This window comes from Cryptomeria japonica, chromosome 1 (genome assembly GCF_030272615.1).
Source record: "Cryptomeria japonica chromosome 1, Sugi_1.0, whole genome shotgun sequence".
Lineage (NCBI taxonomy): Eukaryota > Viridiplantae > Streptophyta > Pinopsida > Cupressales > Cupressaceae > Cryptomeria > Cryptomeria japonica.
In genome coordinates, this window is record NC_081405.1 from 707,031,414 (window position 1) to 707,103,502 (window position 72,089).

At 36.3% G+C, this 72,089-nt stretch overlaps 1 pseudogene; it reads right to left on the reverse strand.

Moving 5' to 3' along the window:
* Positions 1–25,579: 25,579 nt before the first annotated feature.
* LOC131046090 (respiratory burst oxidase homolog protein F-like) lies at positions 25,580–32,891 on the reverse strand (annotated as a pseudogene).
* Positions 32,892–72,089: the final 39,198 nt, after the last annotated feature.

Consider the following 72,089-nt stretch of genomic DNA (forward strand, 5'->3'; position numbering starts at 1 on the left):
TGGCATTCCTATGGCTATGGAGAAGTGTTGAGAGGTGAAATGTATGATAGACCAATGATAGAGGCTGAAAAAGGTAACAATAATTAAATGAACCCAAGAACAGTGGTTCATAAATGAAGAAGCTAAGCTTCACAAATAGTAACTATTTTGAGAGAATGTATGATTATGTTGAATTAAAGATTGAGCTTTGATAACATGTTGCAGTTTCAAATTCTTGATACCATGTTGAATTTTTCAACACAAGCTTGCACGATCAAATGGAAAACAAAAAAACTTTCCACAAATTAGAGCTACACAAATGAATGTTATATTACTCAAAAGCAAAGAATACAAGATGAGTTACAATTAGACAATGAGGTGCTTCTAAAGAAATCACAAACATCAATTTAGGAGAACTAAAGTGCAAGAATTAGGAGCTAAATGTTGTTATATGGAGCCTAATCATAATTAGAGGTTAAATTTTCCCCCCTTCTATCGGTGCAGTTTCCCCCCATATTTTTTACGGGGGTTTGGGGTTGAGGGGCAGCGCCCTGCAAGGCCAAAAAGGCTTTTATTATTTAATAAAGGTGTCAAGTGTTATTTTTCTATTGGCTGACATGTTGTAACCCTAATTTTGTAATCCATATAAGTCTTGATAAAAAAAGCCAAGGGTTAGGGTTTTCTCTAGAGAATTTAGTAGCATTTTTGTAGCAGTATTGAGTTGCAAGGGATTGCTAGTTGTAATTTGTTTGATTTACTGGATAATAATATTGGACTCTTTGTTTGGTGGACATAGCCCAAGTTTGGGTGAACCACATTAAAAATTGTCTCCTCTTTGTTATTATTTATGTGTTTTTCATTCCTTTGTTTAGTCTTTATTTGCATATAATTGATTTTTTTTGCATGCAATTCCTAACGAGTGGTATTAGAGTTGGTTGTGTTCAACTATCGTCTGTAGGAAGATCTCACGGTTGAGTGGGAGTCTCATGGTTAAGTGGGAGAAATTGCGGGCAAGGGTAAATTGAAGGTAGAAAAATTCAATGGGAAGAACTATCAGTTATGGAAGATGCAGATGGAGGATTATCTCTATCAGAAGGATTTATGGAGGCTGTTGGAAGGAACACCCAAGAAAGGCACAATGAGTGATGAGGTCTTGGAATATTCTGGACAGAAAGGCATTGGGAACCATTCGACTGTGCTAGCACCATCTGTAGCATTCAATATAACAAAAGCAATAACGACTGCAAAACTGATGTCGACACTGGCTAAATTGTATGAAAAACCCTCAGCCTCAAATAAGGTATTTCTCATGAAGCGTCTATTTAATCTGAAAATGATTGAAGCTGAATCTGTGATAGACCATTTAAATGAGTTTAATACGATTACCAGTCAGTTGTCTTCTCTAAAGGTAAATTTTTATGAAGAAGTTAGGGCTCTCCTGATATTATCTTCTTTGCCTAAAGGCTGGAATGGTTTGGTAATGGCAGTTAGTAACTCTGTTTTTGGTTCAAATACTTTAAAACTTGATGATGTTGTTAGTGTTCTTGTGAGTGAGTAAATTCATAGGAAAAGCTCAAGTGGATCCACATCAGGTAGTGTTTTGAATGCAGAAAGTAGGGGTAGACCAAAGGAGAGAGGAAAAGGTTCTGGAGGTCATGGGAAGTCATGAGGAAAATCAAAGGACAAGAGATCCCAATCCAGAGGACCAAAATATTGCTGGCACTATGGGAAACTGGGTCATCTAAAGAATTATTGTTGGTCTCGGAAGAATAAAGAAGGAGAAAAGCAAGAGGGTAATAAGGAGGCAAATGTGGTAAGTAATAAATCTAAAGAAGATCCTTTGATTCTTTCCCTAGATAATGTTGATGATTCGTGGGTTTTAGATTCAGGGGCCTCATTTCATGCTATGCCCCATAGAAGTTATTTTCCTTATTATGTCCAAGGGGATTTTAGGTTGGTTTATTTGGGAGATAATGAACCCTGTCAGATTGTTGGAAAGAGAAGAATTAAGATTAAGTTGTAAACTGGGAATCATTGGCTACTACAAGAGGTAAGACACATTCCAAGGTTGAGTAGGAATTTAATTTCAGCGGGGTAGCTAGATGATGAAGGTTGCACAGTTACTTTTAATGATAAAAAATGGAAAGTTTCAAGAGGTGCCTTGATAGTAGAAAAAGGTGTGATAGTAGGCACCTTATATCTTTGTACAGGTCATACCATTCCTTCTAATTTATTTTTGTAGAGAAAACCCAAACAAATTAAAAAACAGTTGTTGTAGATTCGCAGGAAGAGACTAAAACAATTACTACAGGTTTTGAGAAAACATTGTGGCACAACAAACTAGGGAATATGAGTGAAAAAGGTATGAAGGTACTTCATTCTAAAAGGCTTTTATCATGTTTGAAATGCATTAATATGGATTTCTGTGAAATTTGTGTGTATGGTCAACATGTTGGATATTGTTGTTGCTAGGATATGTTGTTGTCATTGATGTCAACATATTCATGTGTTTTGGTGCTACATAGTGATGTTTGGTGTCCCTGTGATTGCATTGAGCTTATATGGGTGGTTTATCTATTTGGGATGCTGGAATATCTCATTCCTTATTGATTTCAGTGATCCACAAGTTTACTTGATTATATTATTTGATCCGGTTTGTAGTTTAGTCTTTTTGTTTTGTGGCTGGCAGAGTATGGTGTTTGATCCGGTGAGCTCTGATATGATCATATCTTTGGTTGCGGATTTGGGAGAATGTTTTGGATGTTCATGTGTATCTTTAGTTCATATGGTTCATTATTTGGTGCTCTGCAAGCTATCTTTCTAGTCCGAATTGATGTTGTTGAGTGTTCTTGTGAGTTAGTGAGTTGATCGATGAAGATTTGAATAAGTGGTGTTGGTGCAGCTATTATGGTTGGTTCTAATAATTTTGTTGGCATTTATTGATTATGTTCTACTTTTCCTGGTAGTCTGCATTAATATTTGTGCACATTCTTGGTGATCTTGCTAATCCAGTGATAATTCAGTATTCTTGGTGGTGTAGCGTGTTGCGATTGATCTTGGTGAGATTTTCGATGGTGATGCGTGTTTGCTGATTTGGTTTAGGTTCATGATATGTCAAGTATATTATTGTATTGGTTTGGTGGTTCATTTATGTATCATATGATGTAATTTTGTAATAAAGAGTTGTGGGTTTAGCCGACCTTGTAGTCAAGGTTGATGAATTTTATAAATGGGTGGTATAGTCATGTAATTTGGGTGTTGATGTGCTGTATGCATTATCAGAGAGTTGTGTAAGTGGTGCATAACATAATTTATCTTTTGGTGTGGTGTTTTGAGAAGATATTGTTGCAGGGCAGACAAATATGCTTAACCAAAACTATCATCAAGCATAAGGAGATGTTATATTTGTAGTTTATGTAATCCATATTGTAGTCTGAATCTTATTGTAAGGTAGTGAGCCTTCCCTAAGGGTTGGAGACTTTTGGGTCATCTTATTTTGAGCAGTGAGCTCTAGGAAATGTGCCTGAATGAATGTGCATTCCCCATTGTAATATTTACACATAGTACTGCAGAGTATCATCTTATTGTGGGTAGGTTCCCACCATGGTTTTTCCCTTAACCGGGTTTTCCACATCAAAATCTTAGTGTTATGTGTGTTGTTTCTATTGTGTTTATCTTTATTCTTGTTGCAGTTGATTCGATCTGAGATTTTTCTTAAATTGATTAATCTGGTGAAAATTGATTCACCCCCCCCCCCCCCTCTCAGTTTTCCTTCTTGGTTGTTGCTAACAATTGGTATCAGAGCTAGATCCTCCGGAAGAAGTTTGACCACTTGAGGATATCCAGGATGGAAACTTATGTGTTCAAGAAGGAGAGTCCTAGATTTGATGGAAGCAATTATACTATTTTGAAAGACCAAATGGAAGTTCACTTGAAATGTCTTGGAGATGAGTATTGGAAGATTACAAAGAATGTTTACAATGTTCTTCACAATGGACTAGTTACTTCTACTGAGATCAAGGATTTTGAACATAACATAACAGCTAAGGAATCATTCCTTAGTGCCTTGATTGATTCAAAGATGACTAATGTAATGGGTTTGCAGACCACACATGAGATCTGGAAGAAGCTAGAGACCTTGTATGAAGGCAATGCACAAGTTAAAGTTTCTAAGTTGCAGAGTTTGAAAGGGAAGTATAAAGCATTGAAGATGGGAGAATATGAAAATATATCAACCTTTATGGCTAAGGTGAATGATCTTTTCATAAACATCAGATGTGTCGGTGGAACCCTTGAACAAGATGAGATTGTTGCTAAGGTGTTGAGATCTTTGCCTCCTGCTTACAAACATAAGGTAGCTTCTATTGATGAGATCCGAAGTGTGACTACAGTGACTAGAGACATGTTGGTTGGAAAGCTTATTGCATTTGAATTGAGTGAATTTAGAGAATCACATGGGAAATATGAGACTACATTCAAAGCCTCTTTATCTAGGAAACAAAAGTATGATACGGGAGAAAGTTCATGTTGGGTATCCAGATTTGAAAGAGAAAAGAGAGATATGGAAGAGAAAGAAAGAGAATTAGAAGAGCTTGAAGCCCTTATTGCTCAGAGACTACCTAAACAAACTGGTAAGTATGATGGAAAGTTACCCTTGAAATGTTTCTCTTGTAATAAGATGGGAAATTTTGCTTCTAGGTGTCTTGAGAGAATGTCTAGATATGATAAGCATGAGATACATGATAGATCTAATAAGTATGATAGATATGAGAAGCATGATAAGAGTGATAAGCCCTATAAGCCCTACCAAAAGTACAAAAATTAGAAGAGATGCTACTATGTTGTTGATGAAGGTGTGACAGACGAGAAATCAGAGAATGGGAATTCAAAAGGCGAATTTTTGTTTATTGCTATCAAGGAAGATGATCTGGTATCAGTGAATCCTACAAGTTGCATTGTTGAAGAAAAAGATTTAGCTGCAAAGATTGAAGAGAAAGATGAATGGGTGATTAACAACAGTTGTTCACATCATATGATAGGTGATAAAGTAAATTTGTGAAAATGGAAAGGTATGATGGTGGAATAGTGAGATTTGGTGATGACAAAGCTTATGTGATTCGTGATAGAGGTTCTATATCTTTCAATGGTAACCATAATACTGATGATGTCTTGTATGTTGAAGGATTGAAGCATAATCTTTTGAGTGTTGGACAGATGGTTAACAAGGGATATGATTTGTAATTCAATAATGGTAAATGAAATATTTTAAATACCTCCGATATAGATATTGCATCAGGTACTAAGACTAAAGGTAATATCTTTCACCTGAATGCTGGTGAGAAAATTTGTTTGATTGCTCAGATTGATGAAAGTTGGCTATGGCATAGGAGAATGTGTCATGTTAATTTTGACTGCATGATAAGGATAAGTTCTACTCAAGCTATTAAAGATTTGCCTAAGATTGTGAAACCTGCTAATCCGATATGTAGGGAATGTCAGATGGGAAAGAAAACAAGAACTACATTTAAGAGTAAGATGTATTCATCTTATGGATTGCGAGATCTTGTTCATATTGACTTATGTGTTCCTACTAGAGTAAGAAGCATGCAGGGAGATATATATTTCATGTTGTTGATTGATGATTATTCAATGATCATGTGGGTTACCTTCTTAAGAGAGAAATAGGAAGCAATGGAGAAATTCAAGATATTCAAAGCTAGAGTAGAGACTGAGACTGGATTGAAGCTAACGTGCCAAAGATCAGACAAAGGAGGAGAATTTACATCAGGAGAGTTTGATATATTCTGTGAGAGGAATGGAATTAGAAGACAATTATCTTCTCCTAGAACTCCTCAGCAGAATGGAGTTGTTGAAAGGAAAAATAGAACTATCTTGGATTTTGTGAGGACTATGTTGATTGAAGGAAATGTTGCATAGACCTTTTGGAGAGAAGCTATTAGAACTATTGTTTACACATTCAACCAGGTGCATGTTAAAGGTGATTCCGGTAAGACTCCTTATGAGCTATGGTTTGGTCATGTTTCTACAATTAGATATTTCAGAGATTTTAGAAGTAAATGCTATATCAAGAGAGATGAGGATATAGCGAATTTTTATGCAAGATGTGATGAAGGAATCTTCTTGGGATATTCTACTAAGAGAAAGGCCTACCGGTGCTATAATAAGAGACTGAAGAAGATAGTTGAGATTGAAAATGTGAAGGTAGATGAATGTCTTGGAAAGCAGATCAAAGCATGCAGTTATGATTTTGATGATGAAGATATTCCTAAGCCTATGCAAACTGAGATTTTGAAGCAGAATGATCTAGTGGAGACAGTTAATCTAGCTATTGCTATTGCCAGTGAAGAAGTGTAAGAGCTAGAAAATCGGAATAATCAGAAGACTCTGAGGTATGTAAACTTGAATCATTCATAAAATCAGATTATTGGTGACAAAAATAAAGGTGTGATGACTAGGAGAATGATTTTTGCTGAAGAGATATGCTTAATTTCAAAGATTGAACCTAAGGATGTAGCAGAAGCATGTAAGGATGAAAATTGGATAAAGGCCATGGAAGAAGAGCTCAATCAGATTGAAAAGAATAACACTTGGGAGCTTATTTCGAGACCTAAAGACAAGAATGTGATGTACTAAATGGGTGTTCTGGAATAAATTGAATGAAGTTGGTGAAGTGGTCAAAAACAAAGCAAGATTGGTATGTAAAGGGTGTTCTCAGATGGAAGGTATTGACTATGAAGAAACTTTTGCTCCTGTAGCTAGAATTGAAGTTATTAGATTGTTGCTTGCATATGTTGCTTACAAGAACTTTAAGGTATATCAGATGGATGTCAAGTCAGCCTTTTTGAATGGTGATCTTGAGGAGGAAGTCTACATTGAGCAACCAAATGGATTTTCTTTATCAGATGAAGGAGATATATGGTATGAAAATTAAAGAAAGCTTTATATTGATTGAAGCAAGCCCCTAGAGCCTGGTATGCAAGATTGGATAAGTATTTGTTGAAGTTGGGATTCTGTAAAGGTGTTGCTGATAGTAATTGGTACTTCAAAGTTGAGAATGATAACATTTTGATTGTTGAAGTCTTTCTTCATGATATCATTTTTGGAGGAGAAGATGATTTGAGTATGAAGTTTGTTGATGATATGCAAAAGGAATTTGAGATGTCTATGATAGGTGAAATGAAATTCTTCTTAGGATTGTAGATTACTCAAATTGGTAAAGGTATTTTATTTCTCAATCAAAGTATGTGAAGGAATTGTTGAAAAAGTTTGGATTAGCTGATTCTAATCCTATTGGAATTCCTATGGTGACTAGATGCAAGTTGTCTAAGAATGATGAATCTCAGAAAGTTAATCAGACCTTGTATATATCTATGGTCGGTGGATTGTTGTACTTAACTCAAACTAGACCAGATATTATGCATGTTGTTTGTCTTTGTGCTAGATTTCAAGCGAATCATAAAGAGACTCATGTTACTGCTGTGAAAAGGATTTTAAGATATTTGAAGGGGATTGTTGACTATGGTTTGTGGTATCCAAAGAATGATGATTTCTTGCTATGTGCCTATACTGATGTTGATTGGGTTGGTGATGTTGATGACCGAAAAAGCACTACCGATGGAGAATTCTTTTTGGGAAAGAAGTTGATTTCATGGTCCAGTAAGAAACAAGATGGTGTATCTTTGTCTACTGTTGAAGCTGAATACATTGTTGTTGCTAGTAATTGTACTCAAATAGTTTGGATGAAGCAGATGTTGAAAGATATTAGAGTGATTTATGATGAGCCTACTATTATATATTGTGACAATTCGAGTGTTATCAATATTTCAAAGAATCTGGTTTTGCATTCTAAAAGCATGTGTCTATAAAGTATCATTTCTTGAGGGAGAAAGTCAGTGATGGGGAAGTTAGATTATAATATTTATATACAAAGGAACACATTGTAGATATTTTCATCGAGCCTTTGCCTGCAAATACATTTGTTTATTTAAGAGACAAGTTAGGGGTCTCTTCCCCTCCTGTTCAGAACTAGATGTATGGAGTTGCATCAATCCGGTGGATTTCAGAGCCTTATCTTTTTATCTGGGTTGATGAGTTGGTGTTGCTACTCAGTTGGAGTAGTCATTAGTTATGTTGATCGATGGATTGGTTTTATCCTAAGGGGTATATTGTCCTTCTTAGTAGGTTTTTTTGAGGGAGAGAGTATAATTTGGTATTTTGTCTTTGGCATTGTCGTCAAAGGGGGAGAGTCATGTGAAAAAATGCTTTATCTTTAGAGCCTTGTGTGCATGATCTTAGGGAGAGTTTGTTGGAGATTGTTGGTGTTGATCTATTTCCTTTGCATTGATTTTTTTCCACATTCATATGTTGCCATCAATGTCAAAGGGGGAGATTGTTGGATATTGTTGCTGCTAGGATATGTTGTTGTCATTAATGTCAACATATTCCTATGTTCTGTTATTGCAGAGTGTTGTTTGGTATCCCCGTGATTGCATTGAGCTAATATGGATGGTTTATCTATTTGGGATGCTAGAATACCTCATTAGTTAATGATTCCAGTGATCTAGAAGTTTACTTGATCATATTATTTGATCCGGTTTGTAGTTCAGTCTTTTTGTTCTATGGTTGGCAGAGTATGGTGTTTGATCTAGTGAGATTTGGTATGATTATATCTTTGGTTGTGGATTTGGGAGAATGTTTTGGATGTTCATGTGTATCTTCAGTTCAGATGGTTCATAATTTGGTGCTCCGCAAGCTATCTTTCTAGTCTGAATTGTATTTGTTGAGTGTTCATGTGAGTTAGCTAGTTGACCAATGAAGATTTGAATAAGTGGTGTTGGTGCAACTATTGTTGTTGGTTCTAATATTCTTGTTGGAATTTATTGATCGTGTTCTATTTTTATTGGTGGTCCACATTGATCTTTGTGCACATTCTTAGTGATCTTGTTGATCCGGTGATATTCTTCGTGTTATGCGGTATTCTTGGTGGTGTAGCGTGTTGCGGTTGATCTTGGCAAGATTTCCGGTTGTGATGTGTGTTTGGCGATTTGGTTTAGGTCCATGCTATGTCATGTATATCATTGTATTAGTCTGGTGGTTCATTCATGTATCATATGATGTAATTTTGTAATTGAGAGTTGAGGATTTGGTCGACCTTGTAGTCAAGGTTGATGAATTGTATAAATAGGCAGTATAGTCATGTAATTTGGGTGTCGATGTGGTGTTTTTATTATCAGAGAGCTATGTATGTGGTGCATAAGAGAATTTATCTTTCAGTGTGGTGTTTTGAGTAGAGATTGTTGCAGGGCAAATAAATGTGCTTAACCGAAACTATCATCAGGCATAAGGAGATGTTATATTTGCAGTTCATGTAATCCGGATTGTAGTCTGAATCTTATTGTAAGGTAGTGAGCCTTCCCTAAGGGTTGGAGCCTTTTGGGTCATCTTATTTTAATTAGTGAGCTTTAGGTAGTATGCTTGAATGCATGTACATTCCCATTATAATATTTACACATACTACTACAAAATATCATCTTACTGTGCGTAGGTTCCCACCGTGGTTTTTCCCTTAACCGAGTTTTCCACATCAAAATCTTGGTGTTATGTGTGTTGGTGCTATTGTTTTTATCTTTATTCTTTCTACAATTGATTAGATTTGAGATTGTGCTTAAATTGATTAATCCGGTGAAAATTGATTCACCCCCCCCCCCTCCCCCCCTCCCCTCTAAGTTTTCCTTCTTGGTTGTTGCTAACAAAACAAAAGAGAGTTAGTTTTTCTCAAGGATGGGAAGCAAAAGAAAGATGAAAAGTTGGAGCTTGTGTATACAAATGTATGGGGACTGACTTAGGTATCTTCTCTTGGTGTCTCTCGATAATATGTTACATTCATAGATGATGCAACTAGGAAGGTTTGGATATACTTCCTTAGGTAGAAATATGATGTATTTGTAACATTTAAGAAATGGAGAATCTTGGTTGAAAATGAGACAGGTAAAAGATTAAAATGTCTCAGATCTAATAACGGTGGTGAGTATTGTAGCAAAGAATTTGAGGATTATTGCTCCATTAATCGAATTCGTAGGCAGAAAATGGTTCCAAGAAGTCCACAAGAAAATGGAGTGGATGAGCGTGTGAATAGGACAATAATGGAACATGCAAGGAGCGTGAGATTTCATGTTGGACTTCCTTTAAACATATGGGCAAAGGTTGTCAATAGTGTTGTATATTTAATTAATAGAGGTCCTTCAGCTCCTTTGGGCTATGGCATTCAAGAGGAAGCATGGACAGGTAAGAAGGTGAGTTATTCTTTTCTAAAAGCCTTCAGATGTGAAGCATTTGCACATGTATATTCTGAAAATAGAACCAAGTTGGATGCAAAATCACAAAAATGTATTTTCATTGGATATGACATTGATGATTTTGGTTATAGGCTTTGGGATGTTGAAAATCTGAAAATTGTGAGAATCAGGGATGTTGTATTCAATGAGAAGGTGTTGTACAAAGATTAGTTGTAGTAGCATGAGAAGAAAGAAAAGGATTTTGTTGTGCTGGATGATATTATAGATAGTGATGTTCCAGTGGTTCCTCATGCTCTACAACAACAACCTAAAATACCAAAAACTCCAATGAATGTTAGATGGTCAACAAGGCTAAGTAGACCTCATGAAAGGTTCTCTCCCTCTTTGTATTCTATTTTGTTAATAGATGATGGTGAACCAGAAGGATATGATGAAGCTATGTAGGTGGATACAAAGGTTCAGTGGGAGCTTGTCATGAAAGACTTGGAAATTATGTAAGTTGCTTGCAGGTAAAAGGCTTTACAAAACAAATGGGTTTATAGGCTGAATGAGGAAGATGGAGGTAAGCACATATTTAAAGCCAGGCTAGTTGTTAAAAGATTTGCATAGAAAAAGGGCATTGATTTTGTTGATATTTTTTCTCCAATTGTTAAGTTGATTTCTATTCGTACTGTTTTAAGTATTGTGGTTGTTGAAGATTTACATTTGGAACAACTAGATGTGAAAAATGTGTTTCTCCATGGTGATTTCGAGGAAGAGATATATATCGAACAACCCCAAGGATTTGAGGTCAAAGGTAAGGAGAAATTGGTGTGCAGATTGCAGAAGAGTTTAAATGGCTTGAAACAAGCACCTCGGCAATGGTACTTGAAATTTGATATTTTTATGGCTTAGCAAGGCTACAAAAGGTGTAATTCTGACCATTGTGTTTATTTTAAGAGGTTGGATAATGACAACTACATTATTTTGTGTTTATATGTTGATGACATGCTTGTAGTGGGGTCTAACATGGATCACATTCAAGAGTTAAAACAACAATTAGCAAAATATTTTACTATGAAGGATTTGGGGATAGAAAAACAAATCCTTGGTATGAAAATTTGCAGAGATAGGAAGAAAAAACAATTGACTCTATCTCAAGCTAATTCTATCGAAAAAGTGTTGCAGAGAATCCATATGGAGAATGCAAAAGTTGTTAGCACACCTTTGCTTAGTCATTTGAAATTAACTAAGGCGATGTGTCCAAAGACACAAGAGGAGAAATACAAAATATCCAAGGTACCATATGCTTCAGCTATCGGAAGTTTAATGTATGCCATGGTATGCATGAGAATAGATATTGCACATGTTGTTGAAGTCGTAAGAAGGTATATAAGTAATCCTGGATTAGAGCATTGGACTGCAGTAAAATGGGTTCTTAGGTATTTGAGAGGTACAATGTTTTGGGGGCTCTAATACTGATTTAGCAGGTTATGTAGACTCAGATTTGGTAGGGGATATTGATACCAGACGAAGTACTATAGGTTATGTCTTTATTGTCGGTGGAATGGCGGTGAGTTGGCTCTCCAGGTTGCAAAAGGTGGTTGCTTTATTTACCACAAAGGCAAAGTATGTAGCTACAACAGAGGCAAACAAAGAGATGATATGGCTGCAATCTTTCATGGAAGAATTGGGAAAAATATAGCCTAATAGTTATTTGTTTATAGATAGCCATAGTGTCATCCATCTCGCAAAGAATTATGCCTTGCATTCAAAGAAAAAACACATACAGTTGAGGTATCACTTCATTCAGTCAGTGTTGGATGATGGACAATTAAGGTTGGAAAAGATACATACATATGAAAATCCAATGAATATGTTTACAAAGAAAGTGACAAGGGAGAAATCGAGCTCCTCTTCAGCTTTGATTGGTCTTCAAGACTGAAAACAACAAAACAAAATAGTAGAGTCTAGGGTGTTTCATTCTAGTGGGAGCTACAGGGTCAGCGGTGTTATGATCAGTCTCCAAGTGGGAGATGGTATGTTGTGGAGTTTGATAAGTCTCCAAGTGGGAGATTGTTGTTATATGGAGCCTAATCAGACTTAGAGGTTAATTTTTTCCTACTTCTATCGGCACAGTTTCCCCCCATATTTTTGATGGTGGTTTGGGGGCAACGCCCCCAAGATGGGACTGAGGGGCTGTGGCCTGTGAGACCAAAAAGACTTATAATTTTATAAAGGCGTCTGGTGTTATTTTTTTATTGGCTGACATGTTGTAACCCTAATTTTGTAACGCATATAAGTCTTGATAAAAAGGCTAAGGGTTAGGGTTTTCTATAGAGAATTTAGTAGCATTTTTGCAGCAGTATTGAGTTGCAAGGGATTGTTGGTTGTAATCGGTTCGATTTACTAGATAATAATATTGGACTCTTTGTTTGGTGGACGTAGCCCAAGTTTGGGTGAACCATGTTAAAAATTGTCTCCTCTTTGTTATTATTTATGTGTTGTTCATTCCTCTGTTTAATCTTTATTTGCATATAATTGATATTTTTTGCATGCAATTCCTAACACTAAGTAAAGCTCAACTCTATCTAAACTAGATGCATGAAAGATAAACTAGGTGCACAACTAAAATAAGCACTCCTAAGTGAACTTAAGCAAAAAAAATAACTAGTTGTAAAAAAGCAACTAATAGATAAATATGCTCTAACACCCTCCCTTAAGTGAAACTTAGAGTGAGTAGAAAAACTCTAAATGCACAAATGGGTCCCAACAACAAAAGGCCTGATTAGGTACCCATGTACAAACCAATGAAGTCTCTTTAAGCAGAGAAAAGGAGAAAAACCACGTGGAAAAAAACCCATCTCCAAAAGCAAGAGATGCAATGCACATGAAAAGAAATGTGAACTACTAAAAGGGAATAAAGGACTAGGAAGCCTCCAATAAAATGTTCTAAAAGAATAGGAACATGAAGAACATCCTTGATGCACAAAGAAGATACAAACAATTGTCGAATGGTAACTTCTATAATTTTGAATGAAGAACCTCCTCTGAACCAAAATGATGATCAAGATCAAGAAGAAAACAATCTGCATGAGTTCCCCCATTGACACTATTCAAACAATCAAATGAAAAATAAAGGCAAAAACATTTGTTAGTCAAAGATGCATATGGTACATGAATCTGCACAAGCAACCCCAACGACACAACTCAACCATGCAAGAGAAAACTGCTAGTTGAAAATACAGGTGCCAATAGTCTGAAAAACATCGATCAACAAAATATGGAAGATTGCCTCCACAAAATTGGAATGCAAGAGTGTCTAACTCTGAAGGAATACCAAGGAAGCATTAGCATCAACAATAGAAACACCCCCCCCGCCCACCATAATGCTAACAAGGGAGAGGCATGACAGGTCCAGTGAAACTGTGTCATCGTGAAGTGCATGAAGGAGAATTTGAATTTCCTCAAGAAAGCACCTGCAACTAAAAAAGGGCCCGCAACTAATGCACATGGGAGAAGAATCATTGGGATTCGAGGTGGTCTTGGAGGGACACTCACCAGACAAAAGTGTGATGGCAAAACAAAAGACACTACACAACCCCCCATGGCACTTTATAATATAGTACATGTACAAAATAAGGTACAACAAAATGTGCAAAATCCCCAAAAACCATATACAAGAGTGGCACTTTATCTTGGTGTGTCTACAAGCAAAGAAGTGCTTAAAAATGATGTTCAAGATGACCAAATAGGGAAAAGTCTTGCAAATACATGTAGAGCATCCCAAGAGAAGTCATCCATTGGTAATAGAAAGATTCCAGGAGCTAGAATGACCAAGTAATTAACCATGAAGTGAAAACACAAAAGATTGAATAAAAGTTATCTAGTACCAAATCTAGAAAAATTAACATCAAATCTAAATAGAGAACTCTAAGAGATTTCCAATGATGTGCGGAAGTTAAAAAATGGAGTATGTATGTGCAAGATATAGCCTCGAAAGTGCAAAAAACAAGTCTTGCCTCAAGGCTTGGTACAAAAAAATGGTGCATATCTGATCAAACCACTTGCAAAATTAGATGGCACCGAAACCAACTTTTGGATGATATCTCATTTGGCTGATTTTGACTCCGTATGAAAAAGTTATGGCCAAAAAATCAATTTCATATCAATTAAGGCTTGAAGGGTTCCCAAAAATAGAAAATTTTCAAAAACAAAATGTTTCCAAAAATCGATACTTTTTGAAAATGGAAACTTTCCAAAAACAAAAAAAAATCTAAATTTTTTCCTGTAAAGAATCCTTCAATCTTCAATTTTGACAAATTAATGATAGGTGATTTCTAGGTTCAAGGACCTCCTCAGTATGATGGTGACCTCTGTTTTTCTTCAAAGTGCCCATATTTTTTAGCTACCTCCAGAACTTGCCTAAAAAAATGTGCCCTCAACCAATTTGACCCCAAATTTTAACTGCTCGAATTTTGATGAAATGACAATCGATCTTAGGGTTTTTCAACACTGTAGACATAATGGTCAGCCTCGTTCTGCTCCAAAACCGATTAAAAAATTGCCATCCAAATCCACAAAAAAGAAAATCTAGGGTTGCGCAACACTTATGAGTAAAGAAATCCATCAAAGCTTGAGAAGGGGCTTGCCAAATTTTTTCTTTGATACCATGTTGAATTAATTATTGAAATCTAATACCATGTTGAAGTTTCAAAGCTTTGATACCATGTTGAATTTTGCAACACAAGCCTCCAAGATCAAATGACAAACAAAAACAACTTCCAAAAACAAGAGCTACACAAATGAATGCTATATTACTCAAAAGAAAATAATACAAAATGAGTTACAATAGTACAATGAGGTTCTTATAAAGAACGCACATAAAATAATACAAAATGAGTTACAATTGTACAATGAGGATCTTATAAAGAACGGACATAGATAAATTTAGGAGAACTAAAGTGCAAGCATGAGGAGCTAAATAAATCTCAACTCTAGCTAAACTAGGTGCACGACTAAAATAAGCACTCCTAAGTGAACCTAAGCAAGAAAGCATAACTAGTTGTAAAAAAGAAACTAATAGTTAAATATGCTCTAACAGATTAGTCTATTGTGAAGTTGAAATGCTAGATGTCAACAAGAGGTCTACTGGCAAGAAGATTATATGACAATATGAAAAGGGCTTTCAATGAAAAAGCCAAGTGGAAAAAATAATCTTTAATGAATTTATATGCCTCCATAAGGCCTCTAATCACTCTCAAGGAATTTTTCACATGCCCTACTATCTTGCAAATGAAATTTATGGTAGTTGAAGAGATGGAATGGTCAAGAAATCATTTAGAGAGGAGTGGGTTCTAGCATTTTAAGAGGATATAATGATAGTTATGGACAGATGGAGAATTTTTAAGGCAATAGTTGGAGTGACTAGGTCAATAGATGAGAGAATTGAAGCAAGTGGAGAGTATATATAGGAGTTATCAGGGTAGATTCAAAGGGAGAAAATTTCAATATTTATCAACTTCAATGCCACTTAAGAGTCCCAAAATTCAAGAAAATCAAAAGAACTTTTTAGTGCCAAAGTTAATTTCACCAGGGTAATGATAACACGATACTTGTACTTTCATCTTTGTTCCAAGTTGCAAGGTTTTATGAGTCAATTTTAGGCTAGAAATCAACACCTAGCTGTAGGAAAAGGCAGTTCTTTTAAATTATTTGCTCACTTCTTAACTAAAAAGTTTCTCCCAACAAGAGAGATTTCTTTGTAGCTCAAAAATTTAGTCTTAGAGGCTGAAGAATATGTATTTTTCATGTTTTTTATAAACAAGTCAGTTATTTTTAAGATTTGTACTACTATATAAGGCACCTTTCAGTAATAAAAAATAGTATTTGTCCTTCTACATGACTCTTACTTTGTGTGCAATTGATGATTGATGTTTAATTTTGTGATTTTATCAAATCCCTAATTGAATCTCATTTCTAGCACCTTGAAATAAAAAATGCATATCTCATATAGGTTGTAGTTTGTGTTGCAATAACTTATAGTCACTAGTTGTGAGAACATTTGTTTTTTCTCTTTCTAATATTGTTAAAAACTCAAACCTTTCTACAAAACATTGCATTTATGAGCATGCAAGAAAATTGAAGTTGTGCATTAAATAAGTGATATATTAGCAATTGTGTGTGAAGACAACAATAGTGTAGGTCTGGAACATCATTTAGTTGCACCACCAACATAGTTGTAGGTTCATTTTAGGTATTTATTCACCCTTTTCTTTGAAGATATCATTGTAGAGTAGAATTTAGGAAGTAAGCATAGGAACCAACCTTCTCTAGAGGTTCGCTTTTGTCACATGTAAAACACAACTTGAAAAATGTTCCAAAGTGTCAAAAAGTTTTCTGAGTTAATAGCTTAAAGAGAAGGGTGCAAGCTTTGTTATAATAGTTTTTGGCATGCCCGATGGGATTGTTAATTTATTCTTGGTTCATTTTAAATTTTAAATTGTTTTTGTTTTGGTGTGTACAACAAATTTTTTAGCCTTTTGAGGTGCCTTTTCTACATACCTATTGACTCTGAGACTTTGGTGAAGTAGCATGTACAATGTAAAATAATATATGAGAAGAGTGCAAACAAGAGGGAGGTCCATTCCTTTTGATTATTTGTAGTTGTCTCCACCTAGCAGGAAGGGGAGGACAACTTAGAATACTATTGCTTACACAAGAAAATATTACATTCCACCCCTTCTTTTGTGAGATTCTCACATGTTGTCCCAAGAAACCAAACACCATTGATTCTCATGGATCTACCTAGGAATCAACTTTTTGTTCCATTCGACCAACGTAACCCATTGAACTTAGCTCAACATGATGATATACATATGGATACCTTGAAGAGTAATTCATTATTCACTAGTAAAGACCAAGCAACTCTAGTTGAGCATTGTAATGGAGAAAATTCGCCACCTCGAGGATGATGGATGCTTGAGGAAAAACCATCCCTCTGATACGTCCTCGAACTAGCACTAATATGAGCCAGGGGATAATAAGATTAAGTTAAGGTGTTAGAAAAGCCGAGAGGACTCTTTCGACGGTTCCGCTGAGCCTCTGTCCTTGGGACGAGTGTGCAGCGCTGGGATGCTAGTGTGCAGAGTTGGCATGCCAACGTGGTGCATTGTTGTCCTGTATGAACGAAGTGCAGAGTCTGAGCAGAAAGCTCTAGACAGACTGACAAAATTTACAAAAAAGAAAAAAAAATGCTAAAATGAATAAACAACACAGATTGTGAATTAGAGAAAAGGAAATAAAAGGAGACAAGAAAATGTTATGATCCGTCCACGTTGTGAAGCCTCGCCCAAGATAGTTTTCTTCCTCATGATGTTGTGCTTACACACATGCAAGAGAGAAAATGTTGTGGGTTGTGTTTTGGAGCCTGCCTAAGTCAGACCCCCATTTCAGTGTTTCCACCTCCATGGACAACCCAAGATAGCCATGAGAATGAAAGAAAGATCAAGAAGGAATGCAATGAAAGATTGGAATAACAATATTGTAAAATGAAACAGAAAGGTTAGGAGAACTCCCCTTCTATGACACTTGCTGGAATGTTGATGTGAAGTCTTTGAGTCACTACAAAAATGATGGTGTTTATGGAACGCTGTCCAAAATGGTCTCCAAGAGCTTAACATGCAAAAAAGATCAAACTTGCCAAAGAAATCCCTACAAATGCCTTCAAAGAGGAAGATAAATGCCTAGGAAGGAATTCAGACGTCGGTGGGTGCATGCAGAGGCTTTATGATTCCTCCCGAGCACGGGCATAATGCTCAAACAAACACCTGTGGACTGTCAGGCTTGCGGAACGCTAGCGCACCGCACGGACGTCTCTACGTCACACCTTATCCTCAAAGGTGACAGGTCGACAGAGTTGGTAATGCTTCTGCTCGGAGCTGACAAGGATAATCCAAGTGGATAAAAGGACAAGGTGTCGAAGCCTAGCCTTTGATGACATGGAGGAAGGCGCCATTTGTCACATTAATTGCAAGGGGTATATTTTTTATATTACAAGCATATAAAGGATGTAGCTAATCTCTGTGTAGTTCACCATAATAGTAAAGAGAATGTTGTAGTTAGACTACTTGGAGTTCATCATTGAAAGGAAAATCCCTACAATAGCTTAGAAGCTGAAGGGTGAACTCAATCAGTCCTTGAGACCAACTGGATGATGAGCTATGTAGACATTTTGAAGACAAATCATACCATTTGTGGGCTCACTTGACAAGTGTGTGAGCAAGTGGTAAGTATGCATGCAATAGGTGTCTCAAGTGGTGAAGGTACAAGTCTCAAAGCTATGAAGTGAGAAAAAATAGCCCAATTAAACTTAGGATAAATGTGTGATGCAAGAGCATCCCCGGTTCACAACAATCTTGCATCAACCAAAAACATTTTCTTTTCCATTTTGTTTTTTGTTTGGAGTTTCAGTTTCCTTCTTGTGTCCCGATTTTGGCACATCAATTTCCTATGGAGTTGGATTCTTCTTGAAGACTTGATCACCCTTCTTGCTTTCTAACCGCATCTCATTTGGATCACTTTCCGGCAAGATATCGCTATTGGTTTCCTTGACAATTTCTTGTTACTGGTTGTTCCATTGTTACCAGTTGCCTGAGACCTATTTTAGTGATCTACTGGAACCCATTCGATGCTTGCAGAGCCTTGGAAGTTGATCTTGATGTTTCTTGGCGTGTGGCTGACCTTCTGCATTTCATCCTTTGGATTTTTTGGAGGCCGACCTCATTCATTTCTGCACGTTTGGGTTTTGATCCTCTCGGGCCGACCAGATCCTTTGGATCGATATATATATATATATATATATATATATTTGTAATCATGCTTTAGAATGTAATCAATCAACTTAGAGAATCAAGGAGTATCAGATAGATAAATTGTGCCTACAAGATAGATCTTTCGATCCAAGGTCCCAGTGAGACCTATTCTACCAGACCTGTGTGTCGGTATGTTGTAACCTGGTTGTTACCGGTTGGATGTAATTAGCTTTCATGCAATAAAACTATCTATTATGCATTGCCTCCATCATATGTGTGTGTTTCCGTTGTGTTGACTCTTGTTGACCAGTTTGGACTGATCTCCTCGAGGTCCCTCTTCACCAGTGACTGCACCAATGTGTCAAGTAGATCACTAACTAAAAAGGTGATTAGCTAACTGGCTGGATAATAAAACTATTTATGCTGACAATTTTGAATCAAATGTAACTACCATGTTACAAACTATTTTGAGTATCACTTAACTCCTCATTATTACCTTGTCAAATAGCTACCCTTTCTCATAGGTATGTATTCTTTATTGTTATTTGTTGACAACTTCCCATTGATTATAGATGATGAACTATTCTTTATATTCTCTCTTATGATAGTCCTTTCCTTGTCTTCATTGACTATCTTTTTGGTAATATTCTTTCATGCATTTCATACCCTTTAATGTTTTATTTCAAAACTTGAATAGAGTTGAAGAAGTTGTTTCCCCCATCTCTTGCTTGGCATACAAATTATATTTAGATATGTTTGAATCAATATCAATTTCTAAACACAAACTAACAACTAACTCTTTTCTAATATGCAAAAAGTTTGAATTGTAAACATCTGCATTGGTAAATCCTCCATTCACTCAAGTTTAAATTTTCACTAATATCTCATTACCTTGCCAACAAAGGTTTATCTTCTAATAAAGCTTCCACCTCAACTTTCTTCCTTGTGATTTTACTAAAACTTTTGAAATTCCTAATTTGTTTAAGAGACTTTGTAGGGAGTTGAGCTAGCCATTTTTTCCAAACGATGCACCTTTTCAAGAAACTGCTACCATTCTAGTTAAGGATCTCATTGGGGGATGTTAAACCATGTCACGAATACCAAGGGGATACACTGGGCACATTCCAACAATCTCCCCCCTAGTGTTATTTGAGGAGACTCAAACCTGTGACCCACTTTGATACCACTTGTAGGGAGTTGAGTTGGCTGTCTTTTTTTTCCAAAATATGCACCTATTTAGGAAATTGCTACCATTCCAGTTAAGGATCTCACAAGGGGCTATTAAACCACATCATGAATTCTAAGAAGATATGCTAGACACATTCCAAAAAACTATATTGATGTTGATTGTCCTAGCACTATCCTCTATCTTCATTCTTTCAATCCATTTATTATCTTTATGACTAATTATTTTATTATCATTTATACTTGAGACTTGTAACTATGCATGATATTTCTTCTTGGTTATCTCAAGTTTAATATTCTAAAAAAGAAAATCTAGGGAAACCTAACTACTTGTAAAAAACCAACAACTAGATCATGTTGATCCTTTGGAACCTTCACTACCTTCACATGTAGACTATTTATTAAGCATTGTACAACTTCTCAATTTGTCCAGTGAAAAGAAATGGCTAAGAGGAACAACAAATATAAGGTGAAACACAAGTACATGCTACATGTAATCCATTTAAACGCCGACATTCTTCTATGCTAGTTTGGGACGTCATTCAAGTTAATCATTCTACACAAGGTATACCTCACAAAATATCTTTAACATGGGTGATTTTTGCATGAACACCTAGAACCTCTCTAACCTCCCATGCAACATGCTAGGCCTCTTGTTTGTTGCAGAATGTGGTATTTTATTCCTCTAGACTTCTTCGACGTGCCATATTCATTCTTTTGTTCATGTAATGTGCCCTATTAAATGATGTGTATCCATGCTAAAAATGAATGAAGACTCCTTCAATGGCAACCAAAACCCTAACAAACTCAAAAAGAATTTTTTTTATCTCCCCCCTTTAAATTTGGCATGGGAGATTTAGTGAATATTGAAAAAAAAAAATTCCTTGGTGCCTAAGACCTTTCACAATTTATTGATGCCTTCTATGACATGTTTTTAGAGCCCCCTAAGGACCTACGATAAAAACAAAGTCATGCGTTTGTCAAAAAAAATGATACTTCCCAAGGAAAATACTTAGGCCATTTAGGACAAGGTGAGACAAAATATTAATAGTTGCATGCTACCATATTCAATTATCTAGATTTTCTAGATTTGACTTATATTAACTTAGATATCATTTGTTAAGCCTAGACTTATACTTGTATGGACCTAAAAGAACTATGATGGTTTTCTTTTGGTTCCAACTATGATATAGATTTAAAACTGAAGCAATGCATACATAATCATATCTAAATTACATGCGATGAATAAATATTTGGACAAGGATAATTAGTACATCTAATTTATGACTAGGTCGATTTTTTTGCTTTTGATGTTGACCTATAGATGTGTCAAAATATAATATGAATCATATATCATAATATTTTCATAACTATAGTTAAAATTTGTGAAAATCATTCATAATATGACAACTTTTTATACCTAAAATGAAGAGTCAAAAAGTGCTAAACTAACATAGCATTCCTAAGTCTCATATAATCAAAATGAAGAGTCAAAAGCCTTACATTGATGATCCATCACGAATACAATTAATTATGAACCTAATAGCATACATCAGATTAATAAAACCATTTAAATTAGAATGTCAAATAAAATAATTTTTTATATTTTTAAAAAAAAATTAAAAATAATATACATTAAAAAATTTAATCACATTGTTTAAATTTTAATTTCTCATTGATTAATTGAGTACAAACTAATAAAACCTAAGATGCAATTGAGGGAACTAACAATATTATTGATAATTCTAAGAAGTTTCGATACAACAAAATTCAATAAATCCATCCAACACATATTAAAAGAACTAAAATGAGCACATTGATTTTTGAATCGGGAAAAGGCAAAAAAAGGTATTTTCTTTGCATTACTCTCTTTTGGGATCTTTGGTTTTGTTTCTCAATTACAATTAGCATACGTATCTTTAGAAGAATATAGATAAAGTACGCCAAATTTATTATATGTGTTTATTATTCCACTTAAAAAAATATTATATTATTATATTTCTATTAAACTATTGACAAAAGCCAAAAAAACTATTAGAACTACATTATTGTTAAATTATCATATCATTATATTTTTATTTTATGAGAAAAAAATAGATTTTATGTAGGAGAAACTTTCAATTTTCCATAATTAATAATATTATTTCTCATCTATTATTATACTACTATTTTGGAGATTACCTAAAGATGCAAAGATGCAATGAATGAGATGAATTGATTGAGACAATTACAAAGTTAATTGATTGCATGATGGAGACAAAGTTGATTGATCAATGAGTTGAAAGGTGGAAATAAAAATAAAATAATATAAAATTAAAAAATAAAAAATAAATTGATTTTTTTAATTTTTCATTAATTTAAATGTCACAAACACATCAAATTAAATGCTTCTATTTTTTATTGATAAATATTTTTTCATCCATATATAAACTTCTACATAATTTTGTGACCCAATGTTGTACAAAAGAACACTCTTGTTCAAAAGAAATAGATAATGTTAGAAACAAAAAGTAAAGCCTACTTATGGGTGTTTAAGTGTGACAACCCAACCATCATGTCTAGGTGTATGTGTTTGTTCGTGAGAGAATGCATTAAGGATTAAGTATTTACTTAGGGGTATCTAGGTGTGACTACCCAAACATCATGTCTTGGTGTGTGTGTGAGAGAGAGAGTGTGTGTGTATTAAGGATCAAGTATTTACTTAGGGGTGTTTAGGTGTGACCACCCAACCATCATGTCTTGGTATGTGTGTTTGTGAGTGAGAGAGAGTATTAAAGATCAAATATTTACTTAGAGCGTGTATAGGTGTGACCACCCAACCATCATGTCTAGGTGTGTATGTGTGTTTGTGTGTGCGAGAGTGTGTATTAAAGATCAAGTATTTACTTAGGGGTATCTAAGTGTGACCACCCAACCATCATGTCTAAGTGTGTGTGGAGGATTTGTGCATGTGAACTCATGATCTGCATTCATCATTTTTGTGGTTATTTTTTTTATTATTATTGATGTGTGTGCTGATGACACGTACCATATCTATATCTAAAACAGATATAGATGACAGAAGAGCTCGAAATATGAATGTCATAGATTGATCATCACAGGGGGCTTAGCTTCTAGGGTCCAGTGATATCTGCATGTTGTAATCAGTATTCAACGAACATTGTCGCTCATTGAAAGTTGGGTGATAAGGATAAGGTGCAATAATGAGATTAAAATTTGGAAAATATTTACAAGTTCTTCAAAAGCGTCTCACTTATGTGGTAATAGACGGATTCCCCAAAAACAATCTCAATTAGGCAAATGCAATTATGAGTGGCATTTGTATGACTGTTTTCTTTAGAATATGACAATAAGAGCATCAAATTAATTTAAGGAGTCTAATCTTCAATATAGCTGCATACTGGGATGATTTCTAAAGGAAAACATTTCCAACAGTTTTTTACTACGCCTTATCTCTGAGGGTTTCTTCTTCCTTTGGTTTCACTCAAACAAGAATATTATGGGGGATTAGAAGCTCCTGAAGAGTATTTGGGAATTTTTCTAGAAGCAGGTGTTTTAATTCTCCTCTGTATAACCAGAATGTTTTAGTTTCTCTCCCATCTTTGCAAGACTGCATTATCAAGCTTAAATGATGAAGGAAGATAGCACGCACATGCACACTCTGCTGCAAGTAAACTAGGAACATGACTGAGAAGTTGAATTTAACATGCACGATGTTTAAAATAATATACAAACAGGCGACGTGAAAAATAGGATAAGTGAGGATGCTAATAAATCAACCTTTGAACATTCACTATATAGCATACCTCTAGCCTAGAAAAGGTTTGATGCATAGTTATCAAGAGATACAAGGGATCTAGTACCAGTATGGAAATGGGGATTCCAATCAAATTAGGGTACATGAGCAAATTAATAAGGAGACAGCTATATTATATGTAAATGTAGTCGGTATGGGGATGTGTATGCAGTTCACATTCTTACGATGGGGTTTCTTGGCAACTATGGACTTTAATTAATCTATATATGAGAAATAAAATAAAAAATTCCATAGTGGTAGGAGAGACATCTATCAATTTGATAATATGATATGGACTCCTGATCCAAGCGGATATGCTCAAACTAGTTTCAAATTCCATGTGGCACCTCATAGAAGTAAATCAAGATTTGGTTGGTTAATACGTTTGTTACGGGATTTGAACCCCTAACCTCTCTCACCTCCTATTTAAAATGTCCAGCATTATACTGCGAGATCTTTGTTGCCTTATTTTAGAGGCGTGTTTTATATAACAAGTAGCAATCCAGATAAAGGGGATCGTAGGGGATGAAACCCCTAACCGCCTATCTCCTGCACTTGTCTCCAAACTAATCAGCTGCGATTATTTCGTGATTAGTATAGGCCTTGTTCATATTTAAACAATGTAAAACTCAAAAAGGCTAAAAAAATGCAATGCTTGTTAAATAAGCCAAAAATAATATGTAGCCCATACTAATAATGTAAGGCTCTGGATTTAGGGGGATATATTTTTAAAAGATTATAAGGGCCATTGTTTTTAAAGGGGTGGGTTTATTTTTGGAGATTTATGGATGTAATAGGGAGATAGGGGATATTGTAAAATATTATTGTTTAACTCCATTTTAACATGTAAAATTGTATAAAAGGGAGTATGTTGTGAGTTTGAAGGAGAGGAAATTTGGTGAGAGTTTGAAGAGAGAATTTTTGGAGAGCTAAGCAATTTGGAGAGTTAGCTTGTGATAGTGAATTGTTCGTCTTTGTGCATTGGGAGCTTGAAGTCAAGCTTGTTGTACTTGTTGGAGAAGGACTTTTGTAATTGATTATCGTGCAAGGAGACATGAGGAGACTTTGTAACTCTTTGTAAACTCATTTTTGGAGCATAATTGGATCGCTCTCACCCAGTTGGGCAGACCCAGAGACGTAGTCACCTTGTGGCGAACTCCGTAATCAACTCCTGTTGTTTGTGTCTCCTTTCTCTTTCTCTCTAATTTTTCTATTTCATCACTTCAATTTATTTGCAATTAAACATTTATGTACATGCTAATTTCAATTTGTTAAGCATTGTAATGTTAGCATTTTTATGCAATCAGTCATAGATCCTTAATCAGATCAACTCCTAATCTTGATCTCTTTTCAAGTATGAAAGCTAAAATCATTGTGCTGTCCTACACACCTAGTTCAATTTGTAGATAAAGCTTCTATTCAATATACTTCAATTTTTAATTCTTTGACTTTTTTAATGGTCGTATTTAGCAGGGGACAGTTGTGACCTCCACAACATTGGAAAGTATACATCAAAAGTAAGAGTTCACCCTTGTTCGAGATAAAATGTCCACTCCACTCTTAGCATGGAGCATGGCTTGAATGCGAGTAATGAGAGCAGACGTTGCATCCCCTTCTTCATATACACTAGTCAAATATTTGTGCATTTCAATCACAGCCTATCCACCAAGCATCATATGTCAGTAAATTTTTCATTATATTTTGATAGAAATGAAATTCTAAATTATCAAAATATTAGATTATTCACATTAAGAAGATAATATTGTTGAATCAATAAAACTACCTTCCATGTGATATACCTTCTGATCAGACTCCGCTATTTCATTCATTACACCTCTAAACCATTGAAAAGATCCTTGTTCCCTCGTCACCCCGTAGAAATAAGCATTCACAGGACCTCTATTAGATCTCCGCCACCTTCTTGGAGATGGGGATCCAATGTCATACATTGGAGATGCCTGTTAGATGATATAATCTATTATAATTTGTTGATAACAAAGTGAGCCAGAATCTTGAAGCTAACATGGTAGGTTCAAATCTTATCAAGGAGAACCGACACATACCAAAGTGATGGATGCATCTCAGTTAGTTTGGCATGAATCAGCAGGTCTTTCAGAATGCTAATAAATGGAGTAGCTCCAATTCCAAGTCCAATCAGATGCAACGTATCATACTTTTTATAATCTTAGGCTGCAACACCATACGGGCCATCTATTGCAAGTTTGGGAAATCTGTTATTGATTACAAAAATAACATACTTCTGAATCAACATTCCCAGATATAGATGACTATATATACATAATCTAAAGCTGTAATTTTGAACAATTGCATGGTAAGCATAAATATCCATGCCTGACCTATGTGTTTGATCAGTACCTTGTATGTGCATAATACATATTGGTTGATGCTAAGTTTTGTTTCAGTATTATCATTTTCAAGCAGCTGCAATGCCTGCTGAAAATCAGAGTGCATTACGGACAACCAACATTGCACAGTAACAAGTAAACCATTAACAGAGATAGAAAACAGAGAGTAGATAAAATCATTAAGGCCAACAAAGGAAAAGTTATGCAGGTAATATTTTTATATGAAATACTAAGATATCATTACAAACCTTTGAAAACACTTTTGCCATTTCTTGAGTCCAGTCTCCAGATGTACGAATATTAACACTTAAGTAGTCCTCTTCTGGTGCTGATGTGATAGAGAAAAGGTACCTAGAACATATTATAATTCCAAGAGTTCAGAAGGAGATAAGTATATATCAATCAATAGCACATGTAAAGACTGTTATACCATTTAACTTCAACAGACAAGAATGCATGAAGCAAATATTTCTTTGTTTTACAATCAGCATGTCTGATATCATGAATAATATGTTATCATGCTCATAGAAATTCTCATAAAACATATGCTTGTGGCAGATTCAATAGTTGCTGAATAAGAACTTATGAATGATTAACCTTTCATACATACTACTCAAATGATGATATTGATGGACATTGCAGGAAGAGATACATCTCACTCTGATACTTGAAGCCTGGGGGCTTTAACATGTACAAAGCTAGCACATTTCCAGGGTATATGCAGGCCAGTGTTAGTGAAGTATCAATCATCTTAAACATTTAGACTAGATTATTTTGTTTTTATGTGTAGGTATGTTCCCAAGGCTGAATGCTCAACCTGAAAGGTATGTAAAGATTTGGTATAATATGTTATGCTTGCATTGAATGCAGTGCACCTATCATAGTTTAACCTATAAATTAATATTGATAGATAAATATTTACCTTAAATCATATTGACCCTATATTGCCTTGCTCTCAAGATTCTCATTATTCGCTCCCCAATATACAACAGGAATGGTACTGAAACGTAGATCCAAGTCTGGTAAAAACATTTGACATCAAATAGTTAAACTTTTTCTTGGGACCAACTACTGAAATATAAAGGATGGCATTATTCTCACCGTTTTCTGAGCCCACCCATGGGAAAGGAACAGCATCATGGAGTGAGCTATAAGAAGTGAGCATACCAGAGAAATCAAATGGTGGGAATACCAGAAAGCGTTAGATCCTGTTAATCTATGCAAAGGCCCTGGAAGCTTGACAATATTTCTCCTAGACCAGTGAGTTGCTAACTTGCTAATAGATATGCCAAAAACATAAGCATCACCATAGCTACTCCTGTCGTTGCTTATGCAGTCATAAGAATTTGCACAAATGAAGGCTTTGTGCCTCCAAAATTTTCAGCATCAATGGTTCTATTATAGGGTTCATCATCTGCAGTATCTATTCGAACAAAATCACATCCAAGATAAACCCCTGCATGTAAAAGTACTCCAACAAATATTCCACCTGCAATTAACTGCAAATATTATTAAAAACCAAGTGATATCAAAATCTCAAATCCAACGATTCACCTATACAAGCAAGTGCAACCATGAATATTATGGTAATATAGAATGAAAAAGATATCTGATCATCTCCAACATTTTTTATAATACTTGTGTAGACTCAAGACATCACCCTATTAACAATACTAATGTGAAAAAAACTTCTCCGTGGATTACTAGGAAAGGGTGTTAAATTCCATCAGATATGATCTATATATTTCTCATTGTAGAATCAAACATCCACCAACTACTGATGCTGGTATAAATATATTATTTGAGTGATTTCCTTGTGTATAATGCATAATCATGAAAAGCAACGCAGCAGTGATGATATCTACCTTGTGGAACTCTATATTGGCATCAAATCGGACAGAACGAAGCCATGTAATAGTATTTCGACAAACAGGAAGAAGAACAAGTGCCATGTTCAATTAAGTGTTTCTGCAGCACCTTTGGCTATGCAGACATCAATATTCCAGAACTTCAAAACTAGATCTCTTCTTGTATTGAAAGAATTTCCAAAGAAAGAGGCTAATGAGTGCCAAAATCCATATACAAATGATCCATAATCTCTGCCAGTGATGATATCTACCTTGTGGAACTCTATATTGGCATCAAATCGGACAGAACGAAGCCATGTAATAGTATTTCGACAAACAGGAAGAAGAACAAGTGCCATGTTCAAGAGGCTATTTCGACAAGCAGTGATGATATCTACCTTGTGGAACTCTATATTGGCATTAAATCGGACAGAACGAAGCCATGTAATAGTATTTCGACAAACAGGAAGAAGAACAAGTGCCATATTCAATTAAGTGTTTCTGCAGCACCTTTGGCTATGCAGACATCAATATTCCAGAACTTTAAAACTAGATCTCTTCTTGTATTGAAAGAATTTCTAAAGAAAGAGGCTAATGAGTACCAAAATCCATATACAAATGATCCATAATCTCTGCCAGTGATCCATTTAAAATAATTTTGCCCCTCGTATCATGGAATAAAAAGGGTTTCTTCTTCTAATTGGAAGTGAAAGACTCGTCTGATTGTAATTTTGATATGCATCACTTCTTAAGCCTTCTGCTGCAGCTCGAGAAAGACTTTCTAGTTAGGAAATCTGCCAATGCAAGAATCTAGATTAATTAGCTAAATTTTGATCGTGGCTTTTATCTTAGAAGATTAAATAAACATCAATAGTACAAGGAGAAAACAAGGTTCCTCTAAATTTAAATTATATGTACCCAAAACATTCAGTTGCAAAAAAACTCTTCACCTTCACAGGATAGACTACTAGATCCAAATTTAAAAATTGAATATAAACATAGAATGGAATTTCAATTTCCCAAAAGACACTATCTTTGCATCTGCATACAGAGAAAATTGAAATATACAAAAAGAAAAGGATGATTACTGATTAATGATTACAAGGCTTCATTCTCCCACCTAAAATATTCAAGTAAATTTTATACAGAACCAATGAATTTGATACTGCTATCCTTCTACCAGAAAAATGCTATTAGGAAACTCAAATAAAAATGCCTAAACAAAAAGAAGAAAAAAAATCAATGACTGAACTTCTTATAGTTTTTTCTTCTGATCGAGAGTGCTTGATTAAATAGTTGTACGACCAAGTTAGAATATGAAGCCAAAAGATAACAACAGCATGAGAAATAGATCTATCATTTCGTATCATCAAAGATTAATCAAAGTAGTCAATGTAAACAAGGAAACCATATATTGATTGAGCAATTTAGTATCTCACTGCCAAGAACCTTTAAAATAGTTGAAAGGAAAATTTGGGATTAGAATCTCAGATTTTCTCAAGAAAATAGCCAAAGGAATCCCTAATTATAGATTTCATAATATTTGAAAAGTAGCTTGCATATTCATTTCAATACAACTCTTACAGAGCTCGAAATCAGAGCATCATCTGTTCCAAGAATAAAGATTAGGCAATCCCTACTCTAAAACTATAATAAATACATATAGAGCCAACTATAACAAAACTATTGCATGCTGATGCCAACAGGCTAGAAACAGAACACTACTAGTCTAGAAGAAGCAAAATCCTTCTAAGAAGAGTGAATCTGGACAAATGCTAATAGCCTAGAAACAGGACAATAGTAATCTAGAAGAAGCAAAATCCTTCTGAGATAGTCTGGAGTTTGGACTGGTACCAATAGCCTAGAAACAGAACACTAATAGTCTAAAAGAAGCAAAATCCTTCTAAGAAGATATTCTGGAATCTGGAGTATCTCCGGATTGAAGGTTACAACAAGTATGGACCAACCCAATCTACTCCCAGTTCCACCAGGTTGCCCATAAAACAGGAAGACCCAGACAGAATGTCCTATGTTGTTAGGACATTATCATCTCCGTTAATTGCTTGTGCTCCCACAACATATGAGTGCTCCATATGATAGACCCTGAAAAAAAAGCCTTCTAAAAGGTACGCCAGTGGTAGAGATTTAATGATCAACTACGACTCAGGAACATGACTGATACTAAATCCAGACCACTTATAACCTTCAATCATGTGGAGCACAAAGAAGGCCTAGGGACAAGTAGATCTCTAGAAAATTCCATTTGCACTGTCCTCTTATCCAGCTTCCTTAGCCCCATTATGTATATACTATATTTAGCTATGAGGAGGACTAATCCAAGGAATGAAATCACAACACCTTACAGATGTAGTAATATATCCATTAGTTTCTCATGTTAAGACTTAGATATGTGAAAGAAGATTTATCAGTGTTTACCTCAATGTAACCCTTTTTCTCTCTATCAAGTTCCTCCATAATGGGTGTGGCATATTCCTCAGCTTGCTCTTGCAAGATTAACAACTTATTTGATGATGCACTCAACAAAATAACCTTCCATATCCAAAACTAAATGAATCTAACTTGAGAACTGATTAAAAGTTTTATAGATTTATTTATTACAAATCACAAAAAGACACAAGAAATGTATGAACTTTACACGTAAAACCATGATGGAGTGTCATTATTGTTATTACCTCAAGGACTTCTTTCTCTGTTATTCTTCCATCTGCATCCTTGTCACAGCTGCAAAAGGGAAGACTATTGATGATTACAAACAGTACCACTAATTTTGGACTGGCAACATGAGCGGTAATTTGAATTTTATATAAGCAGAAGAATACAGGTCAAAGAAGATTTGCATTCGAGAATGAAAGCTTCTATGTGTTATCTGAAACCAATAAATCCTGAGCTCCTCCATTGTTATCCGTTCAACTGTATGATCACCTCTTCTACGTGCAAGGGCTTTTAGAACTAGAAGCTCCCGTGTAAACTCTTCAGAATCCTCCATCGCTGAGAAGTACAGCATCATAACAAAAACAAAAAAGTAATGAGAATTACAACATCAAATAATAGAGGATCATGAAGAAAGAAAATAAATTGAGTAATCAAATAGGACCTAGGTAAATGGAAATGTAAAACTACAGCTAGATTAGAATAGATAAAAGAAACTCAACAACCCTGCAATGAGCAATAAAACAAAAACAAAAATTGATTGTTGAAACTTGAGATCAAGATTGGAGAACATGGGAGAATAGCTAGGTACAAGATTTCAATTCAATGTTAGTCATTCACCAGTAGAGTCATCAGCATCAGTCCAACCACCACTGCGAGGAATTTTCCAAGACAAATTTTAAGAATGTCCTAGGTTTGAGCTAAGGGGATCCACTGAAAAAACATATCCAACTGGCATGGTTCAACTTCTAAGCATCCTAAGAATCGTTCTTCATGATGAAGAAAATGAGATGTACACAAAAATTGGTGTCAAAGTGATTTTTTTATGCTCTTATAGATTCAGAAACAAACTACAGGAGCTTCCAGCCTTACCTATAATAAGTTGGCAATAAAAACCACTGTAAACTGAGTCTTATATGGATGATTACTCCTAGGTAAGGATTATAGATGAAAAAAATGGACTATATTGATCAGGATTCTAGAGCTTAAGATTCAAAGGATTATATTACATATGGTTGATTCTGTCCATGTGCAGGAGATTGAGTTTTTTACATCCATGACATGCATAATTCCTTAAAAACATGATTATCTAGCAGAACTATATTCCCAAGGCATGCAAATTAAGTTTAATTCCTATATGACCAACCTATACGGGCAGGAAAAGAATTTTGAAGAAGAAAGTCTGTATTGTAATAATGATCTCCTTCATGCCTTAGAGATCCTATATATACTGGTAAAAGATTTTCTTGTATATCCAAAGGCTGAAGCTTCAAATGAAAAAAATTAATATATTTGCTAATCATTGTGGACAATTTAAACATTTGAAGAGAAACATGCTTAAAGTCTTTGAAAAATATGTAGAAAAGAAATATGTTGCAAAACTTGCATGCTAAGTAGGTTTCCTATATGATACCGACCCCTGCAAATAGCAAAAACTATTGAAGACAGGAAGCAATTGGCTGAAACCATCGTAAACTTGGCACTGCTCTTCTTGCAGGCTTATAACTACTGTACTACTGAAAGATTATAGCTCAAAATTGTCAATATTCAACATTGTTAAACACTAAAAAAATTCAAACCGATATAATCTGTAATATATAATTATTATTAATCTTTGTGCAGGAGCTAAAACATTAATGTGTAGACATTCTTGAAGTCCTTGGTTATACAGTCTATAGCGGGGAATTATGCTTGCACGCTAAGTTATAACTTGGATTTCTGCATGAAACAGAAACTAACCAACCTATACACACAGAAAAATCTTTTGGAGACAAAATGCTATCAATTGTAGCATACTTGTTGAATCTGCGTTCCACCACCTTCCATTGTGATTCCCTATCAGTATTGCTGGTAGCCTTGCTGATGAATCTCAGATCTTGAAAGGCATATTCAGCACCTGATAAGATTTTGCCAATGTTTAATGCAATAACTTTCTTCATTATGATTATTGAGTGGCTATTTCCTAGCTGGGAGTGAATTCCAAACAGCTGATGCCCACTTGGGTTCAGATGTAGGGTAAGCAAAATACTCATAAGGCTCTTCATCTTTCTGCAGCTGAATTTCATATCCATTAGTGTCATTCTTGTTGCTGTTGTTGGGGATGTCCAATATATTGGCATAATCTAAAATATAGAAAATCAGTCAGTCTTAAACTCTACACACTAAGCAACATATTAAGTCTAGAGAATGTTAGTCAATTCCGAATGTCTAACATTTTTAAGTTTAGAAGTGTATTCTTAGTGTGATCATATACATTAAGCAACATATTAAGCCTAGAAAATGTCAGTCAACTCTGAATGTTTAACACTTATAAACTTAGTAGTGTAAGCTTAATATGTCATTCCATATCCGTTACCTTATTACACACCTCGATACTTTTAAGTTTTTAACCTTCATGCTCATTTTTATGAAAAATTCTTGTCATGACCGTAATCAAGATAAAACCTTAGACAATATCATCTAATCAAGATAAATCTCCAGGAATACCAACTTTCTATAGACTTATATACGTTTGCTTTCTGAAATACAAAATTAAATAAATTTTGGTTTGTGGCGTTTTTAATGGTTTTTTTCTTTTCAAGGAGCCTTTTCTTGGCCTTTTTTTGTAAGGCTAGTTTTTCTCATAATTACTGTGGAGTGCAGAAACAGCTCAATTCCTTACAAATGCTTCCTCTTTCACGAGTTTTAAAGGTAATTGGTGTAATTATGTGGAGAGAACTTTTTTCTCTTTTGATTTTGGACACGTACACTTCCAATAGGCACAATTCTAGATGTTCCTGCAAACTTAATTTCAGAACATATATGGGCAAACCTAAATCCCTTGTGTCAGCTCCATTTGGAAATCATTTTTAATTGAGTTAAACAAACTTAATGAAATACAGCCCAACCAGCAGATAAGGGGCTGCATGCAAGCAGCAAACAAACTTAAAACAGTCATTAACATCATACATAGGCTGTGCTAGATGATCACAACAGATAATAATAGGTAAACAAACAGGAAAACAAATTATAGTCTCTTAATGTGCTTGATTAAGACTAAATCTTTTATAATGTTATAAGATCTGTTAAAAAGTAAATATCATTGTATTATATGGTGTAGTATCATAAATTGTAACACCTTACAATTTCATATATCTTTTTGGACCTTTGCTTTAGTGTGCTCCCTCATAGCTCATTTGAAGCCTACTTCTAGTCTTGTCACTATCAAACTATTGTCATATGTTTATTTGGTGACTAGATCTTATGTCTCGGACCCATGCACTTTGCATCTACCTCTATTTCACCCTTTTCTAAGTAGTCATAGTCCTGGTGGATTAAGGCACTAAGAATCATAGTTCCCTCAAAACGAGCCTGAAACCAAACATGTCAATAAACCGATTCCTACCATTTGCTATCTAACCCCGATATTTGAAAATGACCATTGGAAGTCGACCTAATTTATGAAATACCTCGAGAACCCTTTATAAGATGATCTTTCTTAAATCATTTTAATAAACACAATCCTAAGCATATTCAAGTACATCCTAGAGCAAGCATTATGATCAAATTTCTTTAAATTTGAGCATAATGGAGCAACAAGCTACAACAACCTTCGTACAAATGTGTTTTCATATTTGATTTTGTCTTGTTATGTCATGTTATTGCATCAACACTTAAGGGTCCTATCCAAAGACCATTGCATCACCACCATTATTAAGCTTCAGGTATAATCTTGTCAATTCAACATTTTACTTCAAATTTAGCCTCTACCCTACCAGGGGTAAGCTCTCTTTTCTAATCATCATTGTTGTAGTGGAAGTTAATTCCTACTCGTGGTTTGACTTAAGCAAGCCCCTATACATTCCAACACTTTATTTTTGTTTTTATGTGTAGATGCCCCTATACATCCCAACACTTTCCTCTCGTTTTTGTGCGTAGATTCTAGATCCAAAGATAGAGAATTGCAAATTCAAAAAAGTGCAAACAAAGATACATGGTTCTAGATTCAAATCAAGAGACAAACCCTAATCACTGTTAATTCACTCCAATGATCAACACTTTTTTGTTGAAATTTCGCAAAGACGATCTACAAAGCATCCTAATCTAAAATATGCACATCTAAATTGACAAAGACACCCCTAGACAGTGGTGCCTCACAACCTATATCAGCACTTTCAAGCCCAGAATTCAGACACAGGTTCCTCTCTAAATTCCATTTCCATATCGGAGCTTATTTTCTAATTCACAATTATGTATCTTTCTATTCATATTGTTTATTATCAATTTTCTAGTTGTTTACCTAGTTCTTGCATTTAATCATCAATCAATCAAAACACAATAAAAGACCATAATCACATACAACATCCAGCTCTCCTTTAAGGACTGAAGTTACATCTTATTGATTATCCCTCCTAAATGAAAAACAAGTGGGAATAGTAATCACCTAAGTTCTCAATTTACATTCATAAGCCAAGACTCATATTTCCCTAAATTTTATTTTGATGAACTTGACGCTTCTTACATTTTGCATAATTCTGATTGGGAGTTTTCAAATCTGATTTTACATTATGGATTTTACACAATTTAATTGGTTTGCACTTTCACATTTGATTACATTTCTCATTAGTTACATTTATTAAAATCATGTGTTGAAAGGTTGTTTATTACACTTCATGTTGCTTGCATTAATTCATTGCATTTTAATGTATTGCATAATAAGTATTTCAAAGGTGTTTCAACATTTATTTCATTTCTAAGGATTTCATACACATTTCATGCTACCATATGATGCTATTTTTAAAATGTATATTGAATGCTTGGATTTCATTAAATATTTAATGGATGTTTCAAGTGGTACCTTGGATAATCCTCCCAGGAATGATGTTGTGGTGAATAATGCTTGTACTTATCCTATAGTACCCCTTAATCATGAGGAAAGAGTTGATGCTCCTATCAATGATCTCTCCATTGGAGATGTAGCATTGAAGAATAATGATGAATCCTATTCTCATAAGGTTACTTTGGTGCAAGAGGGACATACTTCATACATTGACAATCAAACTCTCAACACATATATCACCTTAGACCCTCCTTATTCTCCTAGACCATATCCTAACCATCAACATGTTTTAAGACAAGATGATATTATGCATTTCCTTAATGATATGTCGTCCAAGATTACTTAAGAGTGGAAATGTTCAAAACACTAGATGATGAGAACACTCCTTCCCAACACAACAACTTAATGCAAAAGGACTCTCTTACCTCCCAAGTGGACATGAATAATGATAATAAATTTGTGCATCTTCCTACAAGGATCAATCCTACTTTTCCTCCCTTTGGCCCTTCAAGATATACTTATACAACAAACTTCAACGAGGTCAATGATGAAATCCCTTCCCCTTCACATTTGCAAACAAATTATAAATATGGCTTTGACATGATTTCTAAACAAGGATATAGACTTGGACAAGGTCTTGAAAAAATGGAACAACGAATCAAGGTCACTATAGAACCGTCATCCCAATACCTGAGAGAAGGTGTAGGAATTCCTACTCCTTCCTTACCAATTCCTTCATCAAATTATAGCCTTCCCATCCCATAAGAGACAATGTCTATCCCTTTGAAAACTCATTTGAATATAGAACATAATCTAAATTAGAGACTTAAATATGATAGAAACATAACTTTTCCTTTCATAAGATATATGTCTTAATTCTATATCAAACAATGGTGATACTTTTGTCTCTTTCATCATAGTTATACTCACTCTCTTGCTGATATTAGAGCATTTAAGGAATTTGTTCAAGGTTTATATGATAAGTCTCTTATTCATATAACATATTATCTCAATCATTTTCTAAATCCAAATTTTCATAGAGTGCCTTAGCACTCCTTAACTCTATTATGTTTCTTCTCACTATGTCACATTAATAGCTTACCTTTTGGGGGCTCATTGTCATTCATGGAGGTACGATTTCATGTGCAAGTATACTTGGATAGAAACATAGTAGCCTATTAATTCTTGTCTCTACATTAGAGGGAAATAATAGTTTTCAAATCACCCTCCCTCTTAAGGATCCACTTACCCTTTGTTGAGTTGAATCTTTTGTAAAGATATCCTTTCTTGCATATAATAGTTTTTCTTTCATGTGGATTTTTCTCCTTGTTTAGAGGTGTGTGTCCTTGATTAGGATCTCTTCCTTTCTTGAGAGCATATATCTTTATAAATGAACACTCCTTGGTCTTGAAAGTGTGCAATCCTTCATCGAGAATCCCTCTCCTAGCAATAGAGAAGGTGGCTATACTTTATCTCCTTCCCGTTTTAGTTGAAGGTGACATCTTTATTAAAGATCTCTCTTGGAGGTAGATATATTTAGGCAAAGATCTCTTCCTCCCCCTTTTATAGTCATGTATCCTCGTTAAGGATCCCTTTACACTTGTTGCAAGATATCGTTTTTATAACTATTTGTTCCTTGCTTTAAGATTTTATTCTTCCTAACTTAGAACACACACATTTCACTCCTTGGTCTTGAAAGTGTTCATTCCTTCATCAACAATCCCCTCTCCTAGCAATAGGGAAGGTGTGTATCCTTGATCTCCTTCATTTGTAGTTGAAGATGACATATTTATTAAAGTTCTCCTCTTGATGTAGATATCTTTAGGAAAATAACTCTTCCTCCCCCTTTGATAGTCAAGTATCCTTGATAAGGACCCCTTAACACTTGTTGCAAGATATATCTAAATTATAAATGTCTCTTCCACTTGAAGATTGTATTCTTCCTATCTTGAAACACACATTTTTGTTAGGCATGTCTCCTTAGTGGTGAAGGTGTTTACCCTTGATGTGGATCTCTATCTTCTTTAAGATATCAACATTGAGGCATGTTGACATCTTAAGGGGGGCATATAAGGCCTTCTTGCTATTTATGCTAGGTGTCACTATAACACCCATCTTCCGGTCATTTCAAATTTTTGGTGCACTCTATAGCACCCATTTTGCAGTCACATTTTCATATTACTGTGCAAATAGAAGTTTTATTTTGTAATATTTGTGTTTGGTGCACATTGCAACACCCATTTTGTAGCTGCATTTTCAATTTATTTAGCAAAAAAATATTTTGCTTTGTAATCTTCCTAGACCAATTTGAATTTTCTTGATATAACACAACATAATACACCTTGTTTTCTAGTCAAATAATGATTCTCTCTATTTTTCATGGATCACCTAGCATAACACAACTTGTTGGCCAATAAAATCCAATCCTTTAACATTAATTATCCAACATAACAAACCTTGTTGGCTAGTTGAATTCATAGTTTCTCATGGACCCACAACATAACACACTTCAATAGTTGTTGGATCATGTAGATTCTTGTCTCATCAATTGGTGTATCCTCTTTCTCTTTCTATAGGACCATTTGTGCTCTTGAAATAACATTTTGAGAATGATATTAGTGGTTGAGACCTTTTTTATTAGCAAGATCTCTTCAACTAGTTGACTTGGAGCCTTTGTTTTCAACACTAAACCCTTTATGTCTCTTTTTGTTTGTCTTTGTTTTCCTTTTGTCCCTTTTGTTTGGATTTTCTTTTTTCCCCTTATGTTTTGTGTGTCTTTCCTTGGATGTGGTTGTGTGAGTTAAGATCCTAATCTTGGGGGCTTGTTCTCTTAGACTTAGTGACATCTTATCTCTTGTTAGTCTTTCTCTTGGTTGCTTAAATATCTCTCTTTCTTCCACTTTACTGTGAGTATGAGCATAAGTTCATATTCCCACTAAAGAAAGGGCTAAATGTAGTGTCATAAATTGTAACCCCTTACAATTTCACACTCATTTTTGGGACTTTTCTTTAGCGAACCCCCTCATAGCTTATATTAAGCTTATGTATGGCCTTATCACCACAAATTTGTTGTTATATGTTCGTTTGGTGACCAAATAATATATCTTAGACCTATTCACTCCACATATGCCTTTGTTTCACCCCTTTCTAGGGGGATTAGGGAGATACACACCATAATCCCCCTAAAATGGGCCCAAAATCAAACGTGTTGGTGCACCAGCTCCTACAAATGCTCATTGGAAGTTAACCTAATTTATGTAATACCTTGAGAACCTTATATAAGAGCATATTTCTCAATTAATTTTAATAAAACACAATATTAATCATATTTGAGTACATTCTAGAGCAAGCATTATGAGTTAATTTCTTCATATTTGAGCATTATGGAGCAACAAACTACAACAATCTTCATGCAAGTGTGTTTTCATGTTTGATATTATCTTGCCATGTTATTTTATTGCATCGACGCTTTAGGGTCATATCCAAAGAGAATTGCATCAACGCCATTATCAATCTTGAGGTATAATCTTGTTAATTTAGCATTTTACTTCAAATTTAGCCTCTACCCTACCAAGGTAAGCTCTCTTTTCTAATCATCATTGTTATAGTGGAGGTTACTTCCTACTTGGAGTTTGACTTAGGAAAGCCCCTATATATCCCAAAACTTTTCCATTCTTTTATGTATATAGATTCTTGATTCAACAACAAAGAGTTACAAATTCAACAAGTGTAGATAGATATGCACAATTCCAAATTTAGAACAAGCAAAAAATCGAGGTCATTGTTAATTCGCTCCAATGACTGACACTTTTCTACATAAATTTTGAGAGGATGATCTACAAAGCATCCTGATCCAAAATTCACACATTTGAGCTGACGAAGACACCCTTGGACAATTGTGCCTCACTTCTTAGACCGACACTTTCAAGCTGAGATTCTAGGCATATGTTCCTCATTATATTCCACCTTTAGACCTAATCTTATTTTCCAATTAACAGTTCTATGTCTTTTTGTTCATGATGTTTCTTATCAATTTCCTAGCCCTTTACCTAGTTCTTTCATTTAATCATCAATCAATCAAAACGCAAAAAATGAGCATAATCGCTTACAACATCCAAATCTTCTCTAAGGACTAAAGTTGGACCTTATAGATTATCCCTCCTCAATGAAAAACAAGTGGGAATATTAATCAATTAAGTTATTAGTTTACATTTCTAATATAATACACCTATTTCCCTACATTTCAAATGACAATAATTTAAGTCACACACCTCAATAAATTAAATTTTAGGTTTATTATATGGTGTTCCTTCATGTGTTAAAAATGGTTAGTCAATCCACTCCATCTAGATATCCCCTCGTTTGGGTGTTGTTTCTAAGTATTGGACTATGGTTCATAGGAGGAGACAAGGGGCACTTCAAGTAGTTGTTTTGCATCTAAATTTAAAAGTCATAAGATGGATTTCTATGGCATAATATTTTTGTTTGTTTTATCACTACTTATGCAATTTTTTTGTGTTTGGGGTTCTTGTGCTTTTAGAATTTATATGTCTCTGCCTTTGTAATATTGTTTATAAGGATTGGGGATCTAGTAACCTCTTATCGATTTTTTATTGGTTTATTACAACCAATATGTATTTTGTATTTTTGATGTTGTTTATAAGGGTTTGGGCTTTGGTTACCCATTATTCATGTTTGTCTTGACAATTGTGCGATTATACAACCTCTAAATGCTATTTATCTTATCTTCTTGTAGATTAAGTTGTCATAGGTAGGTGTGTCATAAATTTTTCATTACATGACATTTGTCACCCACCACCACAATAGTCCAAGGTCCTCTAAGAGAGACACCTACCTCCATGCGAGATCAAAATAAGGCATGTCAGCTCCCCAGTAGGATGACAAGTCAACATGCCAACTCCCACTACATGACAAAATAGCATATGCAAACAAAATTGTCCATGTAGGCTCGTAAATTAACCAAATACTAAATAAATAAAACCAAATACCACTTTTAGGATTTGCATTTAGGTTGAGACATGTAATCCCAACATTCTCCCACTTGTTGAAGGCCTTTCAAGGACCACATAATAAGTTGCAGGTAGCCGAGAGGCCCATATGACTAGAATAGCACTCGACTTCTCTATGCTCACTAGTTTTGTCAACGCATCTGCAACATTCGTCATAGTGTCAACCTTCTCCAACTTTACCTTACCATCCTCTACCATAAATCGAGCGAAATGGAATTCAACATCAATGTGTTTTATTTTCGCATGAAAAGTTAGATTATTCGCTAATCAAATAGAACTTTCACTATCGCAACAAATAGTAATCAATCTTGCAACAAACACAATATCTAAGCAAAACCATCTAAGACAAATTATTTCTTTACAAACATGAATAGTTGTCATATACTCTACTTTTGTCATGGACAAAGTGACTATAACTTGCCACTTACTCATCCAACTAATAGCACCACCATACATAGTAAAAACATAAACACCAGTGGATCTTTTGTTATCAATGTCACCTACCCAATTTGAAACAACATATCCACAAATACTCACATAATGCTAAGATATAGAAGCCATCATAACACAAGGAATACTCAAAATTACCCCCAACTATCTAAGCACTCTCTCAAATAAATCACAATGCATCTATCCAAGATTAGCCATATATCAACTCATGACTCCCACTACTTGGGAAATGTCTAGTCTTATACAAACCATAGCATACATATGACTACCAACATCACTTGGATATGGTGCATTGGCCATGTCCTCCACCTCAATAGGATATTTTAGACAATACTCTTCATATAAATCCATTTCAAGTGTAATAGGAACTGTCATAAATCTACAATTTGTCATGTTGAATCTCTCCAACATTGAATTCACATACTTAATCTATCTTAACAAAAGCTTTCTATTAGCTCTATCCCTTCTGATCTTCATTCTTATCATTTATCTAGCTACATCTAAATGTTTCAGTTCAAACCATGCTAACAACTAAGAATTTAAATTAGAAACCAAATATCCATTCTCAAACAGTAACATATCATCCACCTATAATGCAATAATGAGAATGCAACCATTATCAATATTAAAGTAAACATAATGATCAAAGTTAGACCTCTAAAATCCCAAAATCAACACATAGGTACCAAAATTTTGGTACCACATCCTAGGAGATTGTTTCAAACCATACAAAGACTTTTTCAACTTGCAAAACATATTTTCCTTGCCTTTCACTCTAAAATTCTCTAGCTATGACATATAAATCGCTTCCTCCAGATCATGAAAGAATATTCTATTTGCTCAATTTTCCAATCATGAATTGTATTAATTGACAACAAGAATTTAATGGATGTCATCTTTGTAATGCGACATAAAATCTCACCATAATTTATTCCCCCAATTTGGGAATACCCCTTTGTGGCCAACTATGCTTTATGCTTCTCAACACTATCATCAGGACCCGATTTTTTCTTGAACACACATTTGCATCCCACAAGCTTACATCCTTTAAGAAAAGGTGCTAGATCCCAAGTAATATTCTTCTTTAAATATTCATGTGTGGTTAAAATGTGGGGGATGCCTGCACCTGCAAGAAAACACAAATCACACACACACACACACACACACACAAGACATTACGTTAGTGAAATCAAGAGATAAAAAATACAAACTAATCTACTTGTTAGTCCAAGAAATCTCAAGATTTCTTAGCCCATCTCATGCTCCTCTATCTCTAAAGATCTCTAAGATTCAAGGCAGCCCTCACTTGGAAGAGCACTTGATCCTCAAGATGACAACCTAGAGAACGAGTTATGAGAGATGATTCTAGGATCAAAATGACTACAACTAAGATCCTAGCTAAGATGAGATGATGGATGAAGATGCAAGATGCAAGATGAAGATATGAAATGAGTTCCAAATTGAAAGATTAAGTAACCTAATTAGGCTAATATGAAGATGAGATATGAAAATGCTATGAAAAATGATATGAATTAAGCTAGCAAGATATTCTAAAAATGTAAAAAACTAAGCTATAATGCAATTAAAATGGCCTAAATGCTTAGTGATGGGGATTGAGTTCCTTCATAACCTGCACAACACAATTAGACTATATATTGGATGCAATAGAAGTGGATCGATCCTTAGATTGAATAAATGGGCTTTATTTATAGAGAAAATAGCAAAAAGGATGGTTGAGATTGAGTAATCTCAACAAGGGATAGGATTGAAAGTTATCAATCCATGTGAGGGATTCAATCCGATCCCAAGTTGACAAATGTCATCTTGAGAGGGCTTGAAAGATGCTAAGAAAGCATTAGATGTTAATTGAGCTTTAGGGAAGGATTTGAGGGGTGACATCATTGGATAATGATTTTATCCAAGGAAGCATGCTATTGTCCAAGAGGCAAACTCTTGTGCAAGGATAAAAGATGGTCAATTGGACAACCATCATGGTTTAGGGGTGTGGGCTTAGATAGGAGAAGGGTATATTAATTAAATCTTAATTTAGTTAATAGGCGATTAGAAGAATAGGGATATTAATTAAATTAATATGAAGAATTTAATGATGATTAAATGAATAAAATCCAGTTAATGAGTTGTGCCAGTTTTAGGTGTCTACATTTTGTCCCTCTTTGAGTTAACATGTGACCACATGTTGATTCAAAGAAAGCATTTAATTTGTTGTCAAGATTTTTTGATATGATGTAGTTGCCAGAATTGTCAATATGATGCCCCAGATATGAAGAATTGATTTGATATGAAAAGTTGATATGAAGATAATGTCGATATGAGACTGATATGAAATTGATGTCAATGCCCCCTTGGGAGATAAATTGAGAAAAATTACGATTTCCGGGGCAGTGGCGGGATGTGGGACAATTTTCAAGAGTTTGGATGATTTGAAAATTTTGAATTTTTTTAAATTTTTTGATTTCGAGAAATTTAAAAGGAATGTTGAAGAAATAAGGAAGATTAATGTGGGCATAGCACATACATGCCCCACACGTCCACCGAGGTTGCGTTGATATGAATCTTGATTGTCGATATGGTTCAAGTGTTGATATATTCATAAGGTCGATATGGGTCAAACTTGATTGTCGATATGAGTCCTGATTCGATATGGGTCATGATTCAATATGGGTCCTTGATTCGATATGGGTCTTGATTTGATATGGGTCCTAATTTGATATGGGTCCTTGATTGTTGATATGGGTCTTGATTCGATATGGGTCATAATTGTCGATATGTTGCTTGATTTCAATGTGGGACTTCGATTGTCGATATGGGTCTTGATTCGATATGTTGCTTGATTTTGATATGGGACTTGGATTGATTGATATATGGAACTTAGATTGATTGATTTCGATATGGAACTTGGATGATATGATATCCGGAGACTTTGGACATGTATTTGTTATAACTGACGATTAGTTCTGACTTGTACCATTGATTTTCCTTTGGATCAGCATGTGGTCACACATGTGTATGATGATATGATATGGATGCAACGATTTTGATTTTGATGAGCTATATGATATGCTTTTAATCTATATGACTTTTGTAGATGATGATGCAAATGATGTGATGTGTGTGTGTGTGTTTTTTTTTTTAATGATTTACATGCTTATATGATGTTTGTGATGATACTATATGTTTAGAAGTTGATATGTAGATGATGGTTTGATTTAATGAATGAAGATGTTTCTAACATGTTTTGTGGTTTTTTGTGATGTGGAATAATGCGATCTATCATTCTACATGTTGTCAATATGATATGCTCATGTATGGGGATAATGATATGATTGATCAAATTGATCAGATTGATCAGATTGATAAGATTGATCAGAATTAATAAGATTGAGGTTAAGTTTGGTTTCAAGAATGACACCCCCTGTATAAGACAAAGATGATCAAAGTGTCTGGTTTCAGGAATGATATATCCTATATAAAAGTTGATCAAAATGTCTGGTTTCAGGAAATATATATCCTATATAAGATATGATAGCATGGATCAGATTAAATGGATTGATAGAATTGATAAGATTGAGATCAAGTCTGGTTTTAGGGATGATGCCTCTTGTATATGACAAAGATGATCAAAGCATCTAGTTTTAGGAACAATATATCTTGTATAAGAGCTGACCAAAACGTTTGGTTTCAGGAAAGATACATCATGTATACAACATGATAGATGATATTTGGAACAATGATGAATATATGAAAGTGAAGAAATATTCCATGATGATGCGATAGATATACATGTGATGAATGCAATGATGAATGTGAGTAGATGATGATGATGATGATGATGATGATGATGATGATGATGAAGATGATGATGATGATGAGATGTATCTTGAAAATGAGATGTATGATGTATGATGTGAGATGTATCTTGAAAATGATGATGTATGATATGAGATGTTAGAATGACATGAAGATGATAATGATAATGAAGTGATGCTAATGCAAGATTAAAATGATATGCAACCTAATGCAAGATTAAGATGATAATGATGTGTAGCCAATGCAAAGCTTAATATGTATTCTCGTTCTCAATGTTGTCATTTGGTGTGATCAAAGTGTCAGTGCTTCCTTTATTTTCATCATCGGGCATTGATTTGTTCAAAGTTGATACAAGCATCATGGTATAATTGAACCATAACAACCTGAGTATAACTTACATGAGTTTTGATATTACAAGACAACACAAGCATCGAGGTATAATTGAACCAAGATGACCTGAGTGTTGCTTGTGTAAACAAACAAGAGTTAACCTTTATTCCATACAAATCCGAAATATCCTCAACAATATTCCACCTGATTGCTTTGTAGGAAAAATTTGCATGGTAAAAAGCTTCACTCATAGATAGCAAACAAATAAAACATCACATTCCTTCCCCACTTCTCTAGTCGTAAGACATCCTTGAGTCACTTAGAAGATATGATAAGCAAAAATTAACAACCATAAGTAAGCATGCATACTATTGGAAATGTATTCTTGTCAAGTAAAACATCTTGCAAATAGATCTTTTTTTCAATTCCAATCAGTTTAATTCCATGATATCTAGTCTTCTTGCAGTCTCGTTTGTCATTTGTTGGTTGTTCTAATCCTTGTTGTCTTGCTACATGTTTGTCCTAATGTCGAAACCCAAAGGCAAAATGCCCCTAGCAACGTCACACACCTACCCCCACTCTAGATAGTACTCGATATGGATATGTACAATTGATCACCAAGCCATGGTGGGATATGATGCAGATAACTGATTAGATGATCAAGGATAGTGACTATGCTAAGTGTGTTCGGGATTGATATTGCGTGTATAAGCATTCTGTGATGGCTATTGGTTTAAATCATATGGATCAAAGATAGGATGCAAGTATTAATAGATAGAAGAGTTGTTCTCTCACAAGTGGTGCTTGTTGCCAATTTTTCACCATTTGTATTTATTGTACCTTTTGATTCATTTTATTTTATTTTTTGTATTTTTCTCGGTTCATAAGGTGCCTGTATGCCAGGTTTTCACCCTAGTTACGATTTTTTTATACTTTTTTAATTTTTTTTGCTTGATCTGTACATTGGACGACTCAAGTGTAGAATTTCTTCAGATGGATGTTGTTGGTTGGTTCATCGAGCATGTCCCCTTCTAAATTTGACAACTAATATGCTCCTGATCCATAGGCTGATATGATGACAAATGGCCCTAACCAGTTAGGTTCAAACTTCCCCTTCTTTTCTCGATCTTCTTGATTTCTAGGATTTTCCTTTAGGACAATATCGCCAATTTTGAAACCCCTTGGGATGACTTTGTGATTATAGCTTTTGCACATTCGTTGTTCATATGCCTTGAGATGATTATAGGCATGTTGTCATTTTTCATCAAGAAGCTCTAGTTCTTGCAACTTGTTCACTTGATAATCCTCATCTGGAATGAGGCCCTTCAAAGATACTCAGAGAGATGGGATTTCTACCTCAAGAGGTAGAATTGCTTATGAACCATACACCAATGAATATGGTGTATCCCCTGTAGATGTCTAGATACTTGTTCTGTAGGCCCAAAGGGTTGGATTGAGTTGTACATGCTAATCCTTGCCAACTTCATTTACTATTTTCTTGAGGATTTTCAGGACTATTTTGTTTGATGCTTCTGCTCAGCCATTCCCCTGTGGGTAGTATGGTGTGGAGAAGTGCTGTTGGATTTTGAATCATTCGCATAGCTCTCGCAAATATTGATTCTTGAAAGGATGTTCATTATCTATGATGGTGGAACTAGGAATGCAATATCTACAAATGAGATAGTTGAGGATGAATGATGAGATCTATTTTCCAGTTACGGTGGTCATCGGGACTGCTTCAATCCACTTGGTGAAGTACTTTGTGGTGGTGATAATGAATTTATTCCCATTTTAAGAGGAAGGGTGAATCTTTCCTACCAGATCAAGTCCCCATTGATAGAAAGGCCAAGATGTGGTGAATGGTTGTAGCTCATGTGTTGGTGGATGTATGAGGTTACCATGAATTTGACATTTAGGACATTTCTTAGCAAATTGATAGGACTCTCTTTCCATTGTCGGCCAGTAATATCTCTTTCTCAGAAGTTTCTTGGCGAGAGTAGGACCACTTGAATGCATACCACAAATACCTTCATGAAGCTCATGTAAGGCAGAGCCAGATTTGTTATGATCGAGGCATCGAAGAAGAGTACCATCCAGAACTCAACAGTAAAGTGTGTCAGCGATTAAGGTATAGTGGGTGACTTGTCGAATGAAGCTTCATTTTTGGTTGCGAGATAAGTCAGGTGGGAAAGTATTATTTTTGAGATAGTCATAGGTCTTCCCGTATAGAAGGGAATCAGAACCGGTTAGGGCACAGATGACTTGCGATGCAGAATTGTCATAGGCTAGGGAAAATAATTGCTCTACCAGGAATTTGTAACGATTCTTTTTATTTGGAATTTGTAGAAGTGAGGCAATAGTGGTCATTGCATTGGCAGCTCTGTTGTCCAATCTTGGAATTTTATTAAAGGTGATGTGCACAAAGTACTTTTTGAAGTCATCCACCACTCTCTTGTAAGGTATTAGCTTATCATCTTTAGTCTAATAGTCATCATTGATCTAGTTGATAGCTAATTGAGAATCCCCATAGACTTTTAATTATGTGATTCTCCATTATACAACCACCTTGATTCCTGTTGTTAGGGCTTCATGTTCATCAATGTTATTGGTGCATGGAAACATCAGTTTGTAAGATCTTGGAATTGTATGCCCCTTGGGAGTGATGAACAGGATGCCGATACCCGATCCATGTTGTGTATAGGATCCATCAAAGTATAGGGTCCATTGCTTGCAGGTGATAGTGAGTAAATCCATGTCTAGAAATTCCACCTATAGTGGGTGTTGGTTTGGTAGTGGTGCTTCTACCAGTTGATCTGCAATAACTTGTCCTTTGATAGCTCGTCGTTCTGTGTATTGAATATCAAACTCACTTAGAATCATGATCCATTTAGCTAATCTTCTTATGAAAGTGGCCTTGTGGTGCAGGAGCACCTAACCCAAACATACATCAGGAGGTTAAAGATCATGTCATGAATCATTTCACTCATATTTGAGTTTATATGGTCATTTTAATGTATTTTGAGTCATTTTGTGAAGCATTGTAAGACATTTGCTCAAGATGTGTATTTGAGTCCTAATATGGTCTAGGAGGTCATGTTGTGCAAATATGTCCATGGAAGGTTAAATAGGATGTAAAATTTTGTTTTGAGTCCATCTAAATGTATTTCAAGTGTACAAGCAAAGATTAGGGGTCATATTTATCAAAATGTCAAAATTGTCAATTGTGTCAAAAATGTTGGCAAGCACAAATTGCATTATAAAGTTGCAAACCAAGGATGTAATTGGTCTTGGGTAGTTGTAACTACCATATGGATGTGTGAAGGTTATAAAAACCATCATTTGGTCTAAGCCAATGGGTGTGTGTAAGATTGGAGGAAAGAAATGAATAACATTTGAAGTTTTTACACACTCCACATTGTTTTCTGGGTATTGCAGTCTGATCATTCACATTTTTCTTTATGAAAAATAATTTGTATCCATTGGAAATGTATTTCATATGATAATGGAATGAGTTAAATTTGTTTTACCTTTGGTTTCATTTAATTCCAATTAGTTTGAAGCAAGTTGTGCAAGATTTGGTGAAAATTGTCAAAAAACCCTCCAAATTGGGGTTTGTGGAGAGTTTCACTAAAATCTTTTGATTTCACCATTGGAAATTGTTGTAACTTTGGTGTTTGATAGAGGTTTGAAATATATTTCAAATTAATTCAGTTTCAATGTGCTTGGTTAAGTATTTCATGAGATATTTGATGCCCTAGGCGGACTGGGTATGCACATTTCTTATTTTTTCTATAACAATTAAAATGGTCTCGGTTCAGAGACCATAAATCGTAACTCCACCGTTGGATTGTTCTAAATTTTGGATATGGTTTTAGAAACCTAGTTTTCTACAGCCTCACCGAAGAGATCTTCCAAATATGCTCGAGTTTTAAAGTTATTAATAACTAAGTACGGGTATATCAAATTGTCATTAACCGGGACAACATAATGCATTGTTTTGGTCTTGATTAATGTTCAAAGGGTTGTAAAATGATATGATGGATTTGATATTGTATTGAATGGTTGATATTAATATTATTTTGGACTGTAGAATAATGATTATGATCAGATTATGCCTCTAATACAAGTGAAGATGTTGTGTTGAGATTGGAACTCCATGTTGATTTGGGGTTATTGAAGGGTTTTTCATGATGCTCTGCATCAAATTGGTATCAGAGCCCAGCAAAAGATCTGGGCTAGGAAAGTTGTTTATGTTGTGTTTGGTTGCAGGTGTTGGATCCACCTAACTGCAGAGGAACAGGTTGAGGAGAGAATCTGGTTGTGGTTGCCAAAAGACTAGGGAGAGAGGAAAAAGAGACTCCTAGGTGAGGCAAAGGAAGTGTGAGTTTGTGTGGATGCCTGAGGAACACCTTGAGTTGCAGCCATTGGATACTCCATGGATGTGATTAGTTGAGAGGATGATTACCTTTTTGAAGTTGGTAGTAGCAGCTTGAGGATAATGAGAGAATGATGAAAGGAAGAGGCAGAGATAAAGATGAAGAAATAGACAAAGTTTTAGTCTAAGACACAAGATTTTCTTGCAAGTTGTTTCCAAGGGACTTGGAAAGCTTTCAAGGTTGGTAGTATGGTGCAGGAGAACCTAACCCAAACTTACACTAGGAGGTTAAAGATCATTTCATGAATCATTTCACTCATATTTTAGTTTATATGGTCATTTTAATGTATTTTGAGTCATTTTGTGAAGCATTGTAAGACATTTGCTCAAGATGTGTATTTGAGTCCTAATATGGTCTAGGAGGTCACATTGTGCAAATATGTCCATGGAAGGTTAAATAGGATGTAAAATTTTGTTTTGAGTCCATCTAAATGTATTTCAAGTGTACAAACAAAGATTAGGGGTCATATTTATCAAAATGTCAAAATTGTCAATTGTGTCAAAAATGTTGGCAAGCACAAATTGCATTATAAAGTTGCAAACCAAGGATGTAATTGGTCTTGGGTAGTTGTAACTACCATATGGATGTGTGAAGGTTATAAAAACCATCATTTGGTCGAATCCAATGGGTGTGTGTAAGATTGGAGGAAAGAAATGAATAACATTTGAAGTTTTTACACACTCCACATTGTTTTCTGGGTATTGCAGTCTGATCATTCATATTTTTCTTTATGAAAAATAATTTGTATCCATTGGAAATTTATTTCATATGATAATGGCATGAGTTAAATTTGTTTTCCCTTTGGTTTCATTTAATTCCAATCAGTTTGAAGCAAGTTGTGCAAGATTTGGTGAAAATTGTCAAAAACCCCTCCAAATTGGGGTTTGTGGAGAGTTTCACTAAAATCTTTTGATTTCACCATTGGAAATTGTTGTAAATTTGGTGTTTGATAGAGTTTTTAACTATATTTCAAATTAATTCAGTTTCAATGTTATTGGTTAAGTATTTCATGAGATATTTGATGCCCTAGGTGGACTGGGTATGCACATTTCTTGTTTTTTCTGTAACAGTTAAAATGGTCTCGGTTCAGAGACCATAACTCATAACTCCACCGTTGGATTGTTCTCAATTTTGGATATGGTTTTAGAAACCTAGTTTTCTACAGCCTCACCGAAGAGATCTTCCAAATATGCTCAGGTTGTAAAGTTATTAACAACTGAGTACGGGTATATCAAACTGTCATTAACCGGGACAGCATAATGCATTGTTTTGGTCTTGATTAATGTTCAGAGGGTTGTAAAATGATATAATGGATTTGATATTGTATTGGTTGGTTGATATTAATATTATTTTGGACTGTAGAATAATGATTATGATCAGATTATGCCTCTAATACAAGTGAAGATGTTGTGTTGAGATTGGAACTCCAAGTTGATTTGGGGTTCTTGAAGGGTTTTTCATGATGCTCTGCATCACCTTGCTGAGTAGATACTTGAGAGGATCAATTTTTGCTACCAGCTTGATTGTGTGGGCTAACATATAGTGGCAGAAATTTTGAGAGGCAAAGACCACTACTAAGCATGCCTTTTCAATGAATGTATAACTGAGTTCATATTCCTTAAAAGTCTTGTTGATGTAATAGATAGCCCTTTCTTTGCTTGTTGGATCTTCTTATGCTAGCAGTGCCCCCAATGATACTTATGTTGTTTATATATATAGGATGAGTGGCTTGCCCGCTATTGATGGTACCAAAACTAGTGGATTCATCGAATATTGTTTGAGCTGGTGGAATGATTCTGCACACTTGTCTTCCCATCTGAAAGGTATATTCTTATGAAGTAGATGATTGAATGGAAGACATTTATCTGCTAGCTGAGAGATGAATCGTTTGATGGATTGTAGCTTGCCCTGCAGAGATCATAGTTGGCTAATGTTTTTAGGAGGTGGCTTTTCCATGATAGCATGTACCTTTGTTGGATCTACTTCGATGCTCTTTTCTAATACAATGCAGCCCAATAGTTTTTCAGATGTGACCCCAAAGATACACTTCTTAGGGTTTAATCTGACCTTGAATTGATCCATTTGTTGAAAGATTTTATCTAGTATGGCCCTTTGATAAGTTGCACCGGCATTTTTCAAGCCAAAAGGCATGATGTTCCAACAATATCTTCCCCATGGATAGGTGAATGTAGTTTTATCTTGATCCTTTGGGGCTATCTTGATTTGGTTATAACCAAAGAAGTTGTCCATTAATAATAACATTGTATGCCCTGTCATTAGATCCACAATATTGTTGATGCTTGGTAAAGGAAACTCATCCTTCAGACATGATTTGTTGACATCCCTAAAGTTTGTGCATATTCTGATACTTTTGTTGGGTTTAGAAACTAGTACAATGTTTGAGATCCATTTAGCATAGTCTATAGGTCGGATGAATCCGACATCTAATAACTTCTTTAGCTCTGCTTTTACCAACAACGCCACATGTGGATTCATCTTTCTTAATTTCTACTTGACGGGTTTAGGTCCATGAGAAATGGATAAGTGATGCATGATTAGATTTGGATCTACCCCTGGCATGTCAGCATAAGACCAAGAAAAATTGATTTGCTTCTCCTTGAATAATTTGATAAAATCTGGTTGTTCTTTTTCTGTGAGTGATTCTGCTATATGTATGGTTTTGATTGCTTCTTCAGTGTCGATATATATTGATTGAGTTGGCTCAATCAATATTGGTGACCTTTCCTAACAATGTTTAGGAAGAGTGTCAAGTCTCCCATCTTTAGGTGCCTCAAAAAGGTTTTCACCTTCAAATACATCCTCTATTTTTTCTTTTTTGCGATATAATACTATCATTGACTAGTTTTCATCATTAGATCCGTTGTTTATTTCATTTTTGCAATTAAGAGACTTGGCACTCCCCTGATTGCAGATATTGTTACATTGTTCACTAGTGGAGCGCATTTCTAGTTGACTGAGCATAGGTATTGAACAATTGATTTAGAATATTGGTATATCATGATGTCTGGGTAGGGAGTCATTTGGTAGGTTAAGATCAGTTGTTGTAAGTGTCATGATGGAGTCATCATTATAGTCATTTGGGATATCGGTGAGGTCTACGATATTCTCAAGGTCTTCGATGGTACTTTCCTCGATATTGCCTTGTTCATATTCTCGTTGCTCGTTCTCACTAGCCTCATAGATATGTTGTGGTCTGAATTCAAACTATCAAGATCTTAACCATTGTCCCTCATGAGAAATGGGTGTGTATGTGTGGATTGTATCCACTTCAATATCTTCAATAACATTAGAACAACTATCCCACTCATATTCATTAGAATCGGTTTCAGAATCATTGTCCCAGGTTACCTCGTTGTATCTGATAGGTATGTTGTATGGTGAGAAAAAATCACTGATGATTGACACCATTTTAGTAGCTTTATCTGATTCAGGATCGATTCTTGCTTGTACTCTTTCAATTTGTTCGTACACCATTTCTTTTCTATGAGTATCAATTTCTTTAGGTTGTGGCTCGACCTTGGTTTGATCAGGTTCTTGTACATGATGTACTTTTTTATAAGAAGCTTCCTCCTTTTGAATAGCGAGTTCTTCTTGTCAACTTTCATTTTCTTGATGCTTTTGCTCTTTCCTTGTCTTTTCTACTACTTGGTTTAGTGCTTCTTGCCATGAGTCTTCATTGTATTTTTTCTTTGCCTTCCACTGAGGCTTTTGATGATGATTTTGCTTCTGCACAGGTAGAATATGTTGCCGATACCCAAGTCATGTTTTGTCTCTTGAAAATTGTGAAGGAAGTTGCAGGGGTTTTATGACACCTTCTTGGCACTTGCCAATAGTTCCTTTTCCTTTGTATCTCATTCGTTGCATGATCTGGAACCCATTTCCATAATGTTTTGTTGGTACGACCACTTCTATGGTAGCAGCTCTAACTTATTCTTCATCCTTGTATAGCCAACTAAGGATGTCTTTATCTTCTCATTCTTCAACCAATGTGCCCATTTGGATAAATTTACCATCAAACTTTGTGATGGGTTGTGTTTCCTGATGTCTTGATGTGGAAGGTTTTCCATGAGACCTTGGTGAATTTGGCAATGTAGATAGACATAAGGGTTCAAAATTGTACTCCCCCATGCCTTGGTCCTTTATTTTCATCTTTTGTTTGAAGTCTATGGATAGAGACTTGAGTTCTTCTTGATGTTTGGATGCTGAGGAAGCTTGGGCCTCCCTATTGTGTGGAACCAAGCTATCTTGAGCTGCCCCCATAACATTGCAATATTGAAAAGGGTTATTATCTACAGATATTGAAATTTCATGTCCATTATAGGGGAACTTGATACATTGATGGTACATGGAAGGCATCGCTTACATTTCATGGATCCATGGACAACCCAATAGTATATTGTATGTCAAATCTATATCCAAGACTTGGCACCTAGTGTCTCTTTCTATAGGACCTACCTGAATGGGTACTATTACAGTTCCTTCAGATGTGTTGGTGTAAATAAATATTCATTTTGGATATTATTACACTTACTTAAGTTAACTTAGGATAATGCATCTCTTCGCAGTTTGGATTTGAGACACTTAGGGAAGTGTGCACATAGGGATAGAGCTTGTAGGAGAAATTCCACCTTTTGTGGTCTTATTTTGCTGTTACACTCCACAATCAGTAGGTCATCCACCTCTTGTGGAATATTATATTATTTCTCCTACCTACCCTTAGTATTTCTTACCTAACCTTGTTTCTCATTGAGCCACATGTCATATTTGTGTGCTCATACATCCATATGGCCTTGCCTATATAAGCAGGCCTCTATTCATTGTATTGGTTAATCCAGTTGATCATTTTGCATATTGATGAGAATACAGTTTGTTCTTGTCATTCTATTGTCTCTTTTATGCTTTTCATTGTGCCCTTGATCTTGGCAAAATCCTACATGGTATCAGAGCTATTGGGGCTTCATTGATTGGTTTTTGGAGACATCGTGGAAGGCTTCTATTTTCGGATTTGGGGATCTTCATTTTTGGGGGGCATCATACAGCGATTTGGACATCACTGTTGAATCCGAGAGGCCGTTTCCATAAATTTCGACTATAAAGTCGACCTATTTTGGTGAGAAATTTTTTTTCCCCATTTTGGTTATTATCGTACGGATTTCAAAAAAAAAAATTTCAAAAAAAAATTTCAAAAAACAAAATTCGAAAAAAAAAAATCAGAAATTTTTTTTTTAAAAAAAAAAGCAAAAAGTTTTTTTTGGGGGTCCGCAAACCCCCCCCCCCCCCCCCCCCCGCTGTACGAGTGTTGCAGGTGTAGCAGGTACGTACCTTCGCTGTCGGAGCCGCCGTCATCGCCGCCGTGTACCTCCCGCCACCGTCCACCTCCCGTCGGCCGCTCTGCATCTCCCGCCAACTGCTCTGCACACCGCCGCACCTCCAACTCCGGCGACGCTTCCCTCCCGCTGGCCCCCTCAGCCACCGCCGCCGGCAGCACACGGCTCCTGGTCCGCTCCCTCCGTCGACGACCACCACAGACAGGCGGCCCCGCATCTACCACGTGGCAGGTGGCTACTGGCCCGCAGGCTAAACCGTACGCCACGCAGACCTTCGTACGCAGATTGCCACGTCATCCATACGGCCTACACAGTCACATGCCCAGTCAGCAGTCCGTACAGTACGAACGCCCAGTCAGCAAGGAGGCGAAGTTTTTGCGACGGTCATATGGCCATCAAATTTAACACAGTGAATTGCTGGCATCAGCGCCACATCAGCATTTTTAAAATTTTTTTTGACCCCTCTCCATTAAGCTTTTCAGTTTTGTAGTCCAACTTTGAAAGGCCATATCTTGCTCATTTTTGCTCCTTTTTTGGTGCAATTTTTTTTTAAATGGGCTAAAATTTCATGATCTTCGCAGTGGTATGGTTATTTTCTAATTTTGGTGCATAGGTTTTTCTAAATTTTTGGATTCTCTCAGTTGTACCTGTCCAATCCTCAATTCTACAACTTCAAAGGCCTCGTTTGAGCTCATACGACCTCCTTTTCAAGTGCCATTTTTTTTGAAAGTGCTTATTTTTTTGTCTACTTTCATAATCTATGATCAGATTTCAAATATTTTGAGTGGAAATTGTACTTTCAGATATTGGTCTTATTTGGCCTATTAGGTACTTGTAAATTGCTTGTATCTTACTAAGATCTCTTGCATTATCAGTTTGAGTCTCTTTTGGCCTTATTAAGGTAGTTGTAAAATTGTAAATAAGAAGTCCACTTTGCCATTTTTTGCAAGTGGCCCATTGTATACACACTACTTATAAAGTGCCAAAATCATCACATTTGGGGGGGGTTCTTTGATTGAGTGAATTTGGGGGGCTGTCTTGTGTGATTGTGCCTCTCTTTGTGCTCTTTCCATTCTTGTTGCAATGAATCCTAATAAATTTCCACCTTTAACTCCACATAATTATGCATCATGGAAAATTAAAGTATGGAGTAAACTAATGGAAAAGGGTCTCACACACTACATAGATGGAACAATAACAACAACACCTGATCTTAAGGCTGATCCAATTGCTCAATTAGAATGGCTCACAAAGAATTGCATGGCTCTTGGAACCTTACGCAAGTATGTATCAGATGACCTCATTTTTCACATTGAGAAGTGTAAAACAATCAAAGAGGCTTGGGATATGTTTCAGAAATTGTATGGACAAGTTAATGAAATCAGAGGCTATCAGATTGACAGTGAGCTCACCAACTTGGATCCCAAGAGTTTTGATACAATCCAAGATTATGTCACCAAAGCAAATGAGCTAAGAGCAAAGCTTAAGGATTGTGGAATTGACAAAAAGGATGCTCAGTTGATATTCAACTTGTTGGACAAGCTTGCACCAGAATATGTAGCATTTGTATCTAGCTTCAAAACTCATCGTTTGATAGTGGGGAGGTCTTTGTTATGCCTTCATTTGATGCTTTCACAGAAATGTTGATATTGGAACAATCTAAGTTGTTGAACATGGGGTTTCTCAAGTCTTCAAAGTCCAAGGCTTTGGTGGCTAATCAAGGGAATTAAGGAAGTCAAGGCAAAGATTCCAACAAGAAGAAGAAGCAATCCAAGTCTAAGCCACACCAAGAAAAAGGACAATCATCCTCTCCATCACAAGACGATTTTTCATCCTCTTCCAAGAAGGGGACACCACCTAAGAAGGATAAACCAACTTGTGCATATTGCAAGAAGTATGGTCATGATGAGCATCGATGCCATGCAAAGCAAGCTGATGAGTTAACCAATCTTCTCAAGAAAAACAACATCAACTTGCCATTCGCCTACACAAAGAAGGAGTCATCTCCTTCCTCTTCCTCACAATCTAAGGGAAAAGGGCAAGCATTTGTGGCTACAACAGGTTCTTCACAGCAATGGATACTTGACGCGGGTGCCTCATATCACATGGGTTCTACAAAGGAGAAGTTTTCTTCATTGGAGCCATCTAAGGTACCTCACATTTACATAGGGGATGATACACAGGTAGAGGTTGAAGGGAAGGTTCAGTTGACATGGATGATGGAACATTTGAAAATGTTCTCTATGTTCCTAACTTGTCTACCAACCTTCTCTCCATCTACCAAATCACTCACTATGGGAATGGGAAAAAGGTTGAGTTTACACCAGATTCAGTTGTGGTAAAGGAACTTGATGATGATGCCTTGGTAGTAGTGGGACAAGTCAATGACAACTCAAGGCTTTATTCATTCTCCCACTTTGTGCCAAGTTCACTTCTAGGGCCTTGCTTACTCATTCAAATTCAGAAAGTAAGCTATGGCATGAGTGGTTTGGTCACCTCAACTACCGCTATCTTCAGCAGCTAAGCACTAAAGACATGGTCATAGGTCTACCTCGAATTAGTTTTTCAGAGGGTGTATGTTCAGGTTGTTCCATGGGCAAGCATCCTGAAGAGAAGTTTGATTAAGGGAAAACTTCGAGAGCTTTGGAAGTTCTTCAACTTGTTCACAGCGATGTAGCAGGTCCATTTCCAGCACCTTCATTCAGTAAAGCCCGCTATGTTCTTACCTTCATTGATGACTACTCTCGCTTCACTTGGGTCTACTTTCTCATTCATAAGAGTGAAGTATTTGATAGATTTCAGGACTTCAAGACTCGTGTGGAGAAGCAATCAGGGAAAGTGGTCAAGATTCTTCGCACGGATAATGGAAGGGAATATGTGAACAAGAGACTTGAGGATTTTTGCACATTTGAGGGGATTGATCTTCAGCATTCTGTTGCATACACTCAACAATAGAACAGGGTTGCAGAACGCAAGAATAGAACTCTCAAAGAAATGGCTAGCTGTATGATACATGCACGTTCTCTTGATCCTGCCTTTTGGGCAAAGGCTATCAGTTGTACCACACACATCTAGAATCGGGTTCCTCACAAAGCTTTGTAAGGTATTACTCCTTTTGAAGCTTGGGCTGGTAGGAAACCAATTGTGAGACATTTCAGAGTCTTTAGGTGTCCAGCATGGGCTCGCATACCTCCACAGAAACGCAAGGCATTGGAACCTCAGAGTCGACCTTGCATATTTGTTGGATATCCTGAGGGTGTTAAGGCATACAGATTGATGGATCCAGAGACACATGAGGTATTCATTGAGAGGAGTGTTCACTTTGAGGAAAGCTCTCCTAGCTTAGCCTCTCTACCTCCTCCACCTTCCTCCATTGTGGATAGTGATGTTAGTGATTCAGATGATGAGACTCCCTCAACTCTGACTCGTAGGGTAACACCTCCACAGGGTCCACTTGCAGTTGAGGAGCCTCATTCTCCACCTCCACCTAGACCTCGTTGGGCTCGACAGACACTTGAGTCCGCAGGTTCTCTTGTTGGGGATCCTTCAGATACATGGAGATCTCAATCACAACATCAGGATCTTCCACATGCATTCATTGCTACCGCTTCTAATCCACAGACATTTAGGGAAGCATCAGGGGTTTCTGAGTGGGACCAAGCTATGGAGGAAGAGTATAGTTCCTTGATGAGGAACAACACATGGGATTTAGTCCATCTCCCTAAAGGGAGAAAGATGGTTCGATGTAAGTGGATCTATCGGACCAAGTTTGCAGCGGATGGTAGTGTGGATAAGTATAAGGCTCGGCTTGTTGCGAAAGGTTTCTCGTAGGTTGCAGGTGTTGACTATACTGAGACCTTTGCACCCGTAGCCAAGATGAACTCCATTCGTTTGACACTTGCTATTGCTACAGCTCATGGTTGGGTTGTACATCAGATGGATGTGAAGAGTGCTTTTCTTCATGGTGATCTTGATGAGGAGATTTATATGGAGCAGCCATAGGGTTTCATCCAGGATACTTCCTTGGTTTGCAGAATAAGGAAATCTCTCTATGGCCTTAAGCAGGCCCCCAGGGCTTGGTATGCCAAGATGGATTCCTTTCTTCTCTCCGCAGGGTTCACCAGGTGTCATTTTGATTCGAATGTCTACATTTTGCGACAGGATGACTCTCACTTGATACTTGTGCTCTATGTTGATGACTTGATCATTACAGGGAGTACTTCATCCATCATTAGAAGGGTCAAATCTGCTTTGCATGACAGATTTGTTATGACTGACTTGGGTCTTTTGCACTACTTTCTCGGGATAGAGATTTCACAGTCACCTTTCGGGATTACACTATTGCAGCCCAAGTATGCTCTTGATCTACTTGCACGCTTTCATATGGCTGATTGTAAGCCTGCCCCGACTCCCTTTCTTTCAGGAGTCAAGCTTGAGGCTCAATGTTCTTCTCCACCAGTTGATGCCACTTTGTATCATCAGCTTGTGGGTAGTCTCATCTATTTGACTCATACACACCCTGATATTTCATTTGCAGTTGGCATGGTTTCTCGCTTCATGCAGGAACCACATGAGCTTCATTGGAAAGCCGCCAAATGCATCCTTCTTTACATCTAGGGTACACATCACTATGGGATTCACTATGCAATAGGCACAGGACTTCGCTTGGTTGGTTACACAGACTCCGATTGGGGTGGCGATCTAGTTGATCGTAAGTCTACTTTTGGTTATAGTTTTCACCTTGGTTTGGGCCCCATTTGTTAGCAGAGCAAGAAGCAACATGCTATTTCTCTCTCTTCGACTAAGGCTGAGTATCGAGGCGCTGTTAACGCAGCGACTGAGACCATTTGGCTCCAGCAGATTCTCATAGAGTTTGGATTCACCACTCCACGGCCGATAGTTCTACTTTGCGACAATCAAAGTGCTATTGCAATCTCGAAGAACCCGGTCCAGCACCAGCGGACCAAACACATCGAGATTCATATGCACTATATCCGAGAGCTCATCCAAGAGCAGGTCATTGATTTGCAGTATTGTCCTACAGCATAGCAGGTTGCTGACATATTCACCAAACCTTTCACCGAGGGTAAGTTCCAGCAGTTGCAAGCTCTCTTGGGGGTGCGAGATGTGTCATTAGGGGGGGTCAGCTGACTTCTCCTTCCTCTCTTATGGGGGGGACTTTTTCCTCTTTGAGGTTTTGTCCTTCTTCTTTGAGAGTCTTTTGTACATTCATCTCTTTTGGGGGGGAGTTTTTTTCCCACTGGGTTTTCTCCTTTTCTCCGTTTGTGAGAGATTGCATTGCATAGTTTTTGCTTGCATTTGCATATTGTACATGGGTACCTATCATAGCCTAGTAGCCGAGACCCATCTTGCATTGTTGACTTGAGTCTTCATTCCCCTAAGTTGCACTTAAGGGGGGGTGTTGGTGTAAATAAATATTCATTTTGGATATTATTACACTTACTTAAGTTAACTTAGGATAATGCATCTCTTCATAGTTTGGATTTGAGACACTTAGGGAAGTGTGCACATAGGGATAGAGCTTGTAGGAGAAATTCCACCTTTTGTGGTCTTATTTTTCTATTACACTCCACATTCGATGGGTCATCCACCTCTTGTGGAATATTATATTATTTCTCCTACCTACCCTTAGTATTTCTTACCTACCCTTGTTTCTCATTGAGCCACATGTCATATTTGTGTGCTCATACATCCATATGGCCTTGCCTATATAAGTAGGCCTCTATTCATTATATTGGTTAATCCAGTTGATCATTTTGCATATTGATGAGAATACAATTTGTTCTTGTCATTCTATTGTCTCTTTTATGCTTTTCATTGTGCCCTTGATCTTAGCAAAATCCTACAAGATGACCTCTCTTCATCATCATAGGCTTTGATAGTGATTTTCTTTTTGGGATCAATAGACTGCTCAAAGAATCCCAATGCATGGATAAAATTTAGAGTACATATATTGAGCCCAGCTCTCCATCTATTAATACTCTTTTTACCTAATGTTTATAGACTAAGACATCGATATGTAATGGGGTATTATGTGAATGATTCAATGAAACATCATCATGTTCAGAAAAAGATATGTTGTGTGGCACTGTCATATGGGCTACCATGGCTTGGAATCGATCAATATCTAGATCATTTGGAAGGGTTATTTCGATAAGAGCTTGCTCCAAGATATCCTTCTGTTTTGGTGAAAGTTTGAGCATCTCGAGTATAGATATCTGAGCAGGTGTTCTCTTTAGTTGGTCGACCAACTTATATTGAGTCTTGGGGAGAGTTGTTGATGTTGATGTGTTCCCTTTCAAGACATATTTATGCGCTCTTGTTGTCACATTTATCGACACATGTTCTTGTTTGTCCTTGATTTTTATGACATTCACTTGAGTGTCAAATGCTAATATGTGATTGATGTTGTTTTTGTATATGTGATTAATATGAGCTCCTTTGGTATTGTTGGACGTTGATGCTCCTCCATTGTCGTAATTGGGAAGAGGATTTTTGAAAGCTTCATGATCACTATTGGTTTTATGACCATCGAATGTTAAGTCTCCCTTGTCTATCATGTCTTGAACTATGTTCTTCAGCCTCATGCAATCATTTGTGGTATGCCCCCTGTTTTTATTATAATCACAATAATGTGAGTCATTCCACCATGGTGGTTTGACTTGGAGTTCAAAGTTGCCTGCGGCTAGCAATGTGATGATCTTATTTGCCAATAGCTCTCAAAATGTTGATTCCAAGGTTTCTCCTAATGGCATGTATATTCGTCGATATGGGAAAGCATTAGTGTTGCTTCTTTGGTTTGTGTTGTTCCCTTGGTTGTTGTTATTGTTGCCTTGGTAATTCTTGTTGTTGTTTGACATTGAAGCTCCTTGTTTGGTATTTCGTTGATAAGCATTAGTGCCTTGATTAGCACTTTTTTTTATCATTATTGGATGGTGGGTTGCCTGATAAAGTCAACACTAGTTGTTTAGACTTTACATTGTTGGCATCGATTTCCCCATCATTAACAATGCTTTTGTTCCTTGTCCAAAATCTGGATTTGTCTGAATTGTTGTTATTTTTTTATTGTTAAAGGTGTTATTGTTTGATGAATTAACACCTTCCTTAAAGAAATTCAATGTTCCTTTCTTGATGGAAGCTTCCTCTACTTCGATACCATTTTCTATTCATTTTGCAAAAGATTGTATACATTGTAGTTTGAGTTGATTACTCATCTCACTATTTAGATTGTCTATGAAGATTTCCATCTTTTCCCTTTCAAGCACATCTCATGGATATCTTGAGACCATGTGCCTCCATCATTGTAAAAACACCATGAATGTTTCATTTCTCTTTTGTTTCGTGTTACACACATCCAGCATGGTGATTGCATGTTGGATGTTATAGGAGTTTTGTGTTATCATTTGTTCACCAACTCATCAAATGATCTGATGGGAGGTGTGAGTTTTGACAACCACTCCATTGTTCTCCCTCCCAAACTTCTTGGGAATAATCTCATTCAGTATGTGTCATCGTGAGAAAACTCTAAGCTCATGGTACAAAATTCATGAACATGATCATGGGGATCACTCCTACCATCGTATTTGTCATACTTTGGTATATCTGAATTTGGGGGAAAGGTACCATGTTCAATCTCCTATCAAAAGGATAAGGATAAACATCGTCTAATGAATATTATATTGTGGTCCCTTGTTGCATGTGCTGCATTTGTCTTTGAAGCACTTGGAGTTGTTGTGTAAGAGCAGCTAGGAGCGGATTTTTCCTTCGATGGGGAGCTTCCCCTTGTTCATTAAGATTGTCCCAATTGTGGGTATGGTCTTGTTCGTGAGTGTTGTCTTGTTCATGGGTGTGATCTTGGTTGCATATGTTTTCTTGATCATGTGCCTCTTCTTCTCTCCATTCTTGATAAGCATAGTTTCTCACTCTTGTTCTTGAAATTTTCTCATCTATATTCCTTAAGTTTTTTGCATCACAATCCTTAGGAATATTGACTTCTTTTCTAGTTAGCATGAGTAGATATTTTTCCTTATCCGCTTCTATAAGTATTTCTACGAGTTTTTGGAAAGACGCGTTCTCTTGACATTCTTGGAGGATTTTGTCGGTGATCTTTGTTTCTCCCATATTTGCATATTCATCAAAAGGATTGGACAGTCTATAACTCATACTTGATTCTGGTTGCAATTCCTTCTTCTTGTTTCTCTAAGATCGAGTGACAGCGGGCTTTAAAATATCTCTACCGAGGTGAATTCTTCTTCTTCTATTGGGGTTCTTGGTGGAGTGAGTGGCTCAAGCCGAGCCTCATTATAAGTGAAAAGAATCTTTGGAAATAAAGAGGGGTTAATCTTTCCTCCACTATTAAGGTGTTGGTTGAATGTTGCTTTCTAAATGTAAGCCCTACTTCTCAAAGGTTCTTTGTCAAATTCGTTAGTTTTTCCTTGGATATACAACCGCATATGACGCAAGAATGTGCGATGTGATGTAAAGAGTTGACAGTTGATATAGAGAAATTTATTCCTATTGATAAGTACCTTAGAACTAGGTTGTCTCTTCTTCAACTTAGTCTTTTTGATGAAGACTTTTTCTTCTCAAAATGTGGGGAGTGGTCATACAAAATGATCAAATGTTGATGTTGATGTTGGATATGGATACTTTTTTTGGGATATTCAAGTTTCCTTGTCAAGTAGAGGTTTAGTTTGATTTTCCTCCACGACAAAGTGTGTCAAATGATATGAGTCAAGTTTCCTGATGTAGAAAATTAATTTGACAACTTGAGAACCTAACTATGTATTGATGTTGATGATATTGTTGGATAATGAAACTCTTGATCACTCTATTGGATACTCCCTAATTTTGTTGGATGAAATCTGATCTCAAGATACTTGATGATTTGATACCTCTTCCTAAAGGTACTTAGTTGGAGTTGGAAATTATCTTTGATGGACACACACTTGATTTGAGATCACTTTTTGTATGTATAAGTTAAAGCTCAAGCGGTATTTGTTCCAACTGGTATGATGTATTATAGTCTTCAAACTATTGGTGTTTTGTAGAAAGTGTTTACCAATCTGAAGCGGTATGAAGACCCCAAGCGGTTCGCGGATCTCAAGCGGTATGAAGGAATGAAGCAGCACAACTCATATTTCCCAATCTTCATTTTGTAAAACACGAAACTGGTATTTTTCTTAAACCAGTATTATGTATGAACCGGTAATACTTTGTGATGAGTTAACAATCAGCATTTTGTGATGAGTTAACAATCAGCATTTTGTGATGAGTTACCATCCACTGATTTTTTGACGGTGCCGACACTTTGGCGGTGCTTTTTGTGTCATGTTACCAAATATGTCTAGATGCATTGAACCTAGAAAATTGAATTGTAATCCTATTGGACCGACATGAAATCAGATTCCTTTATAAGGAAATCATGTCTAGGGTTTTAGGTTGTTGCTAGGGTTTAAGGTGGTTAATGAGTTTTGTAAGTGTGATCTTAATTAAGAAGATCAAGTCTGTGAGCTATAACAGAGTGAGGGTTACTGAAGATTGAAGTAATGCTGGAATGCATTAGGAACGAGGTATCAAGGATCTAACCAAGCAATCTGTGCTATTTGCTAGATCACTCACTTGTTGATTACTCACATCTTTAACAAGTTTGTAGCCCTTAACCGGGTAGGCCCAAAAGCCTTTTGTAAATCCTCTAACAAGGTTGTTCACATCTATGGATCTAAAATCCTCTAGCAAGGTAGTCTTTAACCGAACTTATCTCCTAACAGAGATTGAGATTCCTAACAGGATCTGTTCCGGTAAAGAATATTGTATGACCTTAACCGGTCTGACCTTAACTGGTTTGGTTCCTATTCTACAGATAGTTACTTGTGAGTTTCATCTCACCGTGGTTTTTCCCATTTGGGTTTCCACATCAAAATCTCTTGTGTTATGGTGTTTGTGCTTCTGTGGGTGAATGCATTATGTGCTATTTGGTTTGCATGTGTGCTAACTGGTTTGTTTGCTAAATTGTTTTACCAGTTTACTGGTAGTCTAGTAAAGTGTTTAAGTATAGTAATTTTTGGCATACTAATTCACCCCCCCTCTTAGTATTCATCAATTGGTATTAGAGCCAACCTTTCTATAAGTCTAACCACGTGGAAAGAGATATGGGGGAATACACTGTGAGGGAACTTACTCATCGGCTCACTCAGTCTGAGCAAGCCTATGATGATCTTATGGTCAAATATAAGGCCTCCCAGGCAAAAAGGAGAGAACATGCTGAAAAACTAATGGAGCTATCTAAAAATAGTTCTTCTGATGAAGCGGACATGGAAGCCCTAATTCAAGAAGTAGAAAAGTTGAATCAATCCAATTCCAACCTAAGAAAGGAGTTGGAAGGACTGACTATCTGAATGTGTCAAGAGCTTGAGAATTGGAGGAAAACTAAAGATCTGGTTAAGGACAAAGATCATGAGATCTCCAAGTTGAAGAAAGAGATCAGTGCACTTACCGCTCACCTTCATGAGAACAAAATGGAAAAAGAAGAAGTACAAGGTGAACTAAACATGGCTATCTCTGAGAATGCAACCTTGAAGGAATCCAATGCTATTATTTCCAAAGAACTCTCTGAGTCAAAGGAAATACTTGCTAAGTTCAACAAGAGTACTATCAAGCTAGAACAAAAGTTTGAATCAGCTAAACTGGTAAAGAATACCAATGGACTTGGTTTCTCTGATCATGAGGTAGGTGAGACCTCTAGTGCAAATGTTGAAGAATCGAAGAAGCAACCGGCATTCAAAGATAAAGGTAAGCAAAAGTTTAAACCTGTTTTCTTTAACTGTCTTAAAGAAGGACATAGAGCATCTGAATGCACGTCTATTATGAACAACACTGGAAGATATCCTCAGAGGACTCAAGGAGTTGGTTTGGAACCTTTTGTGAACCAGAATCCCAACTAGTTTAATACCTATAATCATCATTCACATAGCAGTGGCTATCAAGCGGCAACCAGAGGGAGAGAAAACTATTGTATTTGCCATGGTCATGGTCACACTGCTGCAACATGCAGAAGGAAGAATGGAAACATGAATAATGGACCTTGGAGAGTACCTAGAATGGTTTGCTATCATTGCAACAAACTGGGTCATTCAGCAAGATTCTACAGAAGTAGAAAGAACATATTGGATGACATACCGGTCACTCCGGAAGGAAAGATTGATATTGAAACTGTTCAAGCAGATATGAACAAAACTTGGAAAAAGAAACCAGCGGTTTTGCAAGAAGAACCGGTTTCTGCACCTAGTGTGGAAATCATAGAACCGACAAACTAAGCATCAGAAAAGCTTAGGGGGAGAAAACAGTGAAATACTTCGAACCCCCAGTTTACACTGGTAAAAGACCCTAACCGGTATGAGATACCTGTCAGTCGACAGAAGACCAGAAATTGTAAAAGGCAAATTAGGGTTTACACCCTAATATTGGAGCATTTATTATGGTAGGTGGAGAACCTTTTTAAAAGGAATTTTGAAATCATTTCTCACTTATCATTTTTCGAGCGAAGAAGTTTTTCAAGTGCAGAGCGAAGGAAAGCGATTTACACTGTGAATCAAAGAATTTATCAAATTCCCGAAGAAGAACTGAAGCAAACATTTGTTGGATGCAAAGCGGTATCTCTGCAACCGAAGGAGTGTGAAGTGAAGTCCAAATTGTGAAGCCCTAAATTTCAATCTGCGAAGGTATTTTTCATAATTCTTCATTTATCATGGCTTTTTCATCTCATGATAGCTCTAGTGCAACTATTGATTTTATGGACTTCATTAAGCGAAAGTCGAAATACAATGCCTTGTCTCGAGTATCAGCTCGTGTTATAGTAGAAGAAGGGATTTCTAATTACATAGACTACAAAATCAAAGACTTAGGGTCTCTTCTAATTCATTCCCAGCTGAGCTTATTCTGCAGAAAGGATAAGAAGATTAAACGGGAATTCAGCATTCTAGAAAAGAAGAAACTTCAAAATGCAGTTTACTTTCTTGAAGAATTTTTAGATGATCACATTCGCATTATTCTAAGCAGGGTACACGGTGATAAGATGTACCTAGAGCGGACACATGATATCACATCGGAAGCGATTCATGCCATCACCGGTTTCTGCAATACAGGGGAAGTGCCAGCCCTAAGGAAGGTTAGCAAGACTGAAATGTCCAAGCTCACTGGTTCAGTGAGCGACTCACGTGGTATGACTGTCAACTCAATCAAGGACAATCTGGTCAAGTATGTCTGCATGGTGATAGGTTACCGGATGTTCTCTGCTAGCAGAATTAATTTTGTCTCTACTGCAGCGGTAAATGTTGCTTACAGGATGATCAAGGAAGATGCATCGTTTGATCTGTGCACTTGTATGCAAAGACAACTTATGTTGAATCTTAAGTCGATCAAATAGGACAATGCACTGAGATTCAAGTTCAGACAACTACTGGTTGGTTTGTTCTTTTACTTCCAAGGCTACTTTCTAGGAGTAGGACACATTCAGTGGTATGTCGATCAACTAGTGACAAAACAAATCAAGGAAAGTCTACAAGCAGTTGGAACCGACTGTCCGAAAGCACTGAACAAATACTTTGATGAGTTCAGACACAAGATGAGCCAAAGGATAAGGATGTCTGGTGATATAGTCAAGAAGTATGAGGAGGACATATGCTTCACCATCAAAATTGATGTGTGCATAATGGAGGCAGTTGAGCCTAGACAAGAAGAAGTGGAGCCTATGGGCTATGAGGTAATGTATGATATGCTGGACAGGTATGCTTCTACCCTACTTGCCTCGCCCCTTGATCCTAAGGCAAAGAGAACTGGCACTTATTTAGAAAGGGTTACACCTATTGAAGAACCCTCAGCAAAGAAAGGAAAGGCAGTGCCTTCAGCATCAGCACCGATTACTACAGCCAGTCCCAAAGTGACCAAGCAGTCACCTACTAAGAAAAAACCGAAAGCAGCACCTGCCAAAGTCTTCGAGAGGAAGAGGAAGACAAAAAGAAATACACTAGACTCAAAGGACACTATCTTTGAAGAAAAGCCCAGAAAGACTAGGCAAGCGAAGAAAAAGACAAAGAATGAACCGGCAACATCGGCACCGGTAAATATTGAAATCTCTTCCTACAAACCTTTGACACATTGTCAAAGAACTATTAAAAATATTAGGAGAAAGTTATTGAATGATTTAGTAGATCATTTTGATGATTTCAATGATGAAGAAAAGGAAGAAGTTGAATAGGAAATCATTAAGTATTTGTGTGCTAATGACCGATCGCCTTCAGAAATTAGATCTGAAACACCGGATTCTTTGTATAAGTCTTTAGACAATAAATGGCACATTGCCATAGAGAAGGAACGGGAAATAAGGGAGAAAGTATTTGCCCAACACTTTCCTGATCTGTCCAATTCTGAGCTATTTGAAGTCATTAACCAAAATAAAGGACTCTTCTTCACTAGAAGGAGAAGACTCTAGTTATTAGAAGGGAGAATTGATGATGTTGAAAAGGACACTCATCTTCATATGAAAACTATTGTACATACTCATAAAGCGCTTCAAGACATCAAGAAGGCTAAGCAAGAACCGAAAATAACAAAACCGGATGAAGAATATGATAATGAAGAAAACCCGGTTACCAAACCAGTAGACACTATTGATGTCGACGCTCTGGATGTAGAGGATGTTACTCAGGGTACACCATCTAAAGGAATAGGACAGGAGAAGTAGGCAGAATAGGAAGAGAAGCAAAAGGAAGCAAAGGACAGAAAAGAGGAAGCAAAGAAGTAAGTAGAGGAGAAGAAAAAGGAAGAGGATGAAGAGAAAAGGAAAGAGGAGGAAAAGAGAAAAGAGGATGAGAAGAAAAAGAAAGAGGAGGAAAAGAGAAATGAGGAAGAAGAGAAAAAGAAACAAGAAGATGAAGAGGATAAGGAAGAGGAGAAGAAAAAGGAAGTAGAGAAGAAGAAAGAAGAAGAGGATAAGGAAGAGGAGAAGAGAAAGGAAGCGGAGAAGAAGAAGGAAGAGGAAGAAAAGGAAGAGAAAAGAAAGGAAGCAGAGAAGAAGAAAGAAGAGGAGGAAAAGGAAGAGGAGAAGTGAAAGGAAGTGAAGAAGAAAAAGAAGGAAGAAGAGAAAGAAGAAGCTGCAAAAAGAACTCAAATGGAGACTCCAAAGGGGACCGGTAGTCAAGCCAAACCGGCTGACCTCAATAGTCCTATTGACCTCTAGTCTGCAAACGAAATGGAATTGTTACAAAGCATTAAGGTTGCTCAAGAACACCTAGAAGTGATAAGGAGGAAGAAGGAGAAAGATGTGATCCAAGCTACGGTGGACACTCTTACTGGTTTGATACTCGGTACAAACCTCCCGGGTAGTGATTCCTCACTGGCACAATTGAAGCTCCTATGTGCAGTTGTAGATGATCAGGTGTAGAGCCTAGAAGAGGCTGCAAAGGCAAATGCCAAGAAAGAACATCAAAAGACTCTAAACACTGCCCTGGTAAAGAAGTTGAATGAGCTTCGGTTAGAACTTCAAAAGGAACAGAAGGACATCAAAGATGCAATGGATGAAGGCAATCTACTTCTCAGCAAGATATGTCAACCTCATCTATTATGTGATGATGTGCTCACCCAGAAGAACAAACTGCAATCAGATATGCAGTCATTTATTAGCTCCTTCAAGATGCCATATGATTCCTTTTCCAGATATGGACAAACCATTCACAGGGTTCAACTCCAGTCTGCATGAATTGAGGCAGAAATAAGTAACTGGAGAAGGAACTTGCAGGAACTTCAACTGGTCCTTCTGCCAAGATTGCAAATTCTCTAGAAATGCTATCTAAATCTCGATGCCCTAATGGTCACTCAAGAAATGAGCATGATAGGTGCCATGGAAGAATAGGTCTCCCAAATGCAGATAGAGAAGGAGGTGGCTACCTCCCTGCTTAAGTCATGGTCCTTATCTATGAAGCAATTTTTGAAGGACTTTAAATCGATTTTTGACAAATTTTACTCATTATTGTCATAAACATTTATTATTTGACTACTAATGGAACAGAGGTTCATCTAGAGTGTTTTTGTCGTTATTGGCAAAGGGGGAGAAGTATTCTAGTATTTAAAATTTTGATGTATGCTCTGTATATCTTCATGTCTATCTTTGTAAGCAAATAGTTATACATTGTATTGTTTGTAAAAGGGATAGTGTATATGCTTAGGGGGAGTAATTTTGCTTATGACATGATTTTGTTGAAAAACACTTAGAAGTCAAAAATTTTCCTAAGTGTTGACATCAATGCCAAAGGGGGAGATTGTTGGCATTTTTGATGATTGATGCTATGATTGTCATTGATGGACACACACTTGATTTGAGATCACTTTTTGTATGTATAAGTTAAAGCTCAATCGGTATTTGTTCCAACCAGTATGATGTATTAGAGTCTTAAGACTATCGCTGTTTTGTAGAAAGTGTTTACCGATCTGAAGCGGTATGAAGACCCCAAGCGGTTTGAGGATCTCAAGCAGTACGAAGGAACGAAGTGGCACAACTCATATTTCCCAGTCTTCATTTTATCAAACCAGCAACCAGTTTTTTGCTTAAACCGATATTCTATATGAACCGGTAATACTTTGTGATGAGTTACCAACCAGTATTTTGTGATGAGTTACCATCCACCGATTGTTTGACGGTGTCGACACTCTAGCTATGCTTTTTGTGTCGTGTTACCAAATATGTCTAGATGCATTGAACCTAGAAAATTGCATTGTAATCCTATTGGACCGACATGAAATCAGATTCCTTTATAAGGACATCATGCCTAGGGTTTTAGGTTGTTGCTAGGGTTTAGGGTGGTTGATGAGTTTTTGTAAGTGCAATCTTAATTGAGAAGATCAAGTCTGTGAGCTGTAACAGAGTGAGGGTTACTGAAGACTGAAGTAATGTTGGAATGCATTAGGAACGAGGTATCAAGGATCTAACCAAGCAATTTGTGCTATTTGCTAGATCACTCACTTGTTGATTACTCACATCTTCGACAAGTCTGTAGCCCTTAACCGGGTAGGCCCAAAAGCCTTTTTTAAATCCTCTAACAAGGTGGTTCACATATGTGGATCTAAAATCCTCTAGAAAGGTAGTCTTTAACCGGACTTATCTCCTAACAGAGATTGAGATTACTAATTGGATCTATTCTGGCAAAGAACATTGTATGACCTTAACCGGTCTGGTTCCTATTATACAGATAGTTACTTGTGAGTTTCATCTCACCGTGGTTTTTCCCATTTGGGTTTCCATGTCAAAATCTCTTGTGTTATGGTGTTTGTGCTTCTATGGGTGAATGCATTATGTGCTAACCGGTTTGTTTGCAAAACTGTTTTACCGGTTTACCGGTAATCTAGTAAAGTGTTTAAGTACAGTAATTTTTGGCATACTAATCCACCCCCCCTCTTAGTATTCATCATATACTTACCACTTTCAAGACAAGGCAAACATTGTTATTTTTATCCTTTTCAAAGCAATGATTGGCTAGGACCTATTTGGAGATGTTGCTCCAACAAGCATGGTGTTTATTTTAGTCCCACAAAGTTGTTTGTTTGTTTAATCTAAGAAATGAAATCCTAGTCAACTTAAAATAATGCACGTTGCTTTGAGATGGAAATCGCTTTGCAAAATGAAATGTGGATTGTTATTTTTAATCTTGCAAACAAGTATTGATTGTGAATTTTTTAAACTTTGTAAGAAAATAAATATTGTTGTTTCTCTTTCTATAACCCCAAAATTTGAAGTGTGAACCTAACTTGCAAGATGGAAAATGTGAAGTTGTTATTCTTTTTAACCTTGCAAAATTTGATTCTTTTTTAATTACCCCCAAATTGA